Source organism: Sardina pilchardus, chromosome 21, assembly GCF_963854185.1.
Source record: "Sardina pilchardus chromosome 21, fSarPil1.1, whole genome shotgun sequence".
Classification (NCBI taxonomy): domain Eukaryota; kingdom Metazoa; phylum Chordata; class Actinopteri; order Clupeiformes; family Clupeidae; genus Sardina; species Sardina pilchardus.
In genome coordinates, this window is record NC_085014.1 from 9,671,934 (window position 1) to 9,739,433 (window position 67,500).

The 67,500-nt window shown below is 44.0% G+C and overlaps 8 protein-coding genes across 10 annotated transcripts in view; 3 read left to right on the forward strand and 5 right to left on the reverse strand.

Moving 5' to 3' along the window:
- LOC134069063 (melatonin receptor type 1C-like) overlaps positions 1–7,118 on the forward strand; it is a 16,050-nt gene extending 8,932 nt beyond the window's left edge. Inside the window, exon 3 of the mRNA XM_062524912.1 lies at positions 4,948–7,118. Within this exon, the coding sequence (XP_062380896.1) occupies positions 4,948–5,813 (866 nt within the window). The 3' untranslated portion in view covers positions 5,814–7,118. The remainder of the gene's footprint in view (positions 1–4,947) is intronic.
- Positions 7,119–16,765: 9,647 nt separating this feature from the next.
- Positions 16,766–18,839, forward strand: LOC134069196 (vacuolar ATPase assembly integral membrane protein vma21-like). The gene is made up of 3 exons (XM_062525091.1): positions 16,766–16,950; positions 17,236–17,345; positions 17,523–18,839. The coding sequence occupies exons 1-3, from the start codon at positions 16,889–16,891 to the stop codon at positions 17,666–17,668; spliced, it is 318 nt and encodes a 105-aa protein (XP_062381075.1). The 5' UTR covers positions 16,766–16,888; the 3' UTR covers positions 17,669–18,839.
- A 2,569-nt stretch (positions 18,840–21,408) lies between these two features.
- Positions 21,409–28,825, forward strand: LOC134069154 (RING finger protein 148). The gene is made up of 7 exons (XM_062525030.1): positions 21,409–21,951; positions 23,581–23,828; positions 26,097–26,168; positions 26,484–26,566; positions 27,505–27,592; positions 27,811–27,961; positions 28,348–28,825. The coding sequence occupies exons 1-7, from the start codon at positions 21,561–21,563 to the stop codon at positions 28,449–28,451; spliced, it is 1,137 nt and encodes a 378-aa protein (XP_062381014.1). The 5' UTR covers positions 21,409–21,560; the 3' UTR covers positions 28,452–28,825.
- Positions 28,826–31,134: 2,309 nt separating this feature from the next.
- LOC134069155 (gap junction alpha-3 protein-like) lies at positions 31,135–35,339 on the reverse strand. The gene is made up of 2 exons (XM_062525031.1): positions 35,152–35,339; positions 31,135–32,919 (listed from the first exon to the last, which is right to left on the reverse strand). The coding sequence occupies exon 2, from the start codon at positions 32,899–32,901 to the stop codon at positions 31,768–31,770; it is 1,134 nt and encodes a 377-aa protein (XP_062381015.1). The 5' UTR covers positions 32,902–32,919; positions 35,152–35,339; the 3' UTR covers positions 31,135–31,767.
- Positions 35,340–35,928: 589 nt separating this feature from the next.
- Positions 35,929–46,664, reverse strand: LOC134068532 (uncharacterized). Its single transcript, XM_062524206.1, has 9 exons — positions 46,608–46,664; positions 44,832–45,771; positions 44,308–44,441; positions 43,999–44,165; positions 43,458–43,612; positions 42,451–42,533; positions 42,267–42,345; positions 40,761–40,768; positions 35,929–38,237 (listed from the first exon to the last, which is right to left on the reverse strand). The coding sequence occupies exons 2-9, from the start codon at positions 45,725–45,727 to the stop codon at positions 37,396–37,398; spliced, it is 2,364 nt and encodes a 787-aa protein (XP_062380190.1). The 5' UTR covers positions 45,728–45,771; positions 46,608–46,664; the 3' UTR covers positions 35,929–37,395.
- Positions 46,665–53,025: 6,361 nt separating this feature from the next.
- On the reverse strand, positions 53,026–55,497 carry LOC134068932 (transforming growth factor beta activator LRRC33-like). The gene is made up of 2 exons (XM_062524756.1): positions 55,374–55,497; positions 53,026–55,180 (listed from the first exon to the last, which is right to left on the reverse strand). Exons 1-2 carry the CDS (start codon positions 55,476–55,478, stop codon positions 53,273–53,275), a joined length of 2,013 nt encoding a protein of 670 aa, XP_062380740.1. The 5' UTR covers positions 55,479–55,497; the 3' UTR covers positions 53,026–53,272.
- A 373-nt stretch (positions 55,498–55,870) lies between these two features.
- Positions 55,871–60,444, reverse strand: LOC134068829 (tumor necrosis factor ligand superfamily member 13B-like). Of its 2 annotated transcripts, none has more exons than XM_062524610.1 (6): positions 60,202–60,444; positions 59,958–60,006; positions 59,739–59,795; positions 59,345–59,457; positions 58,350–58,500; positions 55,871–57,650 (listed from the first exon to the last, which is right to left on the reverse strand). In XM_062524610.1, exons 1-6 carry the CDS (start codon positions 60,388–60,390, stop codon positions 57,535–57,537), a joined length of 675 nt encoding a protein of 224 aa, XP_062380594.1. In that variant the 5' UTR covers positions 60,391–60,444; the 3' UTR covers positions 55,871–57,534. The 2 variants fall into 2 exon arrangements, with proteins under 2 accessions (XP_062380594.1, XP_062380593.1); XM_062524609.1 differs by having other exon boundaries at positions 59,958–60,009.
- Positions 60,445–62,476: 2,032 nt separating this feature from the next.
- The window catches only part of LOC134069062 (ectodysplasin-A-like), a 16,026-nt gene continuing 11,002 nt past the window's right edge, over positions 62,477–67,500 (reverse strand). Inside the window, exons 5-8 of one of the 2 annotated variants that reach the window (XM_062524911.1) lie at positions 66,483–66,517; positions 66,203–66,254; positions 63,981–64,105; positions 62,477–63,108 (exon numbers count right to left, since the gene is read on the reverse strand). In XM_062524911.1, the coding sequence (XP_062380895.1) occupies positions 62,848–63,108; positions 63,981–64,105; positions 66,203–66,254; positions 66,483–66,517 (473 nt within the window). In that variant the 3' untranslated portion in view covers positions 62,477–62,847. Of the gene's footprint in view, positions 63,109–63,974; positions 64,106–66,202; positions 66,255–66,482; positions 66,518–67,500 lie in introns of both variants that reach the window. The other variant, XM_062524910.1, reaches the window with a different exon arrangement.

Here is a 67,500-nt window from a genome sequence, read left to right on the forward strand (position 1 = left end):
ACCACACACACACACACACACACCACACCCCACCCCCCTAGCCCCTCTTTGATACGCAGAGATATATTTACGGTGCCATGCAAAAACGTTTGTCTTGGCGAGCGAGCCACAGGCATTGTGACAGCCAAATTGAGGGGATAGAGGAGACAAAGCTTCCCCCTTCCAGCGCCCCCCCCCTCCACCCCCCCACCCCAAAACGGCGGCAGAGGATACAGTTTCTGATGCGAGCGGTGGGTTGTTTGGGCACACAATAAATCCTGCCTTATCCTCCACATCTTTCATTAAAAATTGTCAATGAACTTCTGCTGGTGGGGTTGCTAAGAGACGTGCTCGCGATTATGCTGTCAGCACCAAGTGCGTTCCTCGGCTGCGGGTAAACTTTGACCCAGCTGTTTTTTTAATGAAGACATATTTTGCTCGTCGGGGGCCAGTTATGACACATGCTACACAGCCAGTGCACTGGGCAGTGACCAGAAGGGGAAAAAAAACACTGGCCTACGATTTTTACTTGACTCATTAGCGTGGTCACATGAAGCCATTAATGAGCGACAGGCAATTAGCTGGATGCTAATCTGTTTACCCACCAGGAAAAAACAGCTAGCAAAAAATGTCAGATTCTGACTGTATGTCCTTGAAACAACAACAATGAAACAACAATCTCTCTGGGAGTGGATGTTCCTGACTGATGTTCCTTGAAACAACATTCCGAGTTGCAGCGGACTCGCCATGTCTGGGGACCACTGAACTGACACATTCAATTAGAGGGGAGAACATGCCTTATCTGTTATATAACGCACACCATCTTCATCTAGTCAATCCGGGATGACACCAGGAATAATTACTGCCGATCCACTGCTGCCTGGCCTAAGGGAAAGTTCTCACTCCAGACACTCAGATCGAGAGAGGGGGGGATTGGGATATTGATGTTTCCTGAATACGTTAAACTTAAATGTGTCCACTGAACACACAGTGCACAAGTATAACTACCTGATATAAACAAGTCATTCAGTGTAAGGCTTGTGTTACCTTGTGCACTATGTCAGTGGGCGATAGTGGACCCCTGCACAATGACAGACGCACGGTGGCATTAAATAATGTGCCGTTGCACAAATGTGAGCTGACAGCTCTTGCCACAGTGATGAATCAGGGGAGATAAAGGGTGAATTGGTCGTCGTTTTATCAGCTGGTTGTGGAAACAGGATTACGTCTTTTATTCTGCTGTCGGCGGAGGTCCTGGTGTATCTTGCTTAGTGTGCTGTTCACCCCACTCTGGAAAGGGGGGGGGGGGGGGGTTGAACATGGTGTGTGTGTGTGTGTGTGTGTGTGTGGGGGGGGGGTGATGTGTGTGATCGAGTGGCTGGGGGTAGACAGCGGCAACATTTGTTCAGAAACCTCAGCATATATGACCCCTGCATGCATGTAATTCAGAGTGACATCTGAGATATTGAGGATTTCTCGTGTGTGTGTGTGTGTGTGTGTGTGTGTGTGGTTTTGTTTTTGAACATGTCAGGATAATATTATGTGCCACACGTAGTCGTGAAATAATGCAAGTCCGCCACAAATATGACAAATCTGGTAGACTATCACACACGACAGATGTGTGTGTTATGAATGCTTATCAGTGTTCCCACCCATGTCCTGCATGTGCCACAGGAAGTGACTCTGAAAAAGAGAACAGGGTTCTCCATCTCAGTTGACTTAGTCTGATTACAACCCCAAGTTAGGACGCTGTGTAAGATATAGATAAAAAGCAGAACCCAAAACAAAAACCCTTTCTTTCATTGAGAGTAGTTCAAAGACAACATATTGATATGATCGTTTTGAATTTGATGACAGCAATGCGTCTCAAAAAACATTGAGATAGAGGGATGGTTGCCACTGTGTTGGTTCACCTCTTCGTTTAACAAGATTCTGTAAATGTTTAGGAACTGAGGAGACCAGCTCCTGGAGTTTTGAGAATGAATGATGGCTCATTCCTGGCAAATATAAGATTTCAGCTGCTCAACAGTCTGAGGTCTTCTTAAGCATGTTTCTCATTCCATTTTGCACCCAATTTGACAGGTCTGGACTGCACTCTTCCCCTATGGAGCCATACTGTTGTCATATGTGCAGAATGCAGTTTGCCATTGTTTTCCTGAAATATTCAAGGTCTTCCATGAAAAAAAAAACATTTTGATGGCTGCACATGTTGCTCAAAACCTCTATACATCATTCAGCATTAATTGTGCCTTGCCATATGTGGAAGATGCCCATGCCTTAAGCCTACCTTACACTGACAGACTTTGACAAGATTTGGGAAAGATTTTTGAAAGATTGTAGTCTTTTAACTAATGTTCCTCATTCAAGCTTTACTCAAAAGACTACAATCTTACAAGAATCTTTCCCAAATCTTGTCAGTGTAAGGTAGGCTTTAGGCGTGAAAGCGCTCCCATACCATCACTGATGCAGGCTTTTGTACCTAATAACTAATAAGTTGGAGAGTCCCTCTCCTCTTTAGCCCAGAGGGCACAGAGTCACCGAGTTCCCCAAAGAATGACTCATTTTGACCATCGGACCATTTCCCACTTTACCACAGTCCATCTGAAATGAGCTCGGGCCCAGATAAAACTACAGCATTTGCGTTTCTGTATCATGTCTGAATATGGTTGTTTCTTTGTACGGTTGAATTTTGACTTGCATTTATGAATGGAGCATTTCCTTTTCTCCATTATCGTTACACAACCTTTCTAGCCTTCCGTTGCCTCTGTCCCAACTTTTTTTGCGAGGTGTTGCTGGCATCAAATGCAAAATGAGTTTATAGTTTCCATGAAGTAGTCAAATTTGTCACTTTACTGTTTATGTCCTTTTCCCAGCTAACTACGGGTTTTTACGAGATTTGCAGATTATCACGTTCTGTTTTTATGTGCAATTTACACAGCGTTCCAACTTTATTTTTGTATTGGGGATGTGAGGAGTGGTTGCATAAGATAAACAGATTTGGGGTCATGTTGTGGGCATTCACTAGATGTACACATTCAAGAGAATCCATGCACTTAAAAGCACGCAAAAACAAATTGAGTTAAAGTTACATAATTTCTCTCTTTTTTTCCCCTCCTGCTATACTTTTCTTGCCTGAGAGACTCATTCCTCGAGTTACAGAATCGTTTCCCTCAGCTGCAGAAATAATGAGACACCACATAAACAGATCATTTTCGCCAGTCCACAGCACTGGCCTTCTAACGCCCGCGGACGGCCGGGGCGAAGAGAGGCGAGGACAGGAGAGGAGAGGAGAGGAGAGGAGATGAGCGGCGTTCTGTCTGGAGTCTGTAACACCGCTCCACTTCATCATGAGACACTAGAGTCTCTCGAAGGCGTCTGCCACTCACACAGCCCAGCTGTCATATCGCTGCCCCCTTCGGTTGTTTTTTTTTCCCGCCCCGCACGCGGCGGCGTCGGCGTCAGATAGCCGAGCGCGGACGAAGAATCTAACACAACGCGGCCCACCCTTTGTCCCAGTGAATGGAAAAGCAGCAGGAAGTGTGGAGGCCAGTAATGGCGTCGGAATCCCTCCACTCTTTTTTATTATTATTATTTGCGGTGATTGTTTTTTTCGCCGCGTCTTCGCCTTGATCGTGTCAGTCGGGGGGAGCTGATAAGAGCCCCATGTGCTGGCTTCTTATCAATTCTCAATAATTTATGGCCGATGCATATTGTGTGACAACGGAGAGCCTCGGCTGGCCAAAGATTTGGATTGGATTCTGCTGCCTAGTAAATCTGTGAAGGTTGCTTGCGGTGTAACTAAACATTTCTTTGCCATGACCTTGGATTTATCTACCTGAGTCAGACGGCGTATGGCTGGGTTTCGTCGAAAACTTGCCCTTTAACAATCAGAGTGACCACTAGCCATAGCTTTGGTCACAATAGAACCATTCAATCTCTGCTAAAGAACAGACGTGCAGGGCAGTGTTTGATTCTAGTTATGCTGAGCAGCACCAACAAAGTTGATGTCTAAAAATATGTGCTAAATTCCGACTAATTATTTGATGTAATTATTCTGCATAATTAGTTAATGAACTAACGTAATCTTGACCCATCCATACATTATACGAACCAGCTGGCAAATTTGTGTAGGGTGGAACAAACAGGCCAAAGAAGACCAAGCAAGTCAGCGAAACTGTTAAAAGTTCTCAGACACAGTGCCAGAACTGTGCACAGAGCTGTGGACCAGGTTGTTCAAGATGTGAAAATTGACAATTACACACAACGACTTCGTTCAAACATGTCTGAAAACTTCGAGCCCAGATATTTTCTCTACTTTAAGCCCTGCATATAGATAGCCAACTCAAGTCTCCACACTGTTAGCCTGTGTAGTGAACCATCAAACAGGCCTAACCCCGAGCTCTGAGGAAGACATTGTTGTCGCAACACGCCCAAGAAAATAACTGCTTTTTAAGTTAATAAGCAGTGTGCTTTTGAAACTCTCTGGTAAGACTTACTATAAGAGCCTGTTAAGTTGAAGTTATAGTCTAACCAAATCCTTAAGTGATTGAATATCCTTGATACCAAAGAGCACCTGTTTAGAACAATAAGTGAAGAAGCATTCCTAACCACCAACCTGTTTGGAACCTGAGTTTTTAGGCCTAAAGGGCCGTTCACACCAAGAACGATAACGATAACTATAATCATAACGATAAAAGCGTCCACACTGGCCAACGATAAGAAAAGTCTCTCCTCATGTTAATGAATGTAATGGCTAGAATATTTTGGGTTCTGATTGGCTGTTAGCTTTTTATCGTTCTCAAAATCGCTCTGAAAGTGATCAGTAACGATATCGTTCTTCATGTCGTTATCGTTATAGTTTATGTGCGAACGTTGTCATTCATATTAACGAGAGCGATATTTGTTTATAGTTATCGTTATCGTTCTTGGTGTGAACGGGCCTTAACCCCCCGTGTTCCTCTCCCTCAGGCAACATCTTCGTGGTCAGCCTGTCGGTGGCGGACTTGGTGGTGGCCGTGTACCCGTACCCGCTGGTCCTGACGGCCATCTTCCACAACGACTGGATCGCGGGCGACCTGCACTGCCAGGTGAGCGGCTTCATCATGGGCCTGAGCGTGATCGGCTCCATCTTCAACATCACGGCCATCGCCATCAACCGCTACTGCTACATCTGCCACAGCCTGCACTACGACCGCCTCTACAGCCTCAAGAACACCTGCTGCTACCTGGGCCTCACCTGGGCGCTGACCGCCATCGCCACCGTGCCCAACTTCTTCGTGGGCTCGCTGCAGTACGACCCGCGCGTCTTCTCGTGCACCTTCGCGCAGACGGTGAGCGCCTACTACACCATCTCGGTGGTGGTGGTGCACTTCCTGATTCCGCTGCTGGTGGTGTCCTTCTGCTACCTGCGCATCTGGGTGCTCGTCATCCAGGTGAAGCACCGCGTCAAGCCCGAGAACAAGCTCAAGGTGAAGCCCAGCGACCTGCGCAACTTCCTCACCATGTTCATGGTGTTCGTGCTGTTCGCTGTCTGCTGGGCGCCGCTCAACCTCATCGGCCTGGCCGTGGCCATCAACCCGGCGCGCGTGGCGCCCAGCATCCCCGAGTGGCTCTTCGTCACCAGCTACTTCATGGCGTACTTCAACAGCTGCCTCAACGCCGTCATCTACGGGCTGCTGAACCAGAACTTCCGCAAGGAGTACAAGACCATCCTCCTGTCGCTGTGCACGCCCAGGATGTTTCTGGCGGACAACTCCAGGTGCGGCACGGAGGGGCTCAAAAGCAAGCCCTCGCCTGCCATCACAAACAACAACCTGGCAGAGATTCACTTGTGAGACCAGAACAGTATTCACGTACTGTATGTTAAGAGGGGCTCAAAAGCAAGCCCTCGCCTGCCATCACAAACAACAACCTGGCAGAGATTCACTTGTGAGACCAGAACAGTATTCACGTACTGTATGTTGATACAGTATTAACATACCGTATTTCTTCCCACACTTGTTGACATTTGTATGGTTTTAAATGTAAAATCGAGCATCACATCGTGCCTTTGTTTTTCTATTTTAATTAACTTAGTAAAATTGATGCTTTGACGGAGATTATTATTTATTGTGCCAAACTATGTGATCTTTGCGATTATCTGTGTTTTAATGGAAATGGGAGGTTTACCTGAAGGACTATTTATTTTTCCTCAGAGAACAATGAATTATCCCTGACATGTTTTCAGTATTACATCATCACAATCAATATCAGTATTTTTTTAAAGGAAAGAGTTGGCGTTAAAACAATCTAGGGTCTATTCCTGGATGATAACAAGTTTCACTATGATAAAGGTTCATTTTGGAACAAAATTATGTTAATCGGAGGAGTTTTAAGCTAGACCGTTGATTTGCATTAGCAATGTGGTTTATAACCTGCGACTTCTACCAGCATTGTGCAAATAAGGCTCAACGTGACGCATGTTTGCATTGTAAGATTCAGCCAGATCTGATTTGACACTTCCGGAACTCGAAGTAAAGCAAATGTGCTGCCTATTTTGAGCCTTGTCAGTGGTTTGAAAACAGCCATTCATTTTCACATGGCTTCATGCCCACTGCTACAGGCTATAAACTATTTAGTTGCTAATGAAAACAATGGTTTAGCTCAAAACTCCTGCGATTAAAACACTCTGCCTCCCCCAGGTTGTTTTAACGCCGGATCTTTTCCTTTAACGGAAGAAAAGAGATCGAAAAGAGAAGAAAGTGAAGAAAAAAAAGCAAGACCGAACAGTAAACACTAATGCAGTTTTCAACGACATCCGAAAACAGCAGATGGCTAGTGTTTTTTTTTCTTTCTTTTTTTTCCCTCTGCCCGTGTCACAGGGACATGCTAAATCATTTTAGGCCTCACTTCACTGGGTCCTTGTCATTCTGGCGTGTGAACAGGAACAGTAATGAGCCTCCGAACAAACAGAATCTATATCATCGGAATGCAGGTCCAGCTGGGAACACGCCCCCAACACAGGCCCAGTCCAGCCCGGCCCGCCTCAAACTCCTCCACAGAGCTTTTGTTTTGTCCGTGTTGGATTCAAACTCCACGGAACTTTTTTTTTTTTTTTTTGGCTCGTGTTGGATTCACACTGGTTACGGTGTGATTTGCATTAGCACCAATAAAAATCGACATTACTGTGGCTGGGGTACGGGATTGGTTTGTCGTTTGTCACTCTGATCTTGATTTTTTTTCTCTCTCTCTCTCTCTGTCTGTCATACTAATTAGCCCTTATCAAAGGCTGACAAAACCTCAGAATATGCATATCTCTCCAGCTGTTAAAGAGGTCTAATAGGCAGAATTCTAACAATGAAGGCCAGCGTTTTTATCCAGGCAAATTCCTACGTCTAATTGAGACCAAAGGGAGCAATGATTTGTGAGGTGCTTTGAGCTGGAGAGAACAGCTGGGGGTGGGGGGGTGTACAGTATGTGTGAGAGAAAGAGAGAGTGAGAGAGAGAGAGAGAGTGTGTGTGTGTGTGTGTGTGTGTAAGGGGCTTGGACATAGCGCTAAATGCATTTCATAATGAGATGAGATGTGTTCAGGGAGGTGGGAGGTCTTGTGGGAGGTGGCAGGCATAAACGACCTTGCAGGGGGGTGACCAAGCCAACGGGCCAGGGGAATAAGGAGCACATCTCGTGGACAGCAATCAGAGCAGCACCTCCCCTCCCCTACACACACACACACACACACACACACACAGTACACACACACACACACACACACGCTGCCTACCCCCGGCCCTCCGTGCCCTCAGCCTGTCACCTCATGTGTAAACACTTCTCAGTCTAATGCACTCTGATCCTCCAAAGATATTGAGCCCTCTGGCCACTTTCCCAGGAGAGCCGTCCTAAGCAGGGGGCTACGAGGGGGAGAGACGCGGTCTCCTCTGGCGAAAGGCTTTGTCTCCCCGGCTTTGCTTCCTCCGTGACAGCGGGCGTCATGCCGCGGCACACTACAGAGGGCCGCTCCGCGCCGTACCGTTTGCCGTGCTGCGCCGCGGCGCACGGCTCTTTTCGCGACACAAAGCACGCCGAATAACTTCTCCCCGAGCCTCCGCAGTTTGTGCCTTTCATCATTAAAGCGGAACAAAAGAAACCGCTCGCATCCCTGAAAATATGGCAACTTGTCTATAACAAACGAAAATTGTAATACCCATTTTTTTTCCCAGGCACCTTTTTTTTTCGCATGCTCGCGCTTGACAACAAAAGTGTTACTTCAGGGAGCAGTTTGCAAACTTGATAGCGTGATAACAAAAGGCTTCAGGAAACAAAAAAGAAGAAGAATTTAAAAGAAGAGATAGAAAAGGAGTCTTCGGTCTGGAGGTGGGTGTGCTCGACAAAAAGTCGGCTATTTTAAGTTCGACTTGGCAAAGGAAGATGAGACTCATCATTGGCTATAGCTCTGGTGTCCTATGTCAGATGAAAAGTGAAAAGTGCTCCGCAACATACACAACAGGAGCATACAAACACACACACACACACACACACACACACACACACACACACACACACACACACACCAGCTAATATGAGAACTGACAGCCAGGCAGCGCACAAACCGCTCCATTCAAACGGAAATGAGAGCGGCCTCATCAATTTGCATTTGGGGGGAAGACGTACGAGGGATTGTGAGAAGAAATGCAAATTGGAAGTGGCCACCGTCACCTCTGAATCGGTGCGCTCGGAATGCTATAAAGCTGTAGCCACAGCAACAGTGATTGCATTGGATACAGAAAAAATAAAGCGCTGATGCTTTTTGGACTCTGAAAGTCACTGTTGCCTTTTGCAGTTCATCTGTGTCAGTGCTGATGCATTATGAAAAAGGGGATTGCTCTTCTGCATCTGTCTCTCACTTTCTCTCACAAACACACCTCATGTGCACACACACACGCACACGCACACGCGTACACACACACACACACACACACACACACACACACACACACACACACACACACACACACACACACACACACACACACACACTCAAATTAATTTAGTAAAGTGATAAAGAAAAGACTCATTATCGCATAACTTCACTGAATAGACTGCAGGCACAATGCAAGTTAAATTAAGGTGCCACTAAACGATAGCGGCTAAGTGAAAATATCACCAAAGCCAGACCAAACAAATCAAGATCAGCACATGAAAAAATGACTAGAGGGTTACAGGTAAACTACAATAGTGTCATACTGTCTATATTGTGTATTGTAATATTGTGTTTGGTTCCTTCTTTACATGATTGTCATCATATTGCAACTCTGTTGTAGTATAGTTGTACAATGATGTTTTGCCAAAATTCACCCCTATGACACGGCACTATTCTAACTTTACAGCAGACTTGCATCAGTGCTATGCATAATTGTAGACAGATTATATTTCACAATTATTTGATTGTCCCTTGTGCTACCTGACTTGTTTACCTCGTAAAATGTTGGCAGATTGGGCCTAGATGCAGAGGTGGACATTCCGGTTCCAGAACATAAGAGTCCTGCCATACATTATTTCCAGCTGTGCACTTAACACAGGTGCTATCGCTAATTATCTGATCTACCTGGCTACTAATTAAGATAAGCTGGTTTACTAAATGTTTGGATCAAATATTTGGAAGCTATTCTACTTTCTGAACCTGGGATGTCTGACTCTGCCTATATAGTTGATAGACACGTTTTGACCTGCATTCTTCCTTTTGTACTGTAGAGTCTCCGATATTCTTATTGCATTTCGGGCCTTGTCTGTCCAGTGTATATAATTCAAAATGTAAGGGGGAAACATGCCTTCACATGTGGCTAGTTAAGTAAACTTGAATTTACAGAACATGTGCTATATCATGATATGCATTGTTTTAGAATATGAAGGACCTATATCAGGAAATTGAATTTGGATATATTGCACAGACCTAAGTGGGAATGACAATAATGCTGTTTGATGCTGTAATGATTCAGGCATACATAAGGAGTTTAGAAATGCATTAAATAAGTACGCATTGAATGTACCAAAAGATGCACTGCAGACAGCACAAGTGTGAAAGACCTGGTGTGAACTGGTGTGATGTTGTTGAACTTTGCAATGAGTCTGGTGGGAATATAGGCTGTGGCAGTTCTGAGTAGCCTCAGGCATTTTACCCAGCCAACAAGCAAACACTCAATACAATATTCTGCACTTAATCTCACAAATTCAAATTAACTTTATGCCTCCATAACATTAGAGCTTTACAAATGTTCCTGATTTTGACACAGGGACATGACTCTGCTAATGGGTGCTAAAAAGCACAAATCTAATGTGACAAATTCAACTGCAAAGTGGTGAATTAATAACTGGCAAGTTTTGTTTCATTGTGGAACAGAAACCCAAGCAAACTCAATCATTGGGACACGTGAAATAGATGAAATAAGATTGTCATTAACTTTTCTGTATCATGCCATCTGGGAGCAGCAGAACTAACTTTTTGTATGTGTTTTTTTTTTAGCAGATGGTGAAAAATATAGACATCTGGTGAAGTTGGCAAATTTTCTCAATACCATCTCCCTTTGAAACTGATTCAGAAGATGGTAGATTGCATCGTTTTGATGTACGTATCTGCTCCACCCAATAAGCAATTTAAAAACAGCGATCAAATCAACAAAAGGAAGAAAAACGTAACTCAAAGGAGACTCCTAGGTGATTTTCTGAGCCACAAAATATGACACACTCTAGCCACTGATTGGTTGAAATTATTTGGCAATCAGTCTAAATCAAGGTAGATAGTGGTTTTACATCCACATCATTTTAGCTACACATCTACTGTATGCATACTACTGCTGAGCACCCTGCTGGGTGAGATGGGCCTGGACCATAAATGGCAAAAATGATTACTTTTGTTTATTGGCTGATATTATGAGGGGAGACACTCGCTAAATAGGACAGAGAGATTGTTTTTAATGATTTCATGACTATGAATACTATTTGCTTTCAAAATCAAAACAACATCGTCTGTGGGGGGTCATCCGGTTTGCTTAGCCAACCAGCAGAGATTTCACAGTCAATTCTAAAGTCTCATTCTTAATTGTGAAAGGTCAACAAGTGAAAGCTCTGTCTGGATTAAAGCTTACACGGTATGACAAAGCATATGCGCCACGTTGGGTCACTTCCTCCCGTACCCATCAGGCAGACATTACAGCACACATTTGCTGAGGCGCTGTAATATCTTCGCCAGTGGCTATAATATCTTTGCCAGTGGGCGCCTCCAACAAGGTCAAACGAGAATGAGTCAGGCCAGAGCCCCCCCCCCCCTCCCCCCCAACCCCCCCCCAACCCTTACGCCCGCCGCGCCAACGAGCGGTGCCATGGTCATCAGTCAGACCGCAGGCTTGCCGCCTCCACGTCTCGGCGCGGGCACGGCATCACCAACACTAAGCATCATCATTTACATGCCGCTGTCAGTGGGCAATTTCGGCTTTATGGGCGTTTCATTGCGCTCATAAATCGCAAAGAGACGGCAACTTGTTAGAATGCTGCACACCTATCCCTTAGGAGGACCACTGACTGACCACACGGTCTCATCAGCATCTTCGGTCAGTGTTTATGTTGCAGAACGGGTTGCAGAATGGGTGTTTTGTTTTTTGGGGCCTTTTACAGTTTGTAGGGGTCTCTGGAAAATTATGCGTCCCTCCGTCAACAAGCCCCTTTGTGTTATTGCTAAAAGAGTCACTGGTTAAAATACACTTTAAAAAACAAAGACAAAGACAAACACTCTGGATATGCATAGATAAAGAGTCTTTAAATGTTGGCAGTAAAGATTCTGTGATGACTGCATTGTTCAGAGGGTGTTAACCTGCCCAGGCGTTTTATGGCTTACAAATCACGTTACAGTTATATAACTCTATGAAAGGAGTTTCATTTCATAAATGGACCTGCTGTCTCTGAAAGGTATTTCAAGACTCAAGTCTCAAATGGCAGCTCCCACATGGCATGGGCTAGCCCATTTCAATAACTCAAATGTCTGACCATCTCAAGATAGAAAGCGTCTGTCTTGCACGTGGGCTTCCAGGAGTCCGTGTCGTGGTGGGTAACCCACATTCACAGATGCCCGCTGACATTTCCGTGCTATTCTGCCGAGGCATTCTTTGCTTTTGCGGTGGCATTCAAGGACAGCGTGCGCAATCTATCCCCCTGGTCCTAGACAGCCGACAAGACAACACAACACTACACACCACCACCACCACCACCACCACCCAGCCAGCCCCAGCGTGGTGGTGGAGCCCAGCGGTGAGTGGGGAAAAGAGGTATTATTCAACACAAGAGTCTGGAGCGAACGGGAGCCTCCAGCGGTACTTTGTGCTCTCTCTCCCTCTGCGCCCGTGCAGTGCAGGTGAGCAGAGCCAGCCAGCTCTCTTCCCTTTTTTCCCTCCCAGCAGGTCCTGGGAACATGAGTCAGAGGGTAAATCTCCCTCAGCTGTCAGAAGGCATTCATCAGCAGAAGGAGGAGGAGGCGGGGGTGGGGGTGGGGGTATGGAAGCAGAGAGAGGGAGGGGCGGAGTAGGCGGGATGGGGGGTGGGGGGTGGGGGGCAGAAGGTGAGGACCTATCAGTTACTGGGTGTCTGTAGACAGCAGTGCAATTCACAGCGCTGCTTGTCAATGTCTGGGTCTTGTCAAGAGAAAATAAATAAATAATCAAATAAATATATAAAGAGGGGAGGATGTATTAAAAAAAAAAAAGAAAACCCAAGTCTGTTCTCACAGGATGGCGCTAAGGAAAGGTCGCAACTTGGAGCCGGGCTCGGAACACCCTGCTCTCTGTAGCTGCTGAGTTATGGGTCATTCTTCACAGGCTGCAGACCGACACAGGTTGAAAATGGTGATTTAAAGGCATCCGCCCGACTGTAACTCCACGCTCGCTCAACAATGGGGCATCCAGCTATATAAAGCATTCCTGGGCACGCACACACACACACACACACACAGTACACACACACACACACACACACACACACACACACACAGTACACACACACACACACACACACACACACACACACAGACCCTCACCTCGCCCCACGTGCATTGAGTTACCTGGCCTGACTGGACTCATTCGTCATGTGATCCCCATACATTACATGTAATCACAAAGGTGGACGCTTCCATCAGACTCCAACAGTGCCCATGCAGGAAGGAGGGCCATATGTCTGCTCCCAATGCGGCTGAGGTGCCTACTTGACCTTCACCTTGACGTCAGTGCCATAGCCTACTCAGCTAGCTGACCGGTGGGAATTTAATCTATATTGCCTCTGCCCCCAACCTGATGGAGAAATTGTTTTCCTGGGACTTTAGTCGTCTCCAAATGGCTCCAATTTCACCATATCAGTCCACCTGGTGCACAGAAAAAAAGGGGGTTCTCTCTCTCTCTCTCTTGTTCTCTGTATCTCTCTTTTTCCTTATGTCTCTCATTCAATCTCATTCCCTCTCTCTTTCTCGTGCCCATGTGCGCAAAATATATTCATCACTGTCTCCCTCTCTCTGTCTCTCTTTCACTCATTCCCTCTTTCTTGGTCCCATGTGCCCAAAATGTATCTATCCATCTCTCCTCCTTTAAGTCTCTTTCATTCTCATTCTCTCTCTCTCTCTCTCTCTCTTTCTCTCTTTCTCGTGCATGTCTGCACTAAAGCACTTCCAAGCGCTTGCTTCCCTCAGTGTGTAATGGAATGTCTTGCTCAGTGGCTGAATACCTGCTTTGTAGTCCATGTTGGTCAAGAGATGGAAGGAGGAAAAAAGGATGAACAGCTCCATGCATAGTTTTAAAAGCATCGCTGTGTGACCCACATGACATTGAAACCCTACACACACAATTTGGCCCAGGTCTCTGATAAGCAGATGTGATTTTGTATCTATTTTCGCGTTCCTCCACCTTGCAGCACACACATTGACCACCACAATCCCGGCAAGGCAGGAAGGCTCCCTGGTGCTCGTCTTTCTAGGTAAGGGATTGGGAGCACCAACAGGAAATGGGAGCGTTGATTGTTTTCATCGCAATGGGCTTTATTTTTAGACAAATCATATGCAAGGCAAAGGATTAGTGACAATTTCCTATTGTTTGTGTATGCTGGAGAACAATTTCCCATGCTCTCTGCATGCTTATAGTAACCTCACACTTGAGACGAATTAAAATCTACGAAGAGGGCAAACCAGAAGATATAAATATAGGATTGTTATGTGGCAAAGGGCAGTTATGTAAGTCTTCCTCCACTTTGAGAAGAAATACAGCCCCACCATGCATTTATCTTAACACCCTTAATCCAAACCCTATTTTTGCACATCTTAGTGTGCGCAGCCATAGGCAGCTGGCTTTTGGGTGTTGACTGAAGGATTGATCTGATGACTGTGGCCATGAACTGAGGGAATCACTAAGTAGTTCTGTCCCATCAATGCTCATTGGAACAGGGAAAGTCATGGAATTTTGAAGCACACATGTTTGCTCAGACGCTACTGCTACCCCTTCTGTGTTGCCAGTCACGTAGTAGCGATAAAACACAAGTTTCCCCATAAGTCGCTTAGGGAAATGCTGCATATGGCCTATTCATGAGAAACTCGTATAGAGCGGCGAAAGCCCTGTCCAAGCCTGTCCCAAATGTGACCCTGAAGACTTAGCGACAGATTCTTCACTCACATGTGCAATGGAAGTTTCCATTCAGTCGATTGGCGACTAGGATAGCGTGGCAACGCTGTGACTGTAAAAATAGTGTCCTCTTTCAGCAACGGGGAGGCGGAGGAAATCAGACAGTGGTTGTGGCCCGGGCTTTTCCTAATGCACCGCGTGTCTGACGCGCTATGTGTGGCGTACACTAATTTGACGTTTATTTCCACAGACGACAGTAATAACGCCAACTGATTACTTTTTAATCCAGCATCTATTTCTAGAGAACAGAAGTTCGCCCCTAATTGAAGGATATAAATAATCTGTCTCATAAACCACAGTAAGCCTAACGCTTAATTGATATGATGACAATGAGCCGGTAGCCTGTCACCCAGAACATTAGAAACTAACTGTAATAAACATAATCAGTGACAAACTACAGCAGGCAATAACACAAAATTGGCTTGAATTGAAATGTACTCATGGGTAACACCGGCAAAAGCCCAAAGTTTGGCTTTGGCCCGTGTCCTGATTACATTTGTACGACATTTGATGCAGTTTGAGAGCCTGAGTGAGCCCCGTGGCTATTCCATCCGAAACGGCCTCTTTTTTTTCGTGGAACAGCCTGGAACCTGCTGTGCTGGGGCCGTGAGCACGGACGCAACTGGAGCAGAGAGCGAACACGTCTACGTTAAGTCTGCTTAGTGCTGAAACGGTTCGCCAAGCAGAAACAAGCAGAGCCCACGGTGCCTCGACTTCTGCTTTAGCACTTCCATGGGCAAGGTATCCCGTCTTTTAACCATGTTCTTCCAACAATTAGACACGAAACGCGCGAGTAGGTGGGGAGCAAGGACATACATTATTTAAAGACGTTGGGCCAGTATGAGGGCTGTGTGCAATGTCACAGGTAGGCTATATTTAAAAAATAATAATAAGGATCCATACGACAATCGGAGTCATTCCGTTTTCTCAGAGGATGCGCATGGGTTTATAAATAATAGTGCTCAGTACGCATGATCTATCGCGCCTAGTAAGAGAAAAAAAAGGATAGAGAATTGTCAGATGAATTCCCAGCAGTTTGCTTCGGTGAAACCCAGATTTGGAATAAGCTTTAATGCTCGTTTGCTCTAGCGTGATAACGCAGCACGTCCTATTAACCTCAACTCTCAAAACAAGACTTTTTAGGCTATGACATTTGGAGCGATGTTATATCATGTATTTTTGAGTGAATAGCCTATTACAAGGGCCTTGCGTCAATTTAACATATCGAGAACCAAAATCCATTTAGTGAACTGGTCAGGCAGAAGCCCCAGAAAGGTCCTCAGTTTCTGAATGTGTCTTCACTCAGCCTATTGAGGACGACACTGAGGGCATTTACTTGGTAGGACTAATTTTTGCCATGACATTCCTCTGCTCTGCCCATAGGCCTGGCAACACTGGACATTTGACACTACAGATAATGCCCCCCTTAAGCACACCAGTTCTTATTTTGTCTGCCCATGATGAAGCTGACTGACCTCTTGGCTGTCAAAAACATGAGCCACGTGATAGGTCTATGCTACTTTGGCTGCACTCTAGGCTGTTGTCTTTGTCTCATCCGACCAATAAACAATTGTATTCTAGTTCTTTGTATTGGTCTTCACTTGAGCGAGGGGCTTGGAGCACTGATCCAAATTAGGACAAGGCTACAAATCACATTCCATCATGCATAGTATCAGCAGTCAAGGCGATACATTAAATCCTAGACATGTCTTTCTCTCATGTCATAAAGCTTGGCGACATAACCTCTGTAATCCTTTGTAACCAGTTGTGTCGAGTAATTTTACGCGCGCGCGCACGCACACACACACACACACACACACACACACACACACACACACACACACACACACACACACACACACACACACACACACACACACACACACACGCAAGCACACATTATAGGCTTCGTTTTAATGAAATTATCCGTCAGCTCGCCCATTGAGAAAGAAAAAAGAAGAAGCCTCCTACTCCATATAAACGAATGTCTCAATGCAAGTCTAACTTGGATGGCCACATGTATTGCAGTGCTACTCCTGCCCTGTAGATGGCAAGCGCAAGTTGACACACTGGACAACAACCAATAAGGAAGAATGAGGCAGATCACATGAGCGAACACGGAACCGGACCAGTAGTGCTTACAGTCAGATCTGTGTTTTCAGCATTTTTACCTCTGTTGTCTTAAGTTTACCAAGTAGAACCGGTGATCGTTTGAAAATACTTGCCCATAATGGACAACTACGGGAAATCGTCTTTGGCTCAACCGACACCAATGGCTCCTGACTTCAGAGGGTGAGATGTCTGCTTGTGAAGGGATGCTCTGTCAGCTAACGTTAGCAGCCAGTTTAACATCCGCTCCAGTAAACCATTTTTCTTAGCGGATGATATCAAATTCAGTATAATCTCTATCAAATTCAAAGGGAGTATACTGATAGCGCAAAATGTCATGATGACAGTTTATTTTATATTGTTTTATACAGTTTAATATCAGTAGCCTAGGCTATTGTAATGACTTACAGACAATGGTTCGTGTGAATAGACTAGATGCTAATTCTCTTGCTTTCCTCCACTATCCAGGAATGAAAGCTCCTTAGTATCTGCGCTGAAGACGCTGCTGTTCTTCACCATCCTGATGGTGACAGTACCAATTGGGCTATACTTTGCATCAAAAGCATACATATTTGAAGGTAGGTCTAAATGTATTACCATTATGGAACTACTTATTGAGTATAATTTCAATTAAATGTAGGCCTCCACTCCTTAGAATAGTGTTTTGTAGTGATTTAGTTTTTTGGTTATAATATTTTTTGGTTTGGTTTGGCTTTGATCAAACATGATACTTTCTCTTCCTCTTTTTCCTGTAGGCTCAATGCAGATGTCTAGTTCAGACAGCTACTTCTACGCAGCCATTGTGGCCGTGTGTGCCGTGCACGTGGTGCTGGCCCTGTTCGTCTACGTGGCCTGGAATGAGGGATCTTCACCAAAGAGGAAGGAGGGCAAGCATGATTAAGGAAGAGCTTTGGTGGCCTCTCACACTCACCCTTGGAGACATGGGCGAACGAGAGAGAGAGAGAGAGAAAGAGGAGAGAGAGACAGAGGATATTCCATTCAGACCCTTCTCACCCTGATCTCAAACCTGCCATGGGTGGAGAGAGAGAAGGAGAAAGAGAAAGAGAGAGAGAGAGAAAAAAAGAGAAAGAGAGAGAAGATTCTCAGTCAGGTCTCCATCAGCAGAGTGTGGTTGCCTTCCTGGCATTTCACAGGGATTTAACAGTTGGAAGTGTAGGGGATTGTATTTGCTGGGGATACACAAACTGTGTGTTTGTTTGTGTGTGTGTTGTGTCAACAAGGTCTCAGCCTCAACCCTATTTCTTTCCTAGCCAGAATGTGTGTCTGTCTGAATGTCTCTGTGTGTGTTTACTGTATGTGCAAATCTCAAGGCCTCTTCCATCCGTGTGTGTGTGCGTGTGTGCGTGTGTGCGTGCGTGTGTGCGTGTGTGCGTGTGTGCGTGTGTGCGTGTGTGCGTGTGTGCATGTCCAAACACAGATAGGCGCGTGTGTAGACCAGAGCCTGAGCTTTGAGGGATTCAGATGATTACTGCTCCTAAATGTGCCCATCTGTAGTGGTTCATCATTTCGCTGGCTCCCAGTCCGAGCATGAACTCAGCCTGTCCTCTGTCATCTCACCAGATCTGTGTTTGCGAACCTCCGGGGTCCGCAGCACAGGGGCAAGGGAGGCTTCAGCTCTACATTTGTTTATTTATTTACATCCTTTTGTTTACCATTTGCTGTTGGTCTTTTCTTTCCTTGTCTCTTCATTTGTCCTTTTTTGTTGTTGTTTCTTTCTTTTGTTTGTTGCTGGAACGGAAGTGCCCAGGGGCTGCAAACATCGTTCTCAATTGTGTGTGTGTGTGTGCATGTGTGTGTCTGTTGTTATGTTTTTATCATCTGTTTTCCATCAGCCTGCCATTGTTTCCCGGCACACCACAGTATTCTGAATAATCTCACATAGCCTAAAGAGAGTTGACTGAAGTGGACCTTTTAAGTCTAGTAGTAGTGTGTTCTAGCTGTGCTGTGCTGTTGTATTTTTCGGTGTGTGTGTGTGATGTTGCTGATGAACGTGTCAAGCCCAATGACCTTGAAAGAACATTTAAAGCAGTACATTAAAATGTGAATTTACACACCGCCCTGATGGTATGAATTTCTATATTGTGTTTGTGACCGCAAATTTAAAAATGATACCCACAAGGGGTGTAACAACACACAAAAATAACGGTACGGTGTGTGTACCTTGGTTTTGAAATCACGGCTCGGTTCGTTATTGGTACAGTCAGCCTTTAGGTACTGCAAACCTAAAATTCACTGACAATATTGCTGATGCGCAACGGAAGTAATGGTTTTAATATGAATTGACTAAACTGACGTGTGTTCTGGCACTTAATATATTTTTGTAGGAGCTTGAATTTGAAATGTGGTAACTGATTGCAGTTAAAGACTGCAGTTGGAACATTAAAGTACACATCTGTGTTGAACCTAACGTCCTGTACCTAACAGTGCAAATACATTTACCTTTGAACTCCTAATACCCACACCTGTCAGAAAAGGCAGAGATAATCTTGTCAACTCATTTGTAGTATACACTGTAGCTCCCTCTGGTGGTGTGCTTACTTAAGGCATTGAAACACTAAACACTCAGCGGGCCATAAGACGATGTGAAATGTATCAGAACATTATCTTGTTACTGCTATCTATTGCATTGTCTTGATCTGGAATAATTCTTTTGAGAGTATTTGCCCTGTTTATGTATTATTTTTGTATGATGTCTATACATACATAGGGCCTAGGCTAAACAAATGTACACTATATTGCCAAAAGTATTGGGTCACTTGCCTTGACTCGCATATGAACTTTAAAAGTGACATCCCATTCTTAATCCATAGGGTTGAATATGATGTTGGTCCACCCTTTCGAGGCTGCCCTTCAACTCTCCTGGGAAAGCTTTCCACAAGGTTTAGGAGTGTCTTTGTGGGATTTTCTTTAAACTATTCTTCCTGAACTGTATTGTCAGGTCACACACTGATGTTGGACGAGGAGATTGGCTCTCAGTTTCCGCTCTCATTCATCCCAAAGGTGTTCTATTGGGTTGAGGTCAGGACTCTGTGTAGGCCAGTGAAGTTTATCCACACCAAACTCTGTCATCCAAGTCTTTGTACTTTGTGGACCTTGCTTTCTGCAATGGTGCACAGTCATGTTGGAACAGGAAGTGGCCATCCCCAAACTGTTTCCACAAAGTTGCGTGGAATTATCCAAATGTCTTAATGCTGAATCATCCCTTGATTCCTTTCACTGGAACTAAGGGACCAAGCCCAGCTCGGGGATGGCCCCTTCCTATTCCAACATGACTGTGCACCAGTGCTCAAAGCAAGGTCCATAAAGACATGGACAACAGGAGTTGGCGTGGATAATCTTGACTGGGCTGCACAGTCCTGACCTCAACTCAGCAGAACACCTTTGGGATGAATTAGTGCGGACACTGAGAGCCAGTCTCCTCGACCAACATCAGTGTCTGATCTCACAAATGCGCTTCTGGAAGAATCATGAATCCCATGAGCACACTCTTAAACCTTGTAGAAAGCCTTAGCAGAACAGTTGAAGCTGTTATAGCTGCAAAGAGTGGACCGACTTCATATTAAACATTATGAACTAAGAATGGGATGTCACTTAAGTTCGTATGCGGGTCAAGGGAGGTGACCCAATACTTTTGGCAATATAGTGTACACACTATAGGTATGGCACACTACATAGTGTTCCTGTAGCGCAAAACATGGAGAATGGAAAAGAGCATACTATATATTTCTCACTATACACTCTCTCAATATACTATTCTCACTGTTACTCCTCAAGAACGACTTTCCTTATAGTTCCTCACAGAGGACAATAGAAGAAATATACAGAGAGAGAGAGAGAGAGCTATTTCTTCTATTGTCTTCCGTGAGGAACTAGACGGAAAGTCATTCTTGAGGAGTAACAGGGAGAATAGTGTCAGCTAAGTCAGCTGTGAGATCCATGTTGTCACGTTTTCAAATATCTTCACACCCACATGATGTTTTGAGGGCTCATCTGTATCGACACTGTAACACAAAAATGACTGAAAGCCCTGTTTTCTTTTCCCTGTCAACTTTGCTTCCGTGACCTATGATGCTGCAAGTAGTATTCCACACTAAACATTCACAAGTCAATAAAACTATGAAGCAGAGAATAACATTATTCTCAATGGAAACTTTAATTGCCCCTTCTGGTGATCTTAACCCTCCACCACACGCCTACACACGGAAACACAACAAGCACATCATGCTTTCTGGCATGTATCCCTGTGGTTGTCATTTTAAAACTCTTTACAAATGTAACCACAACCAATTATTCTTACCATAACCATAAGTAAAACTTCTCAGTTTTATTTTTTTTTTCCACACAAAAAAAAAATAAAATAAAAAATTAACCCACACCCCCTCTCTAAATCTCAATCTCTTCCTCGATCTCTCTTTGACAAAGTGTATCTTCCGATGTCTTAGTTTGAGGCTGTCAGGAGCCCTGCCCTGGTTGAGAACTCATTACCTGCACACTAGTGTTCAAGGTCCACTGAGATAACACAACCTCCGAGCTGACGTCGAAAGATCTTGGGTTACCACACAACCCTATCTTATTACCTTTCGGCAGGTATCGGCAGTGCAGCCAGTCGCTATATGGATTGACGCAGCGACCGGAGCTGAAAGGGAACAAGAAAAAAGGAGAGGAAGAAAAAAAGATCTCTGAAAGGGGAAAACAAACAAACAGATTTCAGTCTCAGCAGAACAAAAAGAGAGTGGGGGAAGAAGAAAAGAAAGAGAAAGAGAGAGAGAAAGATGAGCTGGAGTGGGAGACGTTTTTTTGCCTGGCTCTGCCTGATGGCTTGCGTGGCAGAGTGCTCCAGCTTCGCCATGCTGTACTGGTCAGCCTACGTGTCGGTGAGCGTGGGGAACGACTCCAAGCCGTTCAAGTGCGAGTGTGGCCTGTACGGCCAGCACTCGCCGCTGCTCGGGGAGAGCGGCGTGCTGGTGCTCCCTAACGAGGACCCCGAGGCGTGCAACCATGCCACCTTCAACGTCACCGGGTCGCCCTGGATCGCCCTCATCGCGCGGGGGAACTGTACGTACAAGGAGAAGATCAACGCCGCCAAGAAGTACAACGCGTCTGCAGTGGTCATCTATAACCTTGATGGCACCGGCAATGAGACTAACACCATGAGCCACTCAGGTAGGGTATCAAGGGACACGGTGTGCTGATTAGGAAACATGGAAAGTGAGTGTGTGTGTGTCGGTCTCTGTTTGTCTGTGTGTGTGTGTGTTTGTGTGTGTCTCTCTCTCGCTCTCTCTCTCTCGCTCTCTCTCTCTCTCTCTCTCTCTCTCGATGTGTGTGTGTGTGTGTGTGTGTGTGTGTGTCTCTCTCTCTCTCTCTCTGTGTGTGTGTGTGTGTGTGTGTGTGTGTGTGTCTCTCTCTCTCTCTCTCTCTCTCTCTGTGTGTGTGTGTGTGTGTGTGTCTCTGTGTGTGTGTGTGTGTGTGTGTGTGTGTGTGTTTCTCTCTGTGTGTGTATTTCTCTCTCTGAGTGTGTTAGCTGATCAAACAGTTCCTCACTTGCATAGGGGAAAAAACACTCAATTTATGCTCAACTGACTTTTAGTACTGTGCAGTTCAACATGCCTGCTTGTAATGCATGGTCACACTCAATGCACCTTTGAATTCATCAGATAGATAAATAACTGTAAAGATTGCTAAGTGACTCTAAAGTACAGATGAGTCTGTCAAACTTTAGTGTTTAATAACTGCAATTCACTCTCACCTTTAACACTGTTATGTACTGTACTGTATAAGACTGTTGCTGTGAACTCACACTGGTGTCATATCTGTCTCAGGCTGAGATAGGCAAAACTTACCCAACACACTCTCACTCTCTCTCTCTCTCTCTCTCCAACCTGCGATTGTGGTTTTCATTTCATTCAGCATGGACCTTAAGAGTACAGTTTGTACTGACCTTGAAAAGAAAGAGGCAGCTCGTAACCAGTTAATCCAGGCTGGTATTGAAATGGCGGCTTATCGTAAATGCAAATATTGCGTCAGTCTTTGTGAAACCTTTGTTCATAAATCCTTTGTCACTAGCCAACTGCAGGACATACTGTATATCGCTTATGGTTACATTAAGAAATCCCGGGTCAGTGAGTTCGTTGTGTAAAACGAACTGTTGAGGAATTAGGACAGGCCTTCATGAAGGGAGGCAAGGTCATGAAGGGAGGCAAGGTCATGAAGGGCATAAGTCATGGTCAGAAGATGTCATATGACGCAAATGATGCACATTCAACAAGAACGCCTTCAATCATATGATTTGTCAGTTATATTAGTCAATCACTGATTGCATTGTTTTGACATTTGTCTTGATGGTACTCCTTTGCAATGACCTGCTGAATTATATAAATTGTGATCTACAGCAGTTCCAGAATAAGGGAGGTGTGGCAAAGGGTGTGGAATAAGACATATTATTATAACCGATGAATGCAATTTGATTCAATCTTTATATGTGTTTAATGACATAAAATATTTTACTTTGATAAATACATAACGAGTGGACAAGAAGAGGCATATGAAAGGCACTGAACAGAGCATGTGTTTGTAGATATGTAGCAGAATGTCTATGGGTGAATGAGTGTGTGTGTGTGTGTGTGTGTGTGTGTGTTTCTTCAAGTGTTTCATAGGTGAAGCCGCCCACTTCCTATGTGGCAAGCATCTATCTCATACACTAAAATGGCACACATGACAAAAAAAAAAAAAAAGTTTTTGATAGTCATGCAATATATTCCATTTGTGTTTACACTAATGCTGTTAATTCCACAGGAACCGGAGGAGTTGTCACTGTCATGATTGGCAACGTACTCGGCAAGTACATCGTCGGTCTGATCAACGCTGGGGATGAGGTCTTCATGAGCATCGAGGTGGGCAGCCCTCACGGGCCCTGGGCCAACCCAGTCTGGATCTACTGCATCTCCTTCGCATTCTTTGCCATCACTGCCGTGACTATGGCCTACTTCACCATCCTCACGGTGAAGAAGATCCACCACCACATGATGCTGAAGAGAGAACAGGTGAGTGAGAATAGGGGAGGAGGCGTTAAGTTCAGTCTGTCTTTGGTAGCAGGTTTCTTCTTGTTTTATATACGGCAGCTTTCCATTCTGTGTGTGTACTCAAGACAGCTGTTGTTTGAACACACTCATGGTAGCTCTGTCGGTGGGAAACAAGCAAATTCACAAATAATTTCAAACAATTGGCTCGTTAAATCAATCTGTCTATGTATTGTTACACCCCCCCCCCCCTTCAAACATGGGCCTTCAGGGGTGACCAAGAACCCACCACTGACCCCAAATCTTAGCAAACATTGGGTATATTTTTCAAATAACCCAACCAGTGGGATTTATTAACATTTAGACATGCAATCACAAGACACTAAATAACAATGTGACAAAAGTCCAAATCAAGATGACGAGACAAAATCCCAGATGAGACGCAACGAGACAGTCAGCAGTCCCCATGCAAAAAGCCACTCCTGAGTAATTGGCCCTTTTCACGGTGATGTCAGACGAAGCATTGCTGGGTATCCTCCGGCATGTCCAGCCGCCAAATACTACAGAAGAAGAAGAAGAAGTATTCATGGGTTTCATCAGGTCCCTTTCCACAGGTGTATACAATCAAGCACCATGCAGTCTGCATTGATAATCAAGGTGCTTGATTGTATACACCTGTGGAAAGGGACCTGATGAAACCCATGAATACTTCTTCTTCTTCTTTATTTGGCGGCTGGACATGCCGGAGGATACCCAGCAACGCTTTGTCTGACATCACGTGAAAAGGGCTAATTGGACCCTGGAGCCTTTAACTCCCAGTCAATCACCAGGTCAGGTGCTGCCAATTAAGGTCGTTGCCAGCAGAGCACCTGAGCAGAGATAGAGGGAACGGAAGAGGAACAGGGACAAACAGTACTGGGAACACACACAACACAAGAAACGCATACAGTCGTAACAGAATGTATGGAAGTATAGATGGCTGTGTGTATGTATGTATGTATGTATGCAGTCCCCATGCAAAAAGCCTCTCCTGAGGAATTGGATCCTGGAGCCTTTAACTCCCAGTCAATCACCAGGTCAGGTGCTGCCAATTAAGGTCGTTGCCAGCAGAGCCCCTTAGCAGAGATAGAGGGAACGGAAGAGGAACGGGGACAAACAGGGACAAACAGTGCTGGGAACACACACAACACAAGAAACGCATACAGTCGTAACAGAATGTATGGATGCATAGATGGCTGTGTATGTATGTATGTATGTATGTATGCATGTATCTACTGTATCTATCTATCTATCTATCTATCTACTGTATCTATCTATCTATCTATCTCCAACACACTTTTGCCAGAATTGCAAACCGTACCTTGAAGTTACAAGTCTCAGTGGCTCTCTCCCTATCAGGCAAGAAGGGCCTCAAGGTCACTATTGTTGTTGGTGCTGTTGTTTGACCTTCAATTCTGCTCCACTCTGATTGCCAACCCACCATATAAATGATTTGATTATTATCAGCGTAAACTATTTCAGGTAGGCTCAGAATGAGGCTTCATAAAATAGCTGGCCTGAGAACGTGTATCATCCAGTCTTCACAGTCTTCTGGAGTGAAACAAAAAGTAAAGCGAGTCGTACAGTATATCAGGGGTGTAAGATCGCGTCTCGTTATCTGGTTATACAACTGTATAGATTAGGAAAAAAACGACAGATGAGGTGTGTGTAGTTACACAGCCGTGAATGAGCCACAACATGCAGGAACTATAAATGAGAGAGCACAAAATAGCAGCTTTATGGCTATATTGATTCTTGAAATATTTATGCCGTCAGGGTGGCGATAAAGCTTCTTGATTCTGAACAACTGCATTTTTTTATGACACTGTTTTCCAGTAAAATGTGTGAAATGTTTTCCGGGTGGGTGGCGGCATGGTGGGCAGTGTTTGCTCAGACTAACACCTGTGGTCAGAATGAGAGCATAGTGTGTCTAGTTAAGAGCGAGTGAGCGTGCAGCTTTGTTCTTGTAGCCGTCCACTTCTTCAATGTGTCACATGCGGAAAAAGGATTTGTTTGAACAAGAGGTTGGACCACAGCTTTGAAATGTCCATCTCCTCTTTCCGAGTTGTGTTTTTGAGCCGTTGTTTTAATTACTTTATGGAGGGTCGTAGATACCAGGCAGTACGTTTTTATTGTAGATTTTACAACATTATGTACACCACTGTTTGCCATTTTAAGCCAACGGTTCTTCTATGAAATGAGAAATCCCATAGCAGCCAGTGTCCTTACTCTTAATTGCCTTTGTATTTTCAGAGACATCTGAAATCTGTGGCCCAGAAAGCGATTGAGAAGCTAAAGATTCGAACTCTGAAGAAAGGAGATGAGGTACAGTACTATGCTATTTTACTTGTTTATCACAGCCACAGGCCTCCCTGTGCTGAACTTCCCCCTGAGAACAAGTGTCTAGAATAACAGGGACACCCTCTTCTTAACTTACTAATGAAAGTAGCTGGTCGGTGCAATAGTGTCATGGCAGGAATGACTTGAAATGTTGCTCTTCGGTAATATTACCGAGGAAACATTCCTGTGAACAAAAAACTTATCAAGTGTAAACAAAAAAAAAAGCAAACAATCATGTAGATTCTTCTAACTTCCTTGTGTATTTTGTGTGTGTGTGTGTGTGTGTGTTGGTATTGAAAGGAGGTGGGGTCAGACAACCACACCTGTGCTGTGTGTATAGAGGGATACAAACACGGGGAGCACGTGATGATCCTAACCTGCAGGTATGCTACTCTAATTCAGCTCCACTTCCCCCACAACTTGTTGCCTAGCTTTTACTATAGCATTTACAGTATACATTATATGATAGAGATAATTATGTCATAATCTTGTATCTTAATTGTATCTTGTATCTGTATCTTAATCTGCCCTTATATAGTGCCCAACATTTCTGCATGACATAATGATTTCCAAAACAACAACAACAACAACAGATGTGGCCATTTATTGTGCTATATTTCACATACTGTAAAACATGATCTGACTTTGAGCTTAGTCAAAGACATAATAAATGAGAATATCATGACAAAGACATGGTCTAAAACACCAATTACTGTTTTATCAGACACAATCATGGGTTGGGTTCACTGTCCAGAAAAGCCTCAGTGTGCTGTTATGCACATGCAAAACAAGGCAAACAGCATTGCCTCCCGTCCTGTCATATAACTCACTGCCCCTTGACCAAGGCCTTCTTATCAGCTCTCCGGCTGGAAAGTTTGGGTGTGTGGTTTCTGCCCGTTGCCTCAGCTGATAGTCCCAGCAGGATAAAGTTACCTATTGTAGGACTCAGATAAGGCTTGCATTGCTCGGCGGGAGCAAGCTTCAGTTCCTTTACTTCAGGTCACAAAATGGGCTTTATGACCTATTCTTCTCATGACCTCCTCCTTTCTGCTATATAATATACCTTCATGATCACACTTCCTCTCATGGCTTATATTGTAGTCATTTGAATTCCTGCCTATCTATTGTACAGTCTCACCTATACCTATTCATACGCACCATGACTCAGCGAGAAGACAAGAATGACTTTTTTATTATTATGATGATGATGATGATGATGGGCCTCGTCACTGTTTTATGATGTCATTAGAAGGGCACTGTATGAGAGCGTATAGTGAAATGTCTGCTGCTTCCTTCTTCCCTCTCTCCCCCCCCCCACTAGTCACTTCTTCCACAAGCCCTGCATTGAGCCCTGGCTGCTGGAGCATCGCACCTGTCCCATGTGTAAATGCAACATCCTGGGACTGAAGGTCAGTGTTCTCCACCTGGGCTGCCACGCTGCCAGACAGCTCCATTGAGACAAATGCCACCTGAGAATAATAATAAAAAAAAGAGATCTCCTGTTTTTTTTTTCTTCCTTAAACACAGAACTTTCTTTCCGCCCTAACTCTTCTAACTCTTATATACTTGTTTTGTTTTTCTTCTTCTTCTTCTTCTTCTTCTTCTTCTCTTGCGCTTTCTTTTCCAGACGGTGGACGAGGAGGTCAGTTCCGGGGCCACCCCTTCACCACTAGATGTCAGGTTTTACCCAGACTCACGGCTGAGCGGCCCTTTTTATGAAAACCTCGACGAGGTGGCATTGTCAGACCCTCAGGATGAGACTCCACCAGCACTGCAGGGTGAGTGTCCTATAAGCCACTGTAGGCAGCAGGTCCTTACAGCCCCGTGACCTGTATTAACAATCACTTGCTGTGGCATATGAATACTTTCTTATTCAGTTTCACTGCAAATTGGGGACATTTTTATCTAATGAATTTCATTGCACTCCTAACAATCACACTTTGAATATATCCTTAGCTATGACGTTAAACATTCACTCAAATTACTGTATTGACCTCATTGCTATATGGCCTTAGTTACATATCATAAAGTGTTACAGAGGTCAGATAAAGAAAACACCTTTTCCCCACATGACGTTGTTATTGTTCTCTGAACATGGCAGGCCCACACAAAATGAATAACTCATTGCTTGCATGACATGGTTCCTTTTGCTTTGTAACTGCAGAACCCATTCAGGCTGGACAGAAGCCAGTGCAGAACCAGGCCACAGATCAGTCTCACGACAACCCTGCTTTTGAAGGGGACTCCAACAAAACGGATTTGAAGTGAGATGGAATTGATGTATTTTACTACAAGCCGGGCTTGTGGAATGGGGCGAATCAGTCAAAACAAACAGGGAATGATATTTCAGAAACTAAATGTTGAACGTAAAAAGGGAAATGTTCCAAAATCAAGAGACATGTATGAAGAGATTTGCACTTTTAAGACTAAGGTCTTTGTGGTTCACATGTGGGCTTGGTTTGATTATCAGCCCACACTTCAATACAAGAGAAAGAACAGCACGGGTGGCTGAGGGGCTGAGTTTGCTCTTTCATCAAATGAGTTATTTTCCTGTTCAAAAGATCTACAGATTCTGAGAATCTACAGATTACCTGTACAGATCCATGGAGTATTCCATAAAATTTTAAGTTACTGTCATATATGCTTGTATAATATGAAATCGAAATAAATAAATGAATGAATGAATGAATAAAGGAATGAATAAGCCTTCTGGAATCACTTCACTGACATTAAGCCAATTAAGACTAACTATGTATTTAGTCGTTGATTGGGTCTCCCTAGTCTCATTTAGAGGTTAGTGCATCATAAAACTACAAACCATGTGCTTAACTGGTGGTAATTTACATTCCGTTATCCCTAAGTATCTGGCTGTTTATCCGAATTCTAGACGTCCGGGAGATGAATTTCCCTCAGGGAGATTATTTTAAAACCAGCGGCATCCTTGTGGGTGGGTGTATCCGTGACACTAGGCTACGACTCAGGCCCTAGCTCTGCCATTTTTAACCGTCGCTTCGTCTCAACGGGGCAATTTCTTACTGACCCCAGAGGCCAATATTGTCCAGCGTGAAAACTGATACAGACCTCATAGAAATCAATACAGTTGTGATGACTGCTACCTTTTGCACTCTGTTGACACTCCCACGACAAGACAGACAGGAAGAACTCCGTGCATGCGTTCTGCGTCCCCCGCGCGCGTCGGTGAGCTAATTTTAACCCGGTGCAGATCTTTGAAGTGCTACTCTGTGTAGGAGGTGCGAGTTGGAATGCGACTTAGAAATGGTTGTGAAGACAGCTAATTTTAACCCTTTGGTTCAATTGGTTGGACAGTGAGGAAGAGAGATCCTGTGAGGTTAAAGACTAGCCTAACGAGATTTGAGTAACCTCACACCACGTTGCGCGCCCTTTCCAATTCGCAACGTATATTTTTAAAAGATGATGCATCTCAAAGCTCTGATACGTGCGCATGCCATTCTGAATGACTTATCCAAACTTAATGTTCCGGATGGTGCAGCGCTAAGGTATTATTAATGACTGTGTAATACTTTTGGTAAACATCAGTAAACAGAGACGACCTCCGATTATACGATATGTGTCTGAAGTAGGCTAGACAAGGGAACATATGGCTGCTGACGTATAGCTACCAGACAGCGACTAGAAATTATTGATCTACTTGTCATAAAAGTCAGATTTAAATCCGAGTATAACAGATTGATTACTTTTTATCTGCCCATCTGCAAAAAAAAAAAAAAAAACCTCTGTAGATGCTACATCTGTTAGCGTCAATATTTTTCCATTGATGTGTCTGACACATGCACATATCTAGCGTTGGGAAGGCTACTTTTAAAATATTCTGCCACAAATTACAGAATGCATATTACCATAAAATGTAGTTTGTAATTTATGTAAATTAATTACTCAATAATCACAACATTCCAAATGTATTGGATTACATCAGGATTGTCTTATAAATATCTCATCTGTGCACTGTGCAAGAAACAGTCATGTCAGGTTATGTGAGGTTTCTACATAGACAGCCAATGCAAACTGAAGTCTTGATGGACCTTTGACATCATTGTGCCATAGATCCTGTAACAGCAATGTTTTTGTCTGAATTTGTCTAACGTGTGTTGGACACAAGCCGTGTTGGCCTACCACCAATCTGATTTCACATTCCCTGAGATGTTTTTATTCAGGCTATCAATGTACCAGAGAGAGAGAGAGAGAGAGAGAGAAAAGGCATCTGAAAGATGCTTGCTTGTTTTGGCTCGAATATTGGGATGATGTGATTCCTTCAAGTGATTAGTGTAATTGTGTTCTGGATAGGCCTACAATACCACCAATTTAAGTTGTAGTTGTAATTTAACTACAGTTATTCATATTTTATATGTTATCCATAAGTACAGTTATTCATATTTATGTCATTCGGTTACATGTATTACGTGACTTCCTAACACTGCTCAAGTTGCCTCACCGGAACGCTTCTGTAGTGCAGTCGTAAGCATTTGCCATAGCCTGCACTGTAAACAGACACAGTGTCTGCCGCAACGAAAATTTATCAGGTGTCAGAAAGCTATTTCAGTGGGGAAGAGACTCGGCAACAGTATACTGCGCATCGGAGGTTTAACCTACATTTACATTTGCAAATGCAAATGGACATTAACATGTACAAACTGACCAGCTGTAGGCCTAAATACAGACTATATCTTCTCCTGTCTGTCTTCAGATGGTTCTGTCATCAGGTTGTTCCAAATGTGTGACTCATTTGCAGTGATAGAGACAGATAATTCTCTCAGCATTTGAAGTATAACAATGAGCTGTGTGGCATTTAATTAAGCACTACAATTCACTACACTTAAGCCAAGGTCACAGAATATGTCTATACTCATACACACACACACACACACACACACACACACACACACACACTCTTTCTCTCTCTCTCTCTCATACACACAAACACACACACACACGCTCAGTCCACAGCTGTAAGTGAATTATGTCAAAACCCTCTTACAAGGGCAGAGGTCGGTTTAATAAAACATTTTCCAATGCCCTGATACAGAGTTGCTGAATTCCAGCGTTCTGGTTTCTCACTCCTTTCTCCGAGCAGATCGTAAAACAACATATCACAGAGAAAGAAACATAGGGCTGTTTAAGACATCAGGAATGAATCATACACAGCATCTACACTGAAATATGGTTACATATGATGATGTGCGGGGCATTACACAGTATCTACCACTGGAAACATAATATGAAGAGCATGCTGTTTAAAATGCCACAAAAATGTCAGGTTTAACTTGTGAAATGAAATATGACTGGAGTGAATGAACGTCTGATATTTAACAAAATGGGCCTACATGTACCACATACTGTAGGAGCCTCTTCTGTGCCACAATCACAAAGTTACAAATAACAAGTACAATATTATCATCATAAAAAAAACAGAATACACAACAGGAATAAAATCACATTTGATCAAGCCCCAAGAGACAGTCTTTTTAGTCTCAAACGAGAGGTTGCAAATATAATACCAAAAAAAAAGCGAGTCAGCTCATCCATCTCTCGCCCTCTGAAACGGGAGTCAGATCTTGAGGTCATCTATTCTGGTCTTGTGGGGTATGAGCCGGGGTGGTCGAGCGGACCTGCCGTGCCGGGCGGAGGCGGGTGACCCCGGGACGGACCCTGAACCCTTTTTCGTTTTCGGGTCACATTCCCGAAATTCGGGAACGTCGGGTTTGCTATTTCTCTCCATGGCGAGGTTGTCCTTGTTTTGCTTGTACGCCGCCTTGCTGTTGTACTGCTGGAAGGAGGACTCCGACCCGTTCATGGGCGAGAGGCTGTACCGGGGGGCGGGGGGGTAAGGGCTAGGGTCCGGGTGGTAATAACTGTAATTGGGCACGAAGGGTACCGCCGTGGTCTCGCTCGGCGTCTTGGAGAGCGCCTCCGACGCCAGCTCCATCTGCTTGTAGCGGAGTCCCTGCTGGCACTTGGTGAAGCCCAGGTGGTACATCTCCACCAGGTTGAGCAGCAGCGAGAGACAGGCCACCGCCAGCATGAAGACGATGAAGATGGTCTTCTCCGTGGGCCGGGAGATGTAGCAGTTCACGCGGTTGGGGCACGGCGGCCGGTCGCACGTGTAGAGCGGCTTCAGCTCGAAGCCGTACAACAGGTACTGCGCCACGATGAAGCCCACCTCGAAGAGGGTCTTGAAGATGATGTTGAAGACGTAGGTGCGCAGGATGTCGCCCTGCAGGCGGATGTGGCCCTGGGCGTCCCGCACGGGCGCCTTCTTGGCCTTGACGCCGGCGGCGACGGCGGTGGCGCCCGTGGCGATGAGCAGCTGCTTGTCGTCGGCGTGATGCTGCAGCGACTGGTGGCTCAGCAGCTCCTTGTTCTTGTGCTTCTCCTCCATACGCACCAGGTGCAGGATGTGGCCCAGGTAGATGAGCGTGGGCGTGGACACGAAGATGATCTGCAGCACCCAGAAGCGGATGTGCGAGATGGGGAAGGTCTTGTCGTAGCAGACGTTCTGGCAACCGGGCTGCTTGGTGTCGCAGGTGAAGCCCGACTGCTCGTCGCCCCACACCTTCTCGGCGGCCGTGCCCAGCACCAGGATGCGGAAGATGAAGAGGACGGTCAGCCAGACCTTGCCCACCACGGTGCTGTGCTCCTGGGCACTCTCCAGAAGCTTCCCCAGTAGGCTCCAGTCTCCCATTGCTGCAGATGCCCTGGTCTGGACATGGAGGAGAAAGCACATGAGTCAAACACTGAGTCACTGCAGAGAGAGCAGATGCAAAACTATCGCAAACAAGTCACGCAAAGGTGTGTGGTTTTACAGAGATGTGGAAAAAAGAAACAACAAAAATGTCTATGGAGGCTTTGTTTATTTGCTTCAGTGTAAACTGTGAATTTAGAACAATTTTGCTGGATCTTGTGTGCCAGTCTGTCTGATTATTGTTTGTCACTCACTGACTCATCCCTCTTGTCAAATCTTCATGCCAAATCCTCTGAGATCATCTTTTATTGCCTGAGGCAACCTGTGTTTGTTTTGATACGTTCTGTGTGGCCAACAACGTGATAATGAAGTGACAATGACAAGATATTACTGGTGTTGAATGGACCGTTTTTTTGCAAGGGTTGAATCCCTAATTCAAGTGGAAAGTTTGTGGCAGGATTCAGCAGAGAGGTCTGTGTGAGATATATTGTCCATAATAATGATGTTAACAGTGGCCTCTCAACGCCTAGTTTACCCCATCCATCAAGGAAGCCTCGCCGCTGAGAAACAAGAGGAACCGAGGCCTTGTGAGGGAGAGCTGACAGTTGGAAAGACAGACGAGTCCGCTCGCCCTGCTCCACAGAGTACATCTGTATCCATTGATTCGCTCTCTGCCTTTATCTTGTTGTCATGGAAGTGGCAATCATAACAGAATCCAGACCCCGCGACATGCTTGGGGTTCTGTGGAGGCGGAATACTCGGAGCAAGTGGTGCTCCCTGGTGCACCAGAAACCACACGTCTGATGATTTAACTGAGGCAGAGTCTGATCAGTCATTGGCTGGTGACACCGACTGTAATTGTCTTGGCTTGTTTTGAACATATTTCTCATTTATATCATTGGAAACATTTGGTTAATGGGTTTGAGATAGAAGAACTGTGCAATTTAACTGCGACAGCACGTTACTTACTGCTTCAATAAATGTTCTTGGCGAGATCCTCTGTGTTGCCACCACATTCAGGCCTAGGACAGTGTTAAAAGGGCACCATTTTCTGCTTGTGCTGCCAAATCGGAAAGCTACAGAGGAGACCTTTGTGACCAGACACATTCACAGTGTTTCTGTGCTTACTTGCTCTCAAATGGCTTTAACAGCAGATTCTTCTTTGATGTGACACATCTCAAAACCTTTCCTCTCTCTCTCTCTCTCTCTCTCTCTCTTCCAAACTTAAAAGAAACACGCACAGCAACAATTCTATTCATAACTTGCAGTAATGTTTGTCTTTTTAAAATGCTTTGAAAACCTCTGTGTATTATCTCACCTCGTCCCATTGGCGACATACAAGTGTACTGTTGATGGAGAACTAGTCTGTTCTTCAGAAAGCATATTATATTAGACCATGCAGATGTGGCAGGAAATCATCCATGCCTTTGGCTCATGAGAAATCATGCTATTATGCTTTCAGTGTGTTTTTTCTCCCCTAAATGTTTTATTTTTTTTATTCATTTGTATACTTTTTGCTGTACACGAGAGTACAATTCCTTGCAAATGCAACGTCCATTTTTTTTAAACATTTTAAATAAAGAGTTAGAGTATACTGTTGACCATCACTTCACATATCTTTTTTATTTTAAATCTTTGATATTATGTGCAGGTGAACAGGGGCAGCATCATCTATCACGTCTCAAAACGCAATTGCTGTGACTCATCTCGATTACCTATTTCCGTGAGCCATTTTGGAAAGCAAACTGGTGTGCAGTAACCCATGAACTTACTCGCCCCCCCTCCACACACACACACACACACACTCTAAAACTCTGGATCGGCCAGGCAGCCCAGGCAGTAGTCAGTGACGAGCAGAGCTAAGACCAAACACAATCCTTCAGTGAAAACCCTCCCCAGTGGCTGTAAGGATTTGATCCGTCTAATATCAAAGTAATCTTGTGCAGCTTATAGTAGATCAATTATGCATTTCCTGAACCATTTTTATAGTGGCTGGGATGGCTTTTTTCTAAACAAAACATTTGTCAAAATAATTCATATAAATATATTCATATAATAGTCCAGTCAGATACTGTTAAGATCACAATGGCTTTTTGAAATATTATTCAAATGCTCCGACTAATGTGTGATCCCTCAGGGCAGAGTCCTAAGACAGTCTGTGTGTGTGTGTGTGTGTGTGTGTGTGTGTGTGTGTGTGTGTGTGAAGAGCTATGTGTGTAGCTCTCTCCCGTGGCAGCTAAGTGGACTCACCTCGTCAATGTACACATGTCCAGCGCTGGAGGGCCGTCCAGGAGGAAGCACCCATACGGATCAGTCCCAGAGGCCACTCTGCCCGCCGGGAGCTGCGGACGGATGCCCTTGAATGGCAATGACCGGTGGACTCTTGTGGCCACTCTTGTCTTGTCAGACAGAAGAGAGGGAAAGAAAAAAACAAAACAAAACTCACCACCACCACCACCACTTCACTTCTAATTCAACACAAACTAATCCAGCCTAGTGTCCAGTGTCGGCCCAGGACAATGCCGTCGCGCTCCCTGTGACTCTCTTTTTCCGAGGAGCCTCCGTGCCTTTGGGAACACAACTAGGGAGAGAGAGTCTCTTCTCCAGGCCACCCGAACACCACCAACGCCACCACTAGCCCCGTCCCCCCCTCCCCCGCTGCGTCCACCCCTCCGCCCAGGGTTAATTTTGGCACCAGGCACACTCCCTAATGTAAACTATCAACCTCAGGAGCCACCGGTTGGCTGTGAGTGACAGGTCGCTTGGCCAATGCCGGCTGGACCCTACTGAACCCTGGGCAGAGCTAAATTTAGAGTCTTAGGGTCTCTCCTATCAGGGGAAAGGGTGGCTTGGAAGCGCATCAACATTTGGGCCCTGAAGCAATCCGTGGCATTTGAAACAAAATTGCGAAACAAAATGGGCCCATTCACTAGTAATTATGGCTGACACCCAAGGACAGCGGAAAAGTGAGTCTCGGGTGAAAATCCCACATGACACATTCAAACAAATGAGGAGGTCAAATCGAAATGATTCTGCATCTTTATTCACAAGTGAACAATAAATGATGTACCATATTTACAGTTTTAGTGAAAAACAGAGGTATGTGCTGTAGCGTTAATAATGTTGTAAACAAGAGGAGGAAAGAGAGAGAAAACCAATCTAATAAGGAGAATGTTCTCTCCAACATCTTTACTACCTGTAAAACAAACGACTTGGTAAATAAATATATTACCCTGGCTTTATTCAAGCAGGGCTTTGTGATTGTGTGGCTCACTTGGTGTTGCTGAAAGAGACCAACTTGATTACAAATACTCTGAGCAATGTTACAATGTCAACTACAAAAGCAGCACTTTTTTTTGCAGCATGAAAAAGAAAAAAATGAATTCCTGTTAAGTGAACTGCCCCAATTGAGAAAAAACGTGAAACATACACTTATGGTCAGAGTGAAATGATAAAATGGGCGCTGCCATTGTAGCCTATGCTATTCATACGTTTAGCCCATGTGACCTACTGTAAAAACGACAGCGCTTAGCCACGGGTCAACAGGTCACGCTGGCTAGAATAAGACAGATGGATTAGCGAGCAAGAGATAACTTCTGACTTGTAAAGAGCAATAGGAACTACGATCAGAATTTCCTTTGTAGAATTTCCCAACACATGCTTGCCATTTTTTTTTATCATTAAATAAGCAGAGTTCAATATTTTATTCCGTTCAAAAATCTTTACATGGAATTTCTAAAGTCATCTAGCGATTAGTTCAAACTACATCCAAACATATATATATTTTTAACAAACTCAAGTTTTATGGATAATAAAATACACACTTGTGCTTTCATCCAGTTGTTTGGATGCTAAAAGCCCTGCTCCGCAATTTTACTGTGCTGTGATCTACAGTTTATCCATGAACACTTGTATATCTCCTCTCTCTTTCACTTGCATAACAGAGTGAATCACAATGACTCACAAACAAGCGGTGAAAAGCCAAATTCCCCTTTCTTGTTTCTGTGCCTTTGTTGTCAAAAAGTGTCAGTGCTGTATCTTGACAGCAGTTTGTTCTTTTTGGTGAAGAGCACGTTGGAATCTCACCCTGAAAATAATTTACTCAGTTTCCCGCCTTAGATCCATAATGTTGATCTGCAGTTCTTCCACAGTAATGCGTTTTGACATCTCAGCACATTTGACAGGAGCCACATGAAAGTAGTGGACGTTTGCACCGTATTTTGGGATTCCTCACTTTTTTTTCTGTTTTTGAGCTTCAAATCGGCTTTGACATTGAAACACAGCGAACGGTTCCTGCCACAGAAAACAACATCTTGCCCTTGTCAGTAAAATGAATGATGTCAATACTGTGGCTTGTAATCCAGAATGATTAGCAGTGACCAGTTAGAGTTTAGGGAGAGAGACATCGAGAGAGAGAGAGAGAGAGAGAGCAAGAGAGAAAGAGAGAGGAAGTACAAGAGTGAAATAATGAGAGAGAGAGAGAGTCATTAAAGGCTAGCAGGCCGAACACCGTTCCTCCTTCTCTGGGTTTTTCTTACCCACGGTGAACTTGCCCTTGAACGAGTGCTCGGATATCAGCTGATTGATCTCGTTCTGTCTGTAGGAGGAGAGCTTCTGAGTTATCCAGGGCCCTCGGGCCTCCTTGTCAGATCCTTGGCAGAACCTCCCGCATGCCTTGCACACCAGATACACCAGCTCGAAGATGTTGAGCAGGAGGCACACTCCAGACACGGCCAGCATGAAGACGGTGAAGATGGTCTTCTCCGTGGGCCGGGAGACGAAGCAGTCCACGGTGTTGGGGCACGGGTAGGAGTCACACTTGACCAGACGCACCATGGTGAAGCCCGGGTAGATCACGTAGAAGATGTAGAGGAACGCCACCTCGAAGACGATACGGAAGACGATGCTGACGGTGTAGGTCCACCACAGGGCGCCGACGATCTTGAACTTCTGGTTCTTGATCTGCTCCAGCTCCTTGGCGTTGCTGCCGCGGCCCGCCAGCCTCAGGATCCTCTTCTCGACGTGGCGACGGTGCGCCACGTGCATGGCCACCAGCAGCGCCGGCGTGGACACCAGGATGACCTGCAGGCACCAGAGGCGGATGTGGGAGATGGGGAAGAAGTGGTCGTAGCAGACGCTGTTGCAGCCGGGCTGCTGCGTGTTGCAGACGAACATGGCTTTCTCGTCGCCCCACACGCTCTCGGCGGCCACCACCAGCACCAGGATGCGGAAGATGAAGATGACGGAGAGCCAGACGCGACCGATGCCCGTGGAGTGCCTGTTTACGCCGCTGATCACGGCGTAAAAGGTCCCCCAGTTCATTTTCGATTCCAGGTCTAGGACACATTAGGGGAAACATGAGGGATGAGGGTTCAGCAACATCAAAGTGTGTTTCTACTGACTCTGATGACAGTGGGTAACGCAGCAGAATTTGTAGCAATAATTTTGCCTCGAGATACAGTTCATCTAGCGCCAAGAATGTTTCAATTAAATTTAAATGAAAACCTTTCTTCCTTCAATATGCCCTGAAATTTTATTTGTGGATGGACTATTTTAGGCTTTTTTTTTTTTTTCTTTGAACATGTTATTTTAACAAAGGCAGCAATCATTCAGAGTGATGAGTTGAGCTAGAAAGTTTGCAGAAAACTGCTAGAACACCGAATATAAAGTTAGAATTGACAAGAGGTAAAAACTATTTTGCTCTTAATATTTCTCATGTCAAGTACCCACAAGACATTACATTTCCACAAATGCTGCATCTACAATATTTTTCCAAAAAAATAAGTAAATAAGCTAAATTACCAGGCTACGCCAGAGTTGTAAGCCGCTCTCACAGCATCGAGTGCTGTCCCACCGACCGTGGGGTTTAGCGAGGACATTGAGGCAGGTCAAGTAGCCAACCCAGGCAAGAGCTGCCCAGACGCCAACATCTGTTTAAGAGCATGGGCGATGGCTTACAGCCACGCACGGTCACCTGACGAGGTCCGCCAAGGCCAATGGCCGCCAGTCGTCGAACCCACGTGACATTGTACCCCATCTCATATATTACGGCAAATCAGACGCCTACCAGACACTAACCACATCTCAATCACCTGTTAACCACAGCTCGATGCTCTGAGCTTTCAAATACTCTGCTTGTGTCCCTTTAAGTACTTGAAAACTGAGGGACTGTTTATTTGATCATTTTGAATCAGTCAAGGATGAAGGATAATTTAATTTATTAGTATTTTTGTTGGCTCAAGTTTTAAAATGAGCTACATTCATCTCATGAATTTCTATCAGATGATTGAGGAAACTTAGATTCCCTTCATGTAAAGGAAGCATTGTAACTTGCACTGAAGGGAAAATGAAAATAAAAAAAAAATCAGCCATATTACCTTCGGTTGAGGTGGTACACACACAGGTCCAGAAAATGGGTAGATAAGCTTAGCTAAATGACTGGCTGGTTTGACTGAGAACAGCATGCCTCTGAAAAATGCTAATGACTGTCATGACACTAGCCACTACCCTGCACCGTAGAAGTCATATGCTCTTTTGCATACAATGGAGGCCTTCACAGTCCCCAACAAGACTCTTTAGAATTCAGATCAAACGCCTCGACTTCCGCCTACCCTTCGCAGAAGAAAGAATCTGTGTGGTCACAAAAGGCCTTGAGCAACATTATTTATTGTGCTTGGCAGGGCTCGGCCTAGAACCTGATGGGTGATTCTGACCCAAACCACAAAAACCGACCAGTTATTTTTGAGCGGTTTACTCCAACATGAACTGCATATATGCTGTAAGTAACTGTTTTGGTGATTAACATACAATTTAAAAATCTATTTTATTTACATGCACACATATTCAGTGTTATCTAATTTCACAAGTTCTGGCTATTTCATCAACAGAAGAAAGTCAAAGTAGAAATGAAATAGCATGCAGTCATTAGAACTAAGCTCGGCCTTTGACCTTTTCCAAAATCATTAGTTATTCTTGCTATTCAAAACAGTGTTTGAGCAATGGTGCAGTGCTTTGTTTACAGAAATATTACATGTTTTTTGTTTTTGTTTTGTTTTTTTAAACCAATCCTGGGCTTACATATTATTTAAGCGTGAATTCAGGGGCAGGTTTTATTTTGAAATGCCATCTCTATTAGGCTGGGTGAACCCTGCCTGAACTTCCGGGGAATTTGAATTTCGCCCGGCAGCTCAGGCTGGATACCAGCAGATCTATTTTCGCTGTTTACTGCCAGAATCGTTCGCTTCAATCAGAAACGGCCATACTCTAGTCCTGCCGTGACGCGCCAAACACGAAACTTAAGCGACGCGAAATGCAGTAGAAACAAAGCGCAGCCTCGCCAGACTAATGTTCAATATTAAAAGATTGAGTTTAGTATGGTGAAAACCAGACTACATCTCTATGTAAGAGCAAGTTAGAATGCTGCATTATCCATTGTATTGGTTTTTTTTGTCATCATGTTTGAACATTTACAATTTCAAGGCAGAAACACAATACAACACAAGGCAGAATAACAGAACGTGCAATTCTATCATTCAATTTTCAGTGTTACAGATCCAGCTGTCATTTTCAAGCCATTATCAGTTCATCATGCACCCCAGCCTGACATCAAAGAACTGGAACTCATGCTCCTCATTCAAGCTTTACTCAAAAGACTACAATCTTTCAAGAATCTTGTCAAAGTCTTGTCAGTGTAAGGTATGCTTTAGTTGCATTAAGACAAGATTGACTGTGCATAACTTAGGCTTACTCTATATCAAGGATGGCCACAATGGGTGGAATTGTTGCAATTAGCTTAAGTTGCTAACAAATGCAATAAATCAATGTTGCATTCTGTGATCACAGAATTCCAATAGGCTTACTGGTGGTCCTGGATTGGGAGGAAACGTCAGTTCATTTCACTGGACAATAGGCAGACTCCTGGAACAAACTCAGTTTTATTGTGATCAAAAGGGTTTTCACTCATCACACATGGGGTACAGTACAAGTCAACAAAATAATTCACAATACTGAGAAACAAAAGAAACATCATGCAATGAATCTATTCTGGAATATATTTTCACAAAATCCAAAAGACCAGCACAAAAATACAGCATTCTCAAGGGCATGTCACATGTCACAGAATTCGACAGGCACGTAGCCAACAAAACAGCCTGCAAATTCAGTGAGTTACTAATGCAGCTACGGCACCGACACATACAGTATTCTGTAGCTCCAAGCTGTGTTGTGCGAGCACGCCTCCAGCATCAACATTCATCATCATCATCATCATCATCATCATCCCAGCGTTCAGCTTCTACGCACAAGCACAAATCAGCCTTCACTCCGTGATGGCGAATAGACTCTTGTCTGTTAACCCCCCGGCCATAACAGGGTCTGGGTTTCCACTGCCGTTAGCAGCACAAGTCGGCCCTCGCGCCGGCTAGAAAAACGGTCAGTTTATTCAACTGCTGGTTCACGACAAACGCCACCGTACGGAAAAGCACGGCACGGGGCGATGCGCACAAAGATTTACAGTGCGAGGCAACGCGGGGAACCACACGGCTCGGCACAAAGACGCCGCTTGTCTTCAGTAATTCCAGATATTTCTCAATCAGCGAGGGAGATTTCTTTGTTGAAATGGCCCGAATCGGCACGCAATCATTCAATGAACGGGGGGGTGTGGGGCTCGCCCTTATCGACTTGCATAACCTTTGGTCACAGAACATGCAATTGCACAATGTCTACTTTAAAATGGATAAAATGGCAGCTGTATTAAAAGATTGTAAGACACAGATCTTGAACTTGGCTTAATGACTGCTCAGATGTTTTGTAAAGAAAAGCTCATTATTTGTTTTGTGTGTTTTGTTTACAGACATGTGCATTTTAAGACTGATGTTTGTGTATGCATTTTTCTCCAGGGGTTATAGCCTACCAGAGAGTGAGATTAATGATTAGGGTCAAAAACCAGAGGTGAAGTTTAAATATGGCCAACAAAAGTCAGCATTCATGATGAATATGTTTTCTTTCAGCTTTTAAATTTGAACATTTTCGTACAAAAATGTGTTATTGTTCACTATAAACCAGAAACAAAAATGGGCAACAAGGCTATTGCCAAGAATGTCTGTCTCTGTTTGCCAAATTTGAATGCACCTCTGGATTTAGGCTCAGCGTACCACTAATCTAGCTTGAAGCTGAAAGACATCTTCACAGTTCGTGGTGTTCATGTTCAGCCATTCATGTTAGTGGATTCATCACAGCCAATGATTGTAAGAAACACAGACAGTGCAGGGTTATGCATTAGCAGTAGTAGTAGTAGTAGCAGTAGCAGTAGTAGTATTGAGTTTTCTAATATTAAATAGGACAGATGGAGACAAGTGCAGAGTCACTTCTTGTTGTGGGCATAGCAGGTCATGAGGTACTTCTCCCACGCCACTGCCTCTTTCCTTGACCGCTCCTGAGCGAGACCTGAAAACAGAACACAGTGAAGGCCATTTTTAACTCCTTTTCAAAGTGAACACATTGCCCTCTAGTGGTTTATATGTCATACTACACAAAAAAAAGAGCACTCACTCCTCTTCAGGCCAGTGTTCTTTAACTGACTGTGATTGGCGTGTCCATTCTGAGCCAGTCTCAAAGACAGCGACGCTCCTCTTCTGCAAAGGGGCACACAAAACACCTCTGCATAATCAAGCTTTGTCTTTTTGACTTTAGTGTTACCGATACCCACCAGCACATGGTAACACAAAGTAAAGTGCAAAGAGGTTTCAGTTTTTAAGTACTTCTTTATGGTGTTTACAAATCTACTACCCAATGTTTGTGTTGATAGTCATCTGGAACATCCAAAGTGCTGATATTGACCCAATAAGATCAATAGTATCCCAGCACACAGATGGAGGCTACTCAGCTATTGTATTTCTTCAACACTATGGGTGCCTTTCATTTGGTCTTTTATACATCCTCCCTTCCTCCTCGGGCCTCGATCCTCACTGATCTACATAAAGAATGATGGGGCAGTAACAATGGGATGGTCTATCCAGTGTTAGTTATAGATCATTGGGATCGCGCATCGAGGAGAGATGTTGAGAGGCACCCTATGAAAGAAGAGAGCACGTGCACACACACCGCCATGACTATCTAGCTCACAGTAGCAATGACCATCGAGGGAGACCACACCATTTGTACAATTAAATAAAAAATAATCTATTAAAGCATATCATATTCTGAATCAACATGTATATCAAGTCAGTAAATGAGAAGCAAGAACAGGTTAATAATCAAAGGCGTTGTGCAGATCAGTTAAGTGTGGGCTATGTGTAAAGCAAAAATGCATTTTTATTTATTCATCCTTTATTTTACCAGGTGATATCCCATTGAGATCATTAAATCTATTTTACAAGGGAGCCCTGGGGCAACAAATACACAAGTTACACAGAGACATTGATGACAAGATAGACTAACATAGGAGGAGGACATGAAGACTAGACAGGTCAACAACAAACAGCAACTCAAGCCAATGACACAACATACAACACAGATTTCACATTACATGTGAAATAATAATAAAATAAAATACTGACCTCATGGCTCCGATCTTCCCCCTCTCCATGAACAGCTCCACGGTGACCCTGGGGTCCTGGGGGAAGAGCCTGGCATACAGGGTCCTGTTGCACACTTTGTCCTGGAACCAGCTCACCGCCTGATCAGTCCACCCTTCCCCATCTAATGGCCTCACCTACAGAGATTTACTACACATTACAACACTCATACTACGCTATACAAAACAAACTTAAAATGCGCTCATTTATCTCTTTGGATGCTATTAAATAAAAAAATTAATGAACTTAAGGCTGTTTCCCCATCTAATGGCCTTACCTACAGAGATTTACTACACATTTACACTCTGGTGTGTCATTATAATTTACTGGTTAGGAAAATACTACTGCTAAAGGCAAGGGCAAACTACTACTAGTATTAGTACTAGTAAAGTAAGTAAGTACAATTTATTTATAAGGCACATATAAAATACAGTTTACACCGACCACAGTGCTGTACAGGTGCAAATTAACAGACAGCAAAATGGATAAAGATAATAAAAAAAAAACTACTACTATTACTTACATTTGCCAGAGCCACCTGTAACGCCTGTGCAGGGTAGGCTGCAACCTCTTCACTCAATTCCCTGAGGTCCTTCAGAGAGAGGCAAGCTGCATCTCCGAAATCGACTCTCTGCACCTCTACTTCAATATTCTTGATGCTACCATAACCAGTCGAACAATGAAAGGCATCTGTACAAAAGGCCAAAAATGGATATTAAACGTTTTCACACAAAGCATTCAATCCAGCAATATCAAATAACAGTATCTTCTCTGAACTGAATTTCACAGGAGCTCTGCCGTGTCAAAGTGATTTTACGATTTGCATAATTACCTCTATTCACCCCACATATCTTGGCCACCTGGACTCGGCACCACTGCTGTTGCTGGGGAAACCAACCCACGGCGTAACTTCCGATGTCAGGAACCCTGTCCATCTGAGCAAAGCATGTGTTGCACTTGTTGAAGCTGCAACAGAGACCCAGGGGGAAAAAAGGTGATGTAAGGTTAGTGCAGGTGCAAATATGGGCAAATTCTGTGGAAAATGTGAGATAAGTGACAGTAATCACCTGACCTAAAATATTAAAAGGGTTTATTTAGAGCAAACTAAATTGAAATGGGATACGTTGGACGTAAGTTAAGAAAGAACATTTCTGACTGGCATTCTCTATGTGTATTTAAGTGTTACACATACACCCCTGCTATTCATGTGCCCGTTTTGGCTTCAGTCATGTGATGTTGTGTTGTCATTATGTGTGCTACATGTGAGCATACCAAAACACATTCCCATCAACTGTATTTTTATATTGTTGAAATGGCTATAATAAACTTGAACTTGAACTTGAGAATGAAACGTACTCCAAGTGGGAGGAGAGGTCCGTTAGCTTGGAGTCCTGGTGCTGGATGTAGAAGTGGCCCGGGTCCACTACACGAGTCACCACCACGGCCATCTCCTCGAACTTGCGAATCTGAAATGGAGGTATTTCCGCAGAAGATATTGCGGCGCTCCCCAAAGCCCCTTCTGTGTCAGCACCACCTCCAGCGCTCTCCTCTCCTTCACCGTGATGCGATGCTGGGGTCATCTCCGGGACAATGCTGCGCCCCACATCCGTGACCTGCTGGGGGAAAAAAGGTCCACTTTCCATGATGCTCTGAGCCTCAGACAGGGCGTGACTCACCCCTGTGCATATGTCGCTGAGGTCCCACAGCTCAGTGCGGGTAGCTATGATGCAACTGTAGATCAATGTGCCGTTGCTTGCGCATTTCACTTTAAAGACGGGCCCCTTAATGTCTGGCAGGTCAGCACCTTGTTGTGCCTTCGGAGGGCTCGGCGGCGGCGGCGGCGGCGGCACCACCACTGCGGCCTTTGTATCTGCTGCTGAGCCCATGTTCATCTGGCCAGAGGTCACTTTCATCAGGTAAGTCTGTGTTTCGGCTCTTTCACTGATGCCCAGTTCACGTCTGATGAAGGTCAACAGCGTGATGAACTGAGCTTTAGAGTTGGTCTTCAGGAAGGCCATGAGCTGTGAGGAGGTTTGCTTTTGGTACTGAACCTCAAAGTGGATGTCTAGTCCCACATCGATGAGGTGTGTGGGAAAGTTCTGGATAAGGTTGGGGTGTCTCTCCTTGGTTGTCGGCTTCACACGCACATACTTTGAAGTCACCATTTGGGTTAAAAGGACAGGCTGAATCTTACGTTCAATTATTTTGACAGTTTCGGACATGACCTCTTTTCTTGCGCTAGGAGACATCATCTTTGACTTCTTTAGCGTGACAAATTGAAACCTTACAGTCTGATCTGTGGGAACGAAGAGAACACCAGTGAAGTACTGGTTTTAGTTAATGCACTTTTTGTAAACGAGTTGGTCTTCTATGCATCCATCAGGTGTATGTAGACCATGTTTTTGAGGAGTGCAGTAGTGTAAATTCTGGGGAAGAAACTGAAGCTGATAGCAAAAAGTGTATTCTCATTTAAACGTGTTTCTTAAACCAAGCTCTTTTAGTCCACCGGAAGGATTTAAAACTCGAGATGCATTCCTCTGCCTAGCTACATAGCATGCTAGCATGCTCGCTTGCTTTCTGAGCCATATCATAGGATTCACAATGTCGGCAACTTTCTTAACGTTTACTTCATTACCTTAGCAGAGGTTAACAATAATCGTTATGGTAAACTCAGCCAGAATAGAAACGTTAACTAAAGCGGTTGCCGATATCACCGACGCAGCAGCTGACTGTCCTGGCAAATGAACACGTGTTGGGGGGTAAAGTAACTAGCTAGATTACCAGTAGGTTAGCAGCTAGCATGTTGATTTAGCTTTAACATTTAACATAGAACAATTGTGTTAGCTAGCTCAATCTTAGTTTAATTTGCCAATTCACAAGGAAAACTATGAGAATTAAGCATGAAAGTGTACACACTAAGTACATAACATTATTCGTTCTTCTTCTTTGATTTATTGGCGGATTACGTTAATCGTCCAGACAAAGTTAACGTTATGAGAGCTGAACAATTCAGAAACGTCAGCTGCTGCTGTTCGCTTATTTGCTGGACAATGGCTAAATTACCTGAGAAAATTGCCGTCAACACTTACACACTCTCGCAGTGATGCTAGTAATGAAGGATCTTTGACCCACCAGCAAGGTTTGACCGACGCCTGTGTGTGCTCGAGCCGTTCTTCTTCTGGCGGGGATTTGCGGATAACTAATGGAACGAGCTAAGACAATTTCTTCGTTTTGTATGGTGGTTAGCAGCAGCCAGCTATTATGTTGCAGAGTTCTGTTCGTTACTGTGTGTCTCCTCCTATCAGTCAAATACTTTTGCTGGGCTCTGTGCTGATGCTTGATCATGGAAATTCGATGTAGCCTAGTCAATATTTTGTGATGGCCTTTTCCGTTTGATGACAAGTTCAAGCAGTTTTTATACGCAGGTTATTCTAGAGTTAGCCTATCCTCTTTCAGGGCGTAGGCTACATGTTTCTGATTTCAAAATTAATTCCATTTAGCTCATGCAGAACAGCAAGTTGGATTTCCTAGTTCTTCACGGGAGTATGGGCAAATATTTCTGAAGTGTTCCGCCATGAATTGATGTAGGCTGGCACTGAACCGCGGTCCACGTGGTGAAGTGGGGTTGAATTGTTCCGACACTCCATTATTCCGACCAGTCAGTCTGACAAATGGATAGACTATATTATTATAGGCCTGATTGATCAACACAATCCAATGTCCTATTGGTCTGACCATATAAGCCACGAGTAGGCTATCTTCTTCTTCTTCTCTCATACCAACTTGGTACTCTCTCTGTCACCATCTTGGCTGTCTAGTATCTTATTTTTTGATGGTTCTGCTAGTTCTTCTTAATTGCCTACATTGAAGCTTGTTCTTGCAAATAATGCCAGTATATTAGCCAGCTAAATCATTTGGACATGGCTTCTGGTGCATGCAAGTTCATAGACCTATTAGCACTCAATCATATTTTTTTGCAGCCTAGGCCCAGGGCAGTGGAATATTCAGGTTGGGAAATATAAGTCCTATTCACTGTCCTTTCTTCAGTCTGCACTTTGGTTTACACCTGAACTCTGCCACATGTAATCTTTTGGGTTGGCGTCTAGAGTGGCCATCAAGAAAGACTGGTCTGTTAAGGGCTGTAGGCTGTTATGGACACATTCTTCAATAGAAAAATGTCTTTTCTGCTGCAAAACATCAGGCCTCAGTACATTAACAGTGTGTAAGGCACATCAGTGAAGGAGAAAGAAGGACTCTCTTTCCATTGTAAATGGCGAGCTTAAGCCACCTGATAACACCATCCATCAGAGCTGTTGTTTGGCCTTGTGACGTAGTACCGTCACTACAGTTGAGTATGCGCTATGACTGCCATACCAATGGGCCTGGCTCTTTGCTGTTGCGGTCAAGCTGCAAGGTAAATACACCGGATACCCACTCTCAAGATCATATGGGGTCACTGCTCTGTCCCTTTGTTACAGGCCCTTCTAAACATTTTCAACATTACAGTTGAGAAAATTCACCAGCAATTGATGTGTTCGATTAGCCTATTGCATTACAAGATGCATGATGGTCAGTGAATTCAGTCTTTCGACTGCATATCTGGTACTATTCTGATAACGGAAAGAATTGCGCTTAGTCTATCATTGATTCACTTTCTACATGAGAAAGTTCAGTGCAAGTCGTTGTTCTCTGTTGTTCAAAGGAGGTTCCTCAGGGCTCGGTTCTGGGGCTTTTGTAGTTCATCATCTACCCCCACTTTGCAGTATCCTTCAACAAGACGGTGATTAGTTTTACTGCTATGCTGATGACACCCAGCCCTACAACGCGAAAAGGCAGTAACTACTGTACGCAGAGTGAAAATGGAAATAAATGACCTTATCCTGTTGTCCAGCCTATATAGTTGTAGGTGGATTATTGGACATGTGGAGGTTTTGTTACTTAGCATTATCTTATTTTTGGTAAATATCAATTTTCATAACATCTTGAATGTGATGTGATGAAAATGATCATAAAAAATGTTTTACATTATGGTAAACGCACCCTAGTGGTAGATGTTGGGTTCTAAGTGGATATCGATTTTCTCTTTGCTATTTGAGAGTAGACCATACTCTTTCATTTTTCATAAAAATATAATATATGTGATATAACCCTCTTGGCTTTGTGAGTTGTAAACCACACCTTGAGAATGAAAACATTATCCATTCATGCACTAGCTCTTTTTGTATTTATTCAGTATCGTAACGCCCCCCCCCCTCTTTTCTGTGAGGTAGACAATGGGATGTTTCACTTCATAAAACTTGAGGGTAGCAGTTGCTTGTCCAGACAATTCTGACAGGGGTGTTCCATGCCAGACAGGAAAAGGCCTGGTTCTGTCTGTGGTCTGTTTGGTGGACAAGCCTTTCTCAGCACCATGAGACTTTTGAGGAGACACTATGTTTTTGGGGGTTGTGAGTTGATGACTAAGGCATGGTCATATGTTGAATAAATGTGGAAATATGTCAGACTGCCATGTCGGCTCTTTGGAAATGTTGAAATATCTGGTTAGATCATTTTCAGTTTTAGAAGCATTTGGCAAGCCAGCCCTTATAGTTTGCCTGGCCACACCCGCCTAGAATCTCCTTTCATTTTTTGTTCCAGTAAGATGCTAGTCTGGTGCACAACAGTACACTAAACATTTCCCTCAGGCACCAAGAATGAGGAGTTCAAGGCCTGGGGGAACCCATGCAAAGGTCTATCTTGTAGTTCAAGTGTTGTATTGGTCCACTATGCAGTGATTACACAATACAAATGTTAAACTTGTTCCTCCTTTAGATGCTACAGACACTTAAGGATAGTCTGTGTCCAGTGAGAGTGTGTTGGAGAGAAGGTTCTAGAAGAGGCCTTTTTTCATGTTGTGTTGTATACCTGGATAAGACTCACAACAGGCCTGGCATTTGGAGGATGTTTGATGAACCCAACTGGTAGGCCTCATGGAACATAGATTCTAGACATCCTGTTTATTAACGGTTGGCCCACGAGGCTTGATCAGTGATTTATCAAAGGCATTTTTTTTGGGCTGCATAATGTTTTAATTGCTTCAGATGTGTTCAGCTCTCCACACTTTGATCCTTCCCCTTGTTCCTGTATTTGCATTCCTTACTGATATGACCACCCTGTGTCATTGACATTTCAAGGCATTTTCATGTCATTGACAAGTCTTTATTCTGTAACCTGTGTGGTCCTCCATTCTTTGTTCATGAATTGCCTGTCATAGAGGATGAAGTGAGGGGAGTGAACAAACCTGGATTTTCTCTGTTTAATTCAGTAACCGTAGACCCATAACGGGCTGTAAATTAAAACAACATGATGTAGTGTTTTTACATAGACTCTAAAAGCCTGTGGGAGTTTCACTTGTACAGTCAAAGTCAGAGATGCAGGAACTTGGCAATATGCTGCTAGATCACTGTATCCTGTGACTTGGTCTCAAGTGTAAGTGCGAACTGATATATGAGAAGCTTTTTTTTGTGTGTGGGAGTGTGTATGTGGGGGGGTGAGATTTGGAAGTATCACAGCTGCATAAATCTGACTACAGCTAATATCGTGGAGTGGCCTGTCTGCATCATGCCTGTGTGTGTGCATACGTTGGCCAACGGTTGTGTTACCTGGGAGCTCTGCAGAAAGAAGTGCCCCCTTTAGGCCTAAAATACTCTGTTGCGGATACACACACACATGCATGTTGTTTTGTGTATACATATAGAAGTTAGTTAGCATGTTAGTGGCCAGGTGGCCAAATGGTCGCAACTGTTTGGATGGAATGCACCAGGATAGCAATGAGCTATTGCACACTGCAAAAAATGAAATCTAACCAAGTGTAATTATCTTATATTAAGGTAAATAATCTATTTTGTATTGTTTTAAGTATGAAAATACTTACCTAGTGCTCTCTCAAAAGATAATTTCACTTAATTTAAGGAGACTTTGACTTATTTTAAGGAGTCTTACTGCACTGGCAGATAAATTTGCTTGTTTTACGACAAATTTACTTACTGCACTGGCAGATAATTTTTTCTTATTTTCAGGAAGAATTGACTTAAAATAAGACAAATTTTTCTTAAATTAAGTGAAATTATATCAAAAGAAAGCACTAGGTAAGTGTTTTCGTACTGAAAACAATACAAATGAGTTTTTTGCCTTGATATAAGATTAAAACACTTGGTTAGATTTTATTAGACAAGCCATTTTTTGCAGTGCAATGGTATTTAATACGATTGCTTGGAGGAAAGCAGTTTTCTTTGGTGCAGTTCTTTCTTACTTAAGTCGTCATATACTGGAGTCATCTCCCTGAAGGAACAGAGGGTGCATTTGCTGAATGGCGTAGTGCAAGAGCAAGAGAAGTCACTCCACCCCGTCTCAAAGCCGGATCTGCGGGATAAAGAAATTGTGCCCACACCGCAACGCTGAAGATCTAGGCTCTTCGGTATGGCAGTCAGTGCCCACACTCAATACACTTCCTATACTGTAATAGCAAAGCAGATCTGTTAAGGGCCCTGGAGTTGATTTGTATGGTACCTCAAACAAAGGAAAAAGAAAATATGTTTTTTTCCCTATTATTTTACTGACAGGCCCTCTGATGAACATTTATGAGTGTTGCATGGTTGTAGAGATTTGTGGATTTTCTCTGTGTACTATTTTTTGTACAGACAAAACAAGCATCCAGTTTTTTTTAGATATGGCAGGTAAAAGCAGTTGCCTCAGAATTAATAGTGATCTACTGTATGTCTCTTGCCTGTAAGGGGTTAAATCACACTGTGCTGGCCATTCCTTCTAAATAATATTCTAGTCTGATATACAGTATGCTTCCATTTGAATTGTTTCATCTACTTTACAGTTTGAACATCACATGTACATGCGGGCTCTGCTTTGCTGCAGTTAGACTTTCTAGAACGTTCTGACTGTCCAGTGAGAGGCTCACAACAGGAGGACTCGGCCTTAGCTGGCCATCAAGTAAGTAATATATCTCCCACTTAGGAAAATTTATGATGGTTTCACGTTTTTCTCCATGCCAGTAAATTTTCATCGGCCGACTTGACTACAGCTGTTGGAAATCTCTCTTGATCTGTGTTTTTTGATGTGGGAAACTTTCGCTGCATGTTAATTAATCAAAATGTCTCTTTTTCAGGACCTGGCAGAGATGGCTGTCTGAACAGCAGAGCCTCAAGAAAAAAAAAACGGGGAGAAGACCTGCCTTTCCACCAAATTTAGATGAAAACGTCAAACCCAGAGTTTTTTACAAGAACTTCAGGCACCTAATGAAGATGATCAGGCAAGACTTTTCATCTTAAACACAAGGCTTTCTTCTTTGATTTAGTACTCTGAAGAACAGGGAAATTCTTTGATTTATTTTTGTTGTCTTTAAGAATTTATGTGCTTCAGATCTGACTTCACAAAGCTCACAATCTGTCCTTTTTTAATGACCCATTATTGCAACACAGGACCATAAGTCATTTTCACGCAGAAATGATCATTTGTATTCATAGACTTGTATTATGGGAAATGAACAGGTTACATTTGTAGTTATACAACTACACTATGTCCATTTAGTAAGCTGCTTTAAACAGATAATAAACAGCTGAAATATACATTTTATAACGTCAGCTACTGTGGCTGTGCTTTAGGGTGTTGCATATATCTCTCGACATTTACAGCATCATTTTGCAGTTGGTGACTCAAATTGTAGCCTTACAACACGTGCCAAGCAGGATGTTTTTGTTTCTGTTTTTGATAAAAAGGCATTCATTCAGGTCATGGAGACGGTGAAATATCTTCTTCTGGTATGCTCTGAATTAAAGATAAAACGTGGAGCCAAGGCAGAGTCAGTCATCAAAGTCTTTATCAGTTTTCCCTCCCTGCTTGTGTGATGGGATTTTAGGAGAAATGCTGCATTTCCCCCCTGGCTTCTTGTGACACTATCCATGACCTTATCTAAGAGGCCATTAATGAGATATGTCCCTCACGTCAGTATTTAAGAAGACTGGGTGGTGGGATTATTCGAAGCTGGTTTACTCAATGCAACATTATGCACGGAGCACTCTGTGCATTTCCTAAGCTTCTTAAAGTCAATCATCTGTAGATAAATAGCATGAGGTGACCTATGTGGAATAGTAAACTTTATATTAAAGGTGACTTTAGGGAACAACATAATCAGCACAGCTAGGGGCGCCAGGTTAATGCTGTCAACAGATGTTGAATAAATGCATTAATAAATAGGGCTGATGCCTTGGCACACATCCAGACTTCATGCAGGTACAGTAAATGTAGAAATACCGTAATTTCCTGACTATAAGCTGGGGCTTATACATTGATTTTGCAAAATGTCTTTAGCTATGAGGTTAATACACGGGGAAATTAATATGGTGTTAATATGGTTTTGTTTCTTTTAACTTGCATAAAACACTGTCCTGCGGCTTATATACAATGCGGCCTGTATGCAGAAAATTACTGTATAGAAAGAAGACGGCTACACAGGGCAATACATTGGTAACAGTCATACCAAGTGGGGTTTCCATTTCTTTATTGTAGTCATAGAGAGGATCATCATCACTGTATGAAGTTACTGGAACTTTCAAAATATATTTTTCTTTTCTACATTGTTGGTTTAAACTTGTAATACTTTTACACAAATCTTTTATATAGATATAGTTTTCTTGTCGCCTTATGTGAGACCAATGTTGTAAAATAGGAGTGAATACTTTATTGACCATGCCATTTGAGTACTTCAGTGTCTAACTCATTTTTACCATATACCTCTGAATCATAACCTAATCTCTGACCAGATTTGTAAGGGAAATACTGCTTTCACTGAAAATGGAATATCGGTCGACAAAATGTCTAGACGTTCTGCTTAGTGTGTAGCAAAATGTTGCAATTGATACAAATATAAACACGCAACAAAGAATTATTATATACAGAAGGACATAGCTCCGTGTCACTTCATGAAAACACAGACTGTTGGCGTTCTCTAAAGCAGAAAGAGGGATGATTTCAGTGTGGTAGAAACACTCTGTTCTGTCCAGGTCTGGGATTGTTACATTTCCCTGTTTTAAATTTTGAAGCCATGTGGCCTGACAACAGTTGAAAGTATTGCCACTTATGTAAATAATTGATAAATGAGACATCATCATTTTTTTTAAAGTGGTCAAGCTGTTATTCCTCACGTCCAACTCCGTCAGTGGGGAACAGGCAGTAGTACTTGGAAGGTTTTCCAGGTTGTTACCGGATACATTCAGGATTCTCAGTTCCCTCATACATGCCAAACCGAGTTGAGAATCGGTCACGTTGTTCTGTCCAATGCTTAGAAATTGAAGGGTATTCTGCAAGTCCTTAAGAGCATTTTTGGCAATGGTTAACTGTTTATTGCCAGCCAGATTGAGAGAGACCAAAGGACTGTTTGCAAACACACCAGGGAGCAGTGTTTGTATGCCATTTTCCTGGAGGTCTAAGTGCTTCAGGGTGCTGACATTACTGAAAGAGATGCATTGCACATCTGTAGTGAGATCAGATATGCTAAACAATTGTCCAGAGCAGGGTCTTACCCTGTTGCCTTTGAGGACCATTGCCTCTATCTTAGGAAAAGTAGTGGAAAGGTTGGGGGATAGATACTCAATGTCATTGTCCCTCAGATCTATGTGACGCAAGGATTGCAGTGAGTAGTTATGGACATCTGTCTGGCTATCTTCGCTGAAGATATTATTAGTATTGCTGATGTTTTGCAGGCAGTTGTCACTGATGTTGAGGCTTTCGAGAGACTTGAGATCTCTGAACATGGCGAGAGGAAATGATCTGAACTGGTTACTGCTCAAGTCTAAGTGAACTAACGGCATGATTTGCCAGTCAGAATACACACCGTCTCCATCATTCTCTGTTCGGGAGTGGTTGCTGCCAGTTACATCCTTATAGAGAAGGTGTGCCTCTGCAACTGAGTTCATTGTTCCTAATGCACCCAGCCTATTGTTTTGTAGATGCAGATATTTCAAGTGGTTGTGTTTTGGCAGAATGGGGAAGTAGAGAAGACTGTTGTAGCTCAAGTCCAGAACTTCTAGATTATACACCTCTTCGTTCTCATGTGTTATGAAGAACTCGATGGAGTTTCTGCTGAGGTTTAAATAAGTCACCTGGGAAAGTTTAAAGTCGCAGATAACAGCCAAATTATTCAGGGCCAAGTTCAGTTTAGCAAGCTTTTTCAAGGGGTTAAAAGTTCCCTCTTCGATTTTTGAAATCAGATTGTTCTCTAAGTTAATGACTCTCAGGTTTTCGGTGTTGGCAAAAGTCTGGGTTGTTAGCTTTGACACAACATTTCCCGTGGCTGTCAGGGAATCCAGCGAAGACGCTCTGCTGAGGTATTGTTTTACCGCCTCCTCGTCTAGGTTGTTCTTTGAAATGTCCAGACTTCTCAGGACGTGGAGGTCTTTGAAGGCTTGACTGTTGCTGATTATGTTGTTGTTTAACAAGTTGCTTGCCAGGTTGAGGTCGTGGAGCCGGACCAAGTTTTTGAAAGCGCCTGTATGTATAAAACTCAGATGGTTGTAGCTTACATCCAGAGTCTCCAGGAATCGGAGGCTAATCGTTTTGAAGTTTTTGATCAGATTGTTTGACAAATCTAGCTTTTTCAGCCCCTCATCCAGGCCCTGAGGGATGGAGGACAGATTCCTCTGGCTCCAAGACAGTCTCTTAATATTTTTATTTGAACATTTAAAAATGCAAAACAGAGAAACAGGTTTGGTTAGTTTGGAAAAGAGGGATGGGGATACAATTGCTGTGCTATCTAAAATGTTTCAAAATAATGACCACAAAAAAAAATGCAGCTGTTGGTACAAAATATGGGTATATATTGTTGTGCATTTTCCCTTTTGTTAACCTTACCTTAAGCCTAGTGTGTGTGTCCTCACTGAGTGTGCTGAAGAGGCTGTGTGAGTCTGCACACAGAGCCACAAGCATTACCATAGCCAGTCTTCGTCCCATCATCATTATCCACTGTCTCTGACGGGGCAAGCTTTGGGTGAATGACACGGCGTGTGGCCAGCCACTGCTTTTATACTGCTGCCTGCTGTCAGGAGAAAAAAAACACTCACTGAAGTAATCCTTGTATTTGTCAACACATTTGTCTAGTGCACATTGGATGTAGTTAAAAATACTTTGTCACTCTCTCTCTTATATACACACACACACACACACACACTGACACACACACACACTGACACACACACACACACACACACACACACACTGACACACACACACACACACACAGACACACACGCACAAACAGTCACTTAAACAAACAGACAGAGAGTGGTGGGATAGAAATAGATAAGACATCGATGCTGAAACGATGCACAGTATATTTACTTTTTTTGTGATTAACTTTTTATTGAAAGTTTCAGGACACAAACAAAACTACACAAACATTGACCGTCATCATGATAAAAAAACAAGGAAAACAGTTATACACCACTACATAAAAGTAAATTAAAAGACAAAAGAGGAGATGGCCCCATAAAAATAGAAATGAAAACAAATAAATAGCCTTTGACAGACACATGCATTATTGCTCTTTTGAAGAGCTCATTCAATTCTACCACTAAATATCCCCAGACAGACACAGTTTGGGGCTTCGCCCGGTTAAATCTGGCCCGACTAAAGTTAGCCGTATATTCTGCATTGAACAACCGGTGTTTCAGCACATTTTTTCTCTGTATTAAACCAACATTCTAGGATTGTTTTTTTAGCTGCTGTAAAGCCACAAAATAGGATTCAGTAATGTATATTTACATATTTACAGTATACTTGTATAATGCAAGGTGATGTTTTCTCATATTACCATAACATTTCAGCAAAAAAATACAAAGTCGTAGAATCTCTTCATTATTTGTGATTGATTTTATTTAACTCAAAACCATTACAATTGTAAACCTAATATTTTAACCATTTGGCCCCAACAATCACAACAATCCCACACAAAGATCTTCACATTTTTTAGTAATACCTGCAGAATATTGAAGACCTGGAAAATGTTTGTAACTCTGTTGCTAATTGTTTTCTCCTCCTTGGTGCAAGAAGTGCTCTCTGTTGTGGTCAGAATATGCCACCATTACCTCAGTAGTAAACAGACAATTCCAGTGAGCTTTCAAATGTACAAACACGTGACACATGTGTGGTCGATCTTCCGTCACTATGATTCATCAAGGCGATTGCAATAATTATTGCACCAGCCACCCTCCCCGCAAGCTGGGCAAAGCCCTCATTTGTTTGTTCCTGATATACCATCCTGGGACATGGAAACCTCCTCCAAATAGAAAGCCAAATAAACAACGTGTGTGTGGCACTCTGAGGCCGAGGCTTGTGGGACAAAGCCAGAGAATGGTAAACAAAGAGACCGAAATAAACCTATTGACAGAGTAGCAGGGTAGGAAAAAAAAGCGTAGGCTACACAGAGATGTGTGTAGGTGTGCCTGTGCATTTATAGTAAGCTGTAAGGAATTGCCATTCAGAGCATCGGTGTTAAGCGTCTATAATGAAACTGTCTTGACAGATCTTTTGCTGAAGTCTATAAGCTTTGTCTTTCTCTCTCTCTCTCTCTCTCTCTCTCTCTCTTTCTCTCTCTCTCTTTTTCCTTCTCATTGAGATCCTGTAAGAATATCTGGTCTCCGTTTGCTCTGCGTGGCAGAGTTCAACATCCTGTTTCGCAGATGCAGTGACAGTGGCCTGTCACAGTTCGCACTCAACCTTCCGGGTGTGAGGTTATCTGCCGGTCCCAGAGACTGGCTGTGTCATCCGTCAGCGTGACATTGGGTCTTACTGATTGCACAGAGAGCAGGGCCTTCAGTACGCCTATTTTTGTCTTGTCAACTGAGTACAATAACACAGGCAGCTACGCCCCCCCCCCCCCCTTCTCTTTTTTTAACGTCAAATGAAAAGAGCAGTGTATGCCGAGCATCAAGTATGCAGAATATATTCCAGCCCATTCTGTGGTTGTCAGACAAGATATGTGAAGTGGAATGGGTTGGGGCGGAGGTTCCTTTGTTTACTGCAGCTGAATGATTCCGAAGAAGGTTGATTCCGTGTCCATGGCTACTTGCGCGTGAGGTCGATCGGGGATGACCAGCTCCAGCTGGTCGTTGTGTTCCAGCTTCACGATGCCTGTTGGGCAGAACCCATGAGGGAGTTCAGGGTGACATGAGAGCAGTGCGGCCCTTGCTAACACAAGCATAGTTAACTTCACCCTCCCTTCACAACTAATTCCTTAGCCACTTTACACTTTACCATGGTGTCGCTATTTGTTGTGCGATACCTTTGCCAAAGCCTTGATCTACAGCTCATTTGGTAGAGTGCTATATATCAACATCCAACATCATAGGTTTCCCTATCGGGGAAACATGCATTATATCAAACCGACTGTGTCATAATGTAATGTCATGTACAATAATGTTGAGAGAACTTTGAACAAAGCACCTGCTAAATCAGTACACGTAGATGTTTATGGGACCGACAGTTTATGAGACCAACCAATATGATGACCGCTAAGTAGACATCATTGAAGGAGCACTAATGGCCTTTAATGACACTTCTAAAGCGGTGACTGAATGGACTGGAATCTCTGGGAATTCGGAGCGCTCCAGCTGCATATTGCACCTATGCACCAGGTGCAAAACATGAGTCCAATAAAACTTTACAGCATATTGCAAGATGACAGAAGCATAAGTAATGGGCTGCGAGCTGCAGTAAAACAAAAAAAAAAAGGCGCACTGTCTTTCCACCTTCACCATATGGGAGAAGAAGAGGGGGTTAAGTAAGTCCTGTCAGGTTAGCATGTGTTTAGCATGTACGAGCGCGGCCCACCTGCGGTGTAGCATGTGTTTGCGCTGTTCTCCTCGGGCATCTCCTGCAGGCAGCGGAAGAGGTCTCGGTATCCCCCCACACCTCCAGATGCGCTGGATGGCTGCTGGCGGATCAGGTGGCCCATGATAGCTCCTCGGTCGTGATACAGAACCTGCAAAGACGTATTTGTTCGCATGTGTTTATCTCTCTCTCTCTCTCTCTCTCTCTCACACTCTCACTCTCACTCTCTCTCCCTCTCACTCTCTCTCTCCCTCCCTCTCTCTCTCTCACACTCGCTCACTCTCTCCCTCTCACTCTCTCCCTCCCTCTCTCTCTCTCACACTCTCTCTCTTTCCCTCCCTCGCTCTCTCACTCTCTCCCTCTCTCTCTCTCTCTCTCTCTCACTCTCTCTCTCCCTCCCTCTCATCTTTATACCTGTTTTCTGTTAGTGCAGCCTGAGGTGGGTTATGTGCTAAGTGTGCACACACGGTAAGAAGCTTTTGTTAGTTGCCCCATTCTCAGATTTTCAACAGCATACTCCACAGCGTGCATTTACTCAAGTGATTAATGCAATCTTAGCACCTGTAAGCTGGAAATGTTGTCATCTCTCCTCTCAGTTGATAAGAAGTCATAGTTAATTGTTAGTTGTTCCTTGCTTTTAGAATGCAATGCATACTATGCTATTTTGGCATTTACAAGTAGTTCACTTCCAGTAACCGACAATGGGTAAACCGTAATAACCGTAATTTCCTGGAAATACACTTTAAAAAGCACTGGTCACACCTCTGATCGTGAGTCATTGCTTCATCATAACTAAATATCATGAATCGTTATGGTGACATCTTGTGGCTGGTATGAAAACTTGTCGGGAAAGGACTCATTCATTATTCTGTACTGTATGTCTGGTCCTGGCCAGTTTCCCTGGACACTAGCCCACTTGATATTTTTGAGTGAATGCACACAAGTCCAAGTTAAGGAGTGCTCAGGGGGAAACAGAGGTGTATCATATAGCCTACCTGGCCAAATACCATGAAGTAACTGTCTTGTTGGACGACTATTTTGTTATCCGATGCTGTGACAGCGGACCCTTGCTGGATGGCCACAGTCCATGGAATTACCGTCACATTACCTGAGTTTTATTAAACAAGAAATATGACTGTGTGAGTACGTTTGGTAGTTCTAGACAGCTAACATACAGTATATATAGATATATTATTTAACATTTACTTTTCTTTGTTTTCTTCCCACAGTAATATGTTACATATGTGAAATTATGCTTGTGTGTGTGTGTGTGTGTGTGCGTGTGTGTGTGTGAGAGAGAGAGAATAAGGTTTCTGGGTGGTGGGAGTCTGGGTCCTGATCATATAGTTCCCCCCCCCCCCCTTTCATTTTATTATTTAATATATTTACCTCTCTGTATGGGCTTTTCATTTGCCACGGCTGTCATCTGCAAGAATGATGCCTGGGCTGAGAGAAAACACTGCTGTCAAAGTGTCACACGGCCTTGTTATACTGTCTGTTTCAAGCGTTGGACATGTGCCCTGGACCATAAAATGACTTCAAAATCAAAATTTCTCATAAAGCATGACGCATAAATTGCAAACACATGGCCCCGGCGTTGGCACTTACTGGTCCAGACGTCTTCCTCTCGTCTGTTCCGAGGCCGAACAAATGAATGCTGCTGATGAGCCGTCGCCCGGTTTGTTTCGCGTTGTTTTGGGTGTTGGTGGAACGACACAAGAATGACCTTTTTTGTTAGTTTCTCCCCCCGCCACCAATCATGTCATAGCATTTACAAGACACATCAAGCACCGTAAATTATCCATTTCTGCCACGGAGAGCTAAGCGGAGTAATGAATTGACGTTGGCCTACCTCCCACATGTTGGACATAAACAGTCCATATCCAAACTCTTTCAGTGACCGATGAACCAGAGGGGAGAGGAGATCCCTTTTAATTCCCTTGAGATCCGTTTTTAAAACTCTGACCTCCTGGATGAGGACGATGCTCAAGCACAGCGTCGCCACGGTGACCGAGAGCAGAAGAGGAGTGCAGTTACTCATAAGGAGGCCTAAATCCGCCCCGGAGAAACCCGCGACTTCAGCACAAACTGACAATCGACCTGATCCTTTCGTCTCATAAATGACTCGCAGGCATGAGCGCAGTAGTCAAATTTATCTCACAGGAAATGTTTTGTAGGGCTATTGGTCAAAAAAAGAGGAACTTGTTCTGTTCTTGTACTCTTGTAAGCCTGCCTGGCACTTCCTTTTTGGTTAAAGCGATCCCTGCGCTGATGTCTAAGCATGTTCGCTCCATTCTTCACAGCAAGGCAATTATGGCACATAGATCAACGTCGACATGGCTAACTCCTAACATGCATAAATTGTCCAATGACATGGGAGTTTACTAAATTCAGTCTTGCGCCTCAGGAAGAATGGGGGTCCAGCCAGGGGTCAGTTTTAAAAAGCCCTCGGGTTGTTTGAGCTCATCAGTCCACATGGCTGTCCGTGGCAATAACACAGTATGCACCATTGTCAAAATAAAACCAGGACTTTGTGATCTACACGCACAATTTGTAGAATTAGAACCACATTTAAAAAAAAAAAAACGGATCTATATTTTAACTTTTCGAGGGGAGATATATTTTCCCTGACAGATAATTGGACATGACGTATATAGACGTGTCCAACTTGGCCCCAACTGCACAGAGAAATTCACCACTTAAGAGGCCCGAAATGCAAGAGAAATGCCATCTGAGGACAACATTAGATTACAAATGAAAACGTATTTAATATCATTGAGTCCATTTACAGCAAAAGTATATCCTATTTTATGTACATATATACAAAGTGTAGTGTAAAAAGATACGTCTAACTTCTAAGTCAGTAATTCCTTCGAAAATACCATAAAGGCTACACCATAAGTGTAGTTGAAGTGTTCTATTAGTGCAAACGTGTTGGTGTGCACCGTTTTCTTCATGTCAGAGTCCTTCAGGTCAAACAGAAGAGCAGTACTGGGTGGGGGAGAGAGACTTGAGGCAGGATTCTGTGTGACGAGCACAAGACCTGGATTAAAGCGATCACTTTTCTGAAACCGTTGGGCCTGCCAGGCGTGTGGGTTACACATTCGGTCGTCCTCCGCGGGTTGCCATGCCCAGGGCATGGTGTCAGTTTGCCATTGTGCAGTGTGTACGTGTGACCGGTTTCCTGTGTGGTCTGTCAGGCGTGTGTGTGTGTGTGTGTGTGTGTGTGTTTGTGATCTGGGGTGTGTGTGTGTGTGTGTGTGTGTGTGTGTGTGTGTGTGTGTGTGTGTCTTTGTGTCTTTGTGTCTTTTCAGTTTTCAGTGCACATGCATGCCTTGCCAGCATGTTGGACATGTTGGTCAAATAAAATGTGGTTGGTCAAGTGTACATACACAGTGAACCATCGCATGTGTGTGTGGGTGTGTGTGTGTGAATGTGTGTGTGCTCACGTTAAGTTGCTTTGTGTGTTCTCAGCTGTGTTTGGCTTGTCCTCTGGCAACACACTTTGCAGTAAGGTGATGTGGACAGCCATGCTGATGAGCGTGTCCTCATATGCCGTGTGTGTGTGTGTGTGTGTGTGTGTGTGTGTGTGAGTGTCTGTGTCTGTGTGTGTGTGTCTGTTTGTCTGTGTGTGTGTGTGTGTGTGTGTTCACGCCTGTCCGGTGGCGTGCACGTCCCCGAGCCTGACGTTGCCCAGGAAGGTGGTGTGGTCAGTCATACTGATGAGCAGTGTCCTCATATGCCATGTGTCTGTGTCTGTGTGTGTGTCTGTGTCTGTGTGTGTGTGTGTGTGTGTGTGTGTGTGTGTGTGTGTGTGTGTGTGTGTGTGTGTGTGTGTGTGTGTGTGTGTGTGTGTGTGTGTGTGTGTGTGTGTGTGTGTGTGTGTGTGTCTGTGTGTCTGTGTGTGTCTGTGTGTGTGTGTGTGTCTGTGTGTGTGTCTGTGTCTGTGTCTGTGTCTGTGTCTGTGTCTGTGTCTGTGTCTGTGTGTGTGTGTGTGTGTGTGTGTGTGTGTGTGTCTGTGTCTGTGTCTGTGTCTGTGTCTGTGTCTGTGTCTGTGTCTGTGTCTGTGTCTGTGTCTGTGTCTGTGTCTGTGTCTGTGTGTCTGTGTCTGTGTCTGTGTCTGTGTCTGTGTCTGTGTGTCTGTGTCTGTGTGTGTGTGTCTGTTTGTCTGTGTGTGTGTGTGTGTGTGTGTTCACGCCTGTCCGGTGGCGTGCACGTCCCCGAGCCGGACGCTGCCCAGGAAGGTGGTGTGGTCAGTCATGCTGATGAGCAGTGTCCTCATATGCCATGTGTCTGTGTCTGTCTGTGTGTGTGTGTGTGTGTGTGTGTGTGTGCGTGTGTGTGTGTGTCCGTGTTCACGCCTGTCCGGTGGCGTGCACGTCCCCGAGCCGGACGCTGCCCAGGAAGGTGGTGTGGTCGGTCATGCTGATGAGCAGTGTCCTCATATGCCATGTCTGTCTCTGTGTGTGTGTGTGTGCGTGTGTGTGTGTGTCCGTGTTCACGCCTGTCCGGTGGCGGGCACGTCCCCGAGCCGGACGCTGCCCAGGAAGGTGGTGTGGTCGGTCATACTGATGAGCGTGTCCTCGTACACCATGCGTATGGAGATGCGCTGGCGTGCGCGCAGCAGGCTCACGCCGGCCGTGTAGCACGTGTTGAACTTGCGCTGGCCCGTCTCGATGCTGCAGGTGCAACGGAGGAACGGCGTCCGGTCCACCAGCACCTCGTAGCTGGCGATGTCCGTGAAGTTGAGGTAGTAGATCTGGGAAAAGGAGCGAGAGAGCAAAGGGAAGGGCAAAGGGGAGCGAGAGAGAGAGAGAGAGAGAGAGAGAGAGAGAGAGAGAGAGATTGTGTGATGGATAGAAAAGGAGAGTGAAGAACAGTGGGGCAGGATGGGATGGAGAGAAAGCAAAAGGAGAGAAAAAAAGAGAGACAGAAAGAAAGAAAGAGAGAGAGTGATAGATGGAGAAAGAGTGAGTGAAGTGAGACACAGAACAGAAAGACAGAGTTGAAGAGAGTGAAGGAGAGTGATGGAGTGACAGATTGAGGAAGAGAGAGAGAGAGAGGGGGGGGGGGTTGGAGAGACATATGTTGGAGAGGTGTCATAATTTGGAGAAATAGTATGGAGGACAAGATAATGAGCGCAAAGGAAATGAACGGCGCGAGAGAGAAGCAGAGATGTGCAGTTAAGAGATAGAAGAAGACGTACCAACAAACAACAAAAAGAGTCGTTTCAAAGCTGTGATTAATCGGTTGTCATGTCAGTTCAACTCTCACTCAATCAAAATGCAACTGATGGTTTTCATGCAAGCCAGATTGGAATTCAATCAAGCAATTTGGCAGCTCAATTCAATCCATCTCCAATGTTGTTGTGACAGATGACAAACTACCTCACTGAATCCCCTCACTGAATCCCCCCCTCCCAGTGCTCGAGTGTGAATGTTTAACTATGTAGCAACTCTACTCCTCAGCTGTTTGGAAGACCTTGGCAGGCCTCCCGTTGGGTTTAAATGACAGCGGACTCTGCTTATTCTCTGACAGGGAAGCACTGAAGCGGGATTGACGTGCAAGAAGAGAGAGAGAGAGAGAGAGAGAGAGAAAGGGGAGAGACGTGAGAGGCTTACTCACTTCTACCTGACTATAAATGAAGTAGATGCCGTCCACCAGCACCTCCAGCTCGCCGGAGCGCGAGTGCATCTTGAAGACCTTGTGGTGCACCGAGATCATCTTCCAGTTTTTCAGCACGCCCTCTGAAAGATCTCAGTGTGAGAAAAGGGCTGTCACTCAACGACGGTCGGTCAACAGTACGGCAAGCACAGTCAGTTAACACACAGCACAACACTACACACGCAGAGATGGGAAAATCTGGCTTCAAAGAGGAAAAGTCCTATCGTGTTTTGGTTCTACAGTTGATTTCACTTGTAACGAGCTCTGGCTGAAGAGTTGTCCCAATAAGAATGAGCTGGGTTTTTTTTTTTACAGAATGGTTGGAACAAAATATGTGGTAGGACTTGTACTCTCTGAAGCCAAGTTTCCCATCTCTGACTACACAGATCTCTCAACAAGGCACAGCACGGCACACGTGCTACCTACAGGGACGAGACAGTTTTATAGAGCTGTAGACATGGCTCAGCAAAGCCAAGCTAAACTCAGCGCTACTCCGAACGTCTCACGCAAACTCAACATAAACTCGAGTGGCACTCTGTAGAGTGCATACCTCTGCCTGAAGGAACGGCAGTTCCCCCTTAAATACTCTATCTCATCATGTGAAAGCAAAGCTAATGCCGCATTAGCTAAAAGCAAAACGAAATGTGTGCTGGCTGTAACATTTAATTGTCTCCTTTCCTTTCCACCACTTTAATGAAAGTCAGGCCAGTAGTTTTTGTATAATCCTGCTAAGAAACCAACCGACCGACCAACAAACAAATAAATGGGACTGTTTTCCTCGGGGATGTAGCACATCACTGCTAAACCGGAGATTACTCACTACATCAAAGTGAAACTGCACAAAATTAGTATCATACATGCACACTAAATTTGTCAGCACTTCTTTACACACAAACACATCTAACAGTGAGCCCTTACAAAACAACATTGACAGCCAGGTGGCATACTTATCATTTACTCTGATATACAGGCAGACTGTAAACCTTAAAACTGCTTTATTTGAAACTGACCACTTTGTTTTAGTTTATAAAGTAAAGTCTTAGTAGTTATGGGGGTCTATGTAGGACACTATAAAAGGGTAAAATGTTATGCATTGATGGATGCTGACGTAGCTGAGACAACACCTTTATTCTGTCGTAAATAACTAATCACACACTTGATTGGTTTACAAAAGACCTGTTCTTTTCACATAAACAAACAAAAAATACGACAGCAAAACTAACTCCAGCAACCAGATGATTTAACTTAACACTGGTCAGTATGGCACTCAAAACATCAACAAGTTGGCCAAAACATTCCAACTCAACACATGTACTGTAGCATAGCTCCAACCTACTCCCTCAAGAGCTAGTCTGGCATGGCAGCTGTGGGCACAATCCAGTGAATTAACATTGTCTACAGTATATGAAAGACACTGAACCATCCAGGACCAGTCACCAACTGGGTTCCTCGTCCAACACATGAATGCAATTTTTGACCAAAGTCAAAGTCAACTTTATTTGTATAGCACAGTATCATACACAATGGTCATTCTTCAAAGTGCTTTAAACTAAATTAAATGTATAAATAAAAAAGATAAACCACTCAAATAGGGAATCCAGAGTGAAAAATGCATGACATTTGTATGAAATCCTCTAAGTAAAAAAAAAGAGGTTGAAGTCTTGAAGGGGATTAACCCACAATTTGCATAACATATATAATGACTGCGTGTTTTCATCAAAGCTGCCCTGACAACCTCAAGTTTTGATCTCACTGCTGTTCAGTGGTTCCCCTCCCTTGGTTAGGAAAGTGTCCATGTTTATCTTTGACGTTGCACGACAGATGGAAATGTGCACACAGACTCGCATTTTCCTCTAGACAAATGTTCATAAATGCGCTTAAAATATGCAGATTAGTTGGATGGAAGCCCAGCACTGATTAACCAAACCCAATGCTGATCAGTACCCCCCCCACCCCCACACACACACACACACACCACCCCTATCCCTACCCTCCAATCAAAACTCAATAGTCAGCCTGGCACTAACATACTCTGACACGCTTCAGTGAGGAGCATGCTCTCCAGTGAAGGCCATGTTCTCTGTGAGCGCCACTGCTCCAGCCCTGGTTGTGTGTGTGTGTGTGTGTGTGTGTGTGTGTGTGTGTGTGTCAGGGGAACATGGTGTAGGCATCAGGGATTTGATTCTTACCTTCTCTAACTTGTATGGTTGTTTCTTGGCCTTGCAAATGCACCACAGCAGGCTGCGAAACCACAAGGGGATATTAAATGAAGCAGAGCCTTTCAAGTACTGTTCCCACCACCACTAAAGTAAGCCACAACATCACCACAGACATAGCAGAAAAAATGGTGTGTGTGTGTGTGTGTCGTATGTGTGTATGTGTGTGTGTGTGTGTGTGTGTGTGTGTGTGTGTGTGTGTTTGCTTGTCTGAGTATCTACACTGTGCATGTGGGTTTGGTTTAGTGTATACCTGAAATTCTTTTAGCTTGCTTTTGTCCACAGCACCTGCAAAACACAAGCATGTTTAAACAATTACTGCCTTTATCGTAAAGCTTTAAGCTAAAGTGAAAAGTCAGAGCTTTAAAATCAACTCCCCTCTGAAGCAAGTTCAGTAAAGAGGAAGTGTGTCTAGAATCTATTTATATTATTGACCTCTCTCTGTCGTGCTAAACATGGCCAATGATGCCAATAAGTAATGGATGATACGATACCAATGGATAATGCCACAGCAAAACATGCTTGTGCTGCTGATACAATTAATGTCTGCCATTTCATAGTGGTAATTATTAGGAGTAGTGTTTTGGCCAGTGTTAATGGTTCTAAGTGACTTGACCGAGGGATGTTATTGATCGCCTCCCACCAGCTTGCCAACAAAGAGTTGGGTGTTTCTCTCTCCGTGTGTGGAAAGCGCTCCTGTGTACTTGTGCCCCCCCCCCCCCCCCCCCTCTTGTATCCGTTCCATCCGGACACATCAGTATTCATCCTCCCTTTTTCCATAGGAAGACGTGTCTTCCCTGGAAAGTTTTTCATATTCCCAGAGCCCAATTTAAACCATGAATGAATCATTGTGGAAAAGCATCCACAACTGCTATGTACTGTATGCTTGCTAGCAGCAGGACGGGAAGATTGACAGCAGGAACACCACATGGTGCATACTCCGGGCATAACCCACTGGTTCAGAATGTTGACGTTAGCTACCATGCTAACCGCAATTATGATTTACTTGCTAAGCAATGTGGTGTTCTGGGCCCCGACCAATTCCTTTAGAATAATAATAATAAAATCGTTGAGGCCCCAACATAACACACCATAATTATGATTCCTGCGAGTAATATGTAAACGCTGTGGTGCCCTTTTCTCCTCGTCTACTGTTTTCACTTGCAGGGTTTGTTTGGCTTGTAAACCATTTTGATAATTTGCTCCTTACTGCGTGGCCGTGATGATGCATGTCTCTGGCATTATTATTACAGTGCTGTCCCCACATAACT

Coding starts and splice junctions, on each gene's coding strand:
- LOC134069196 (XM_062525091.1), top strand. CDS start 16,889: ATGGACAACTACGGGAAATCGTCTTTGGCTCAACCGACACCAATGGCT. Junction 16,951..17,235: donor ATGGCTCCTGACTTCAGAGG/GTGAGATGTCTG, acceptor TCCACTATCCAG/GAATGAAAGCTCCTTAGTAT. Junction 17,346..17,522: donor AAAAGCATACATATTTGAAG/GTAGGTCTAAAT, acceptor TTTTTCCTGTAG/GCTCAATGCAGATGTCTAGT.
- LOC134069154 (XM_062525030.1), top strand. CDS start 21,561: ATGAGCTGGAGTGGGAGACGTTTTTTTGCCTGGCTCTGCCTGATGGCT. Junction 26,169..26,483: donor CTCTGAAGAAAGGAGATGAG/GTACAGTACTAT, acceptor TGGTATTGAAAG/GAGGTGGGGTCAGACAACCA. Junction 26,567..27,504: donor GTGATGATCCTAACCTGCAG/GTATGCTACTCT, acceptor CCCCCCCACTAG/TCACTTCTTCCACAAGCCCT.
- LOC134069155 (XM_062525031.1), bottom strand. CDS start 32,901: ATGGGAGACTGGAGCCTACTGGGGAAGCTTCTGGAGAGTGCCCAGGAG.
- LOC134068532 (XM_062524206.1), bottom strand. CDS start 45,727: ATGATGTCTCCTAGCGCAAGAAAAGAGGTCATGTCCGAAACTGTCAAA. Junction 44,442..44,831: donor GACCTCTCCTCCCACTTGGA/GTACGTTTCATT, acceptor TCTCTGTTGCAG/CTTCAACAAGTGCAACACAT. Junction 43,613..43,998: donor TACAGGTGGCTCTGGCAAAT/GTAAGTAATAGT, acceptor AAATCTCTGTAG/GTGAGGCCATTAGATGGGGA.
- LOC134068932 (XM_062524756.1), bottom strand. CDS start 55,478: ATGATGATGGGACGAAGACTGGCTATGGTAATGCTTGTGGCTCTGTGT. Junction 55,181..55,373: donor ACACACACACTAGGCTTAAG/GTAAGGTTAACA, acceptor AAAAATATTAAG/AGACTGTCTTGGAGCCAGAG.
- LOC134068829 (XM_062524609.1), bottom strand. CDS start 60,390: ATGAGTAACTGCACTCCTCTTCTGCTCTCGGTCACCGTGGCGACGCTG. Junction 59,796..59,957: donor AGAGGAAGACGTCTGGACCA/GTAAGTGCCAAC, acceptor GTTTTCTCTCAG/CCCAGGCATCATTCTTGCAG. Junction 57,651..58,349: donor AAACACATGCTACACCGCAG/GTGGGCCGCGCT, acceptor TCTGCCCAACAG/GCATCGTGAAGCTGGAACAC.